The 58,473-nt window shown below is 40.0% G+C and overlaps 1 protein-coding gene across 1 annotated transcript; it reads left to right on the top strand.

Annotated features, from left to right (window-relative positions):
- The first annotated feature begins 9,032 nt into the window (after window positions 1–9,032).
- LOC103017525 (thioredoxin domain-containing protein 8) lies at window positions 9,033–42,211 on the top strand. Its single transcript, XM_057548841.1, has 6 exons — window positions 9,033–9,056; window positions 12,085–12,189; window positions 18,049–18,108; window positions 20,739–20,804; window positions 41,163–41,228; window positions 42,149–42,211. The coding sequence occupies exons 1-6, from the start codon at window positions 9,033–9,035 to the stop codon at window positions 42,209–42,211; spliced, it is 384 nt and encodes a 127-aa protein (XP_057404824.1).
- Window positions 42,212–58,473: the final 16,262 nt, after the last annotated feature.

Raw genomic sequence — 58,473 nt, 5'->3', positions numbered from 1 at the left:
CCCCTCCCCGAGGCTGGCTATTCCAGGTGATATTTGCCAAACTTATGGCCTTTTTACTTCACTTCCTCATCTCCTCCCCATCTCTGTGCTATAAAAAGAAACTGGCATCCAAACCCCGATAAGATGGTTATTTTGAGACTTTAGTGTGCCTTCCTCTCAGTCTGCTGGCTTTCCAAATACAGTCATATTCCTTGCCTCGACACCTTGTCTCCAATTTATTGGCCTGTCGTGCAGCAAGCAGAGTGAGCTTGTGCTCCATAACAATATGATATTTGTCTTTCTCTGTCTGGGTAACTTCACGAAGTATGATAATCTCAGACTTCCCTGGGGGCACAGTGGTTAAGAATCCGCCTACCAGTGCAGGGGACACGGGTTCGATCCCTGGTCCGGAAAGATCCCACATGCCACGGAGCAACAAAACCCGTGCACCACAACTACTGAGCCTGCGCTCTAGAGCCCGTGAGCCACAAGTACAGAGCCCGCATGCCACAACTACTGAAGACCACGTGCCTAGAGCCCATACTCTGCAGCAAGAGAAGCCACCAAATGAGAAGCCTGCGTGCCACAACAAAGAGTAGCCCCCACTCACTGCAACTAGAGAAAGCCCACACGCAGCAACAAAGACCCAACACAGCCAAAAATAAATTTATAAATTTATTTTTAAAAAGTCTTAAAAAAAAGAGTATGATAATCTCTAGGTCCATCCATGTTGCTACAGATGGCATTATTTCATTCTTTTTATGGCTGAGTAATATTCCATCATATATGTGTACCACATCTTCTTTATCCATTCATCTGTTGATGGACATTTAGGTTGCTTCCATGTCTTGGCTGTGGTAAATAGTGCTGCAGTGAACATTGGGGTGGATGTATCCTTTCAAATTATGGTTTCCTCTGGATATATGCCCAGGAGTGGGATTGCTGGGTCATATAGTAGCTCTATTTTTAGTTTTTTAAGGAGCTATTTTTCATATAACTTAACAGCAATGATATTTTTCCAGACTTTTTTCTTTTTTTTCTTTTTTTTATTGAAGTATAGTTGATTTACAATGTTGCGTTAGTTTCAAGTGAGCAGCAAAGTGATTCATTGATATATATATGTATATATGTATGTATATATATATATACTTTTTCAGATTCTGTTCCATTATAGGTTATTAGAAGATATTGAATATAGTTCCCTGTTCTATACAGTAAGTCCTTTATCTATTTCATATATAGTAGTGTGTATCTGTTAATCCCAAATTCCTAATCTATCCCTGCCCCCCTTTTTTTCATAGCTAAGAAAAGTTTCCAGTGGACAAGTAATATTAGCTTTTATATTTTAATTAAATGTGTAATAAACAAAAGTGGGTCTGGTGCAAGAATAAACACACAAATCACTGGGTGAAAAACAGAAATGCTTAAACACTGCCTTGTCAGATATTATCTCAACAGGTTGTATAGGAAACATCACAAAGCAGCAGAGATAGATTGATGTCCCATAAACTGAATCGAGGAAAATGTACGTATATCCTCATCTCTTCCCTCAACAACAAAATAAATGGTGAAAATATTAAAGAGTAAAATGTTCATGGATACAATGGGGGAGGAATATATGTAATATTTTATTTGTTGGGGGGGGGTACATCCTTTATCCTTTCTGTATTTTGATTGTCCTAGGTTTTTATAATGTGTTTCGATCATTACAGAAAAGGTTTAAAAAGTAAAGTTACTTTTTGTTATTAGGAAAAATATGACTATACACTAATAACCATAAAAGGAGAGGATCTTTTCAAGTATGCAATCAATGGAAAAATGACAAAAGACATGATCAACGGATTTGACTAAAAAATTAATTTCTGTGCCTAAAAAACTATTAATTACCAAAAAACTTAAAATATAAAGAGACTCTCACAAATTAAAAATCAGAACTCCTAATAAAAAATTAAATACTAAGTAATTTTATAAAAAATAGAAATATGTTCAACCATATTAGTAATCAAGGAGATACAAATTAAAACTATAATAATATAACAGCTTTCCTATCAATTTAACAAAGAATAATTAAAGTCATAAAAATCAATGCTAACGCTGGGGATGGTATGGCAAGGTGAGCAAGTTCACGGGTGTGCTGGTGTCTGTAAATTGGCGCAAGCACTCAAGAAGGAAGTTGGCATCAAGATCACTAAAAATAGTAAATTCCTAGGAAGTTACTCTCAGAAAATAAGTTTCCACAATTACTTATTGGAGAGACACGCATCACAGTTTTCTGTGATGTTGTTTTGTGACTGTAAGTTTGTAAACAGCATGAGAAAAAAGCCAGTTAAAACACAATGCACCCAAATAATAGAATGGTATGCAACAATTACAAATTAAGTGGGTCTGAGTTCATTAGATAATGGGAAAATGCCCCTGGCATAACATTAAGGGAGAGAGCAAAATGCAAAATCACATAGTAATAAAGTGGTGATTTGCTTAAACTAAATTACATCTGTGTGTGTATAACATCAAAATATAAACAGTGGTGATAATACAGTCTTGGAAATAGTATCTCAGTTAATTATTTTTCTACTTTCCTGTTCTCAGTATTTTGAAATGTTTTTATAATAAAAACAATCAGGAAGACACAATTAACTATAGATTTTTTACAAGAAGCCTTGGAGGCTTTTGGGGGACTGTAAGCCACCTGTGGCCAGGAGAGAAGTAAATGAAGACTCCAGTGTTTTCTAATATAAAGAAAACAAAGGGACCTTTCGGTAGGAAAGAAGCAATGACGCGGCTTTAGTCAATTCTCCTCCTTGGTGCTTCCCTGAGCCTCAGTTTATCCGAGGGCACGCTGAGGTCCTTTTTGTGTGTTTACAGAATGTTTGCTGATTCAAGCAGATCGTTTTCTAAACTGACTCACAGGTAACATCTCCCTCACTCCAAGTGACAGGCATTTCCCTGACCTCAGTCTGTGTTCCAGCTCTTTCCATGCCTGAAGGAAAATCCAAGGACTTTTAGGATCCGAATCTAAGAAGTCTGGGGTAATGATGTACATGTTTTTCTTTACTATTACCACAGTGCATACGTATCTCACAGCCGTGCACTACGGCCACAGCCCACAAAAGCCAGAGGCACGAGTTTGCCCCAGGCTGGCAGAAATTGCCCCATGATGGTTATAATTGCCATAATACTAAATAACTTACCTTTTGTAAACACTTTGCCCTTGGCACAGTTTTTGATACATATAGTTTCATTCACTTCCCTGAAGGCGTGTTGTAGGGATTGGGTGATGCTTGAGAATGGCCCTTTTCTGTTTTGGTCTTTCTGTGAGTCCTTGGCCTCTTGCCTTTCTTTTTCTCCCCACTATCTGAGCTGTGTACTATTCATACTACACGCCATTGTGACTCCTCCCCCATAACCTTGAGCTAATGCCAAGTGCCTTTCAAATAATAGAGCTCCTTCCTGCTCTGTCCCATAGACTAGCCGTCGGCCCAGGGACCTAGCAGAGTTTTGCTTCCTACTAGTAAAGGAATCACTGAAGGTTATATTCCCATCTCAATGCTGAAATTCCAAGCAAATGTGCTTGTTTATTTTGAATAAGCATCTTTCCTGGTAAATGACTCACTTCTGAATGTTGCAGTTGCCCTTGATGTCTGGGAAGAGCAGTTGTTGCATTTTTCATCAATATCACAAGGCTCATCTTTAGCCGATACGTGCAGGTATGGCCCGTTGAACCAGCTGTTAAATTATGGGAATGTATAATGGCTGATAAGTAGCCTCTGCCCTCATGTCCCACCTCATTGAGGCTGTCCCAGTCCTTCCCCTTGGACACCCTGGATCTCCCCCAATCTAGCAACTGAAAGGGTTACTACCTGGCCAGGCACCCAGCTGAGCTGATGCACAGCTGTTGTGCATTTGGACTGATCGGTGCCCAAGTCACTCAGGGTGTGAGTTGTTTTGGGTTTTTTTGGTTTTTTGGTTTTGGCCGCGCCACACGGCTTGTGGGAGGTTAGTTCCCCGACCAGGGATTGAACCAGGGCCCTCAGCAGTGAAAGCGCAGAGTCCTAACTACTGGACCGCCAGGGAATTCCCAGTGTGTGAGATATTTTGATCGATGTTCCTGCATCATTATGGTGTTGAAGGCGTGATACACCAGACTGACATAAATCAATCCGACATAAATCAATCCAGTTGTTAGCAAAAAACTTCTAGCCTAGCGGTTCTCTAACTTGAACGCCCAGCAGAATCACCTGGAGGGCTAGTTTAAACGCATATCTGGGCCCCGCCCTCAGAGATTCTGATTCATTAGGTCCAGGATGGGGCCTGAGAATTTGCATTTCTCACAATTCCCAGGCAAGGCTGAAGCTGGAGCTCCCAGTCCTCTGTTGCACAGGCAGCTCCCTGATAGAAACGGATCTCTAGAGCAGCACTTCTCAAACACCAGTACGCATAAGCATCACCTGGGGAATCTTGTAATACACTCTTATTCAGTGCATCTGGGATAGAGCCTGAAATTCTGCTTTTCTATCAAGCATCTGGGATAGAGCCTGAAATTCTGGGATAAAGCCTGAAATTCTGCTTTTCTCTCAAGCCCCCAGGTGATTCCACTGTCTATGACCTTGAATAGCAAGGTCTTCTAAAGGGAAGTCCCGCTTCTCATCCACATAATGAAAGTCTTCCTTATAAATCCTTTATTCTCTCTGTATACAATTCCCTTCTCGTCCTCCTTCTTTCGTTTCTTATTCTTTGTTGTTGTTGTAGTTCCTGTAGCTTCTTTCATTTTTTTCTTTTAACAGATTCACAGGTTGATGCTGATACTGTTAGTCTGTGAGCATACTAAGTAGTAACACCTCATAGTGGCTGTAATTCTAGACCTCGGTTGCAGAGCACTTCAGATCAGCCCCTTCTTCCTACATACGTATCCTCGAACTTCCCCCTCTCACCACTCAACTAAAGCCTAAACTGACACGAAGAGGAAGATATCACCCACCGGAGTCTTTGGTAAGAGAGAATAAACTGGCTTTTTTCCCTTAGGATAAGACTAATAATGATCTGAGTTTTGTACTAAATAGTTCTCTATCTGCTTCTATGGTCCTTCACATTTTGGCGTGTCTCTGTAAGTTCCTGAGGTGGATTACAAGTCACGTATGTGAATGATTTATCTCTTTATTCTTATTTTTTAGTTATTCTTTTAAAAATTCTTTTCACTTGGCCCTATTTTGCTCTTCCTCTCTCCCGCTTTCTTTTCTCCCTCTCTTTACTTTTCTTCCCACTCTCTGTTTTTTTCTTGCCAATGTCTTCAAGATTTCAAATTCCCAACCCACTCTCTGGATTCCACCCCTGAATAATTTTTTTTTTTTTTAATGCAACCCTGACTTCTCAAAAGGAGACTCCACCCAGACTGTTTTGGAGCTTCACGATTCCAACAATGAGGTCAGAAATGAGTCTAGGAAAATTACGTGTGAGTGCGTGTCGGGGAAACAAAGAAGGCAGTCAAGTGTAAAAGGAAAGGCTCGAGTGCCCTTTTCTAGAAAATACTTGACTAGGAGCTTTTATCCAGGATTAGAAAGTGCCCTGCTTACCAACTAAGCACTTTCTCTGCAAAACATAAAAAAGATGTCTGTTTTTATGAACTTGGTCATTTCCTGGACTTTAATAGCGCTTTTCCTAGACTTTAATAGCACTTGATTCCAGTTGGATATAAACAGACTTCTGTGATCCATCGGCTTGTACCCTCCCTGCCCTTGGGCTGGGCAAGCTGCTTAGCAGCTAATTCTGTGGAAAAGTCTACAAGCCCTAGTGTCGGAAGGCAGAAGTCCTGGCCCAGCCTTGCTCCACTTCTGGGAACCCAGGGACATGGCAGGAGTGTGTTGGTTAAGTAGCTGTGCCTGAGAGTTAATTCTGTACCATCTCCTTTCCAAATGCAGTGGAGAGAAGTTCAGGAAGATCTATATTCCATAAGGAAAAGAATAGTAGAGATGATGGATAGCTTCTGAAGCAGAGAAAAAAAGGAATGCACTGCATTCAGTTCATCCAGTGCTAAGTAGCTTTCTAAGGGACCTGCAGATTCTAGCTGACCCTGTGTTCCTCCCTATCTGACAGGTGACCCAGACTTGAATTCTAACTTGATTCCGGCTAGGATAAGTTATCTAAGCTGGCTGCACCTCGATTATCTCATCTATAGAGTGAACACAGTCACCTTAACTAACAGGGTATTTGCAAAATAACATAAATGAAACTGATGCCAAGAATGGAGCCCACACTTCAAAACAGTGGTTCTCAACCTAGGGCTTGGAAGATGTTCAATACGCGTCAACATCTACCTTTCCTTCTTGAATGAAAAAGACAGAAAAGAAGGAGGAGAGGCAATGATAGGCTCTTCAGTGGATAACCATGAATAAAATTCCTGGCTGTGATGGTAGAAGCATCAAAATCAAGAGTCTCAAACTCAAATGCCAGTAGAAGCTGGGCAAGTAATATTAATAAGCAAAGCACCCCAGGGACAAAGAAAAAAGAATACAACAGACACTGGCAAGACAATAGAAATGCTTCAAATATCTATTATCGTGGTAGAAGACAAATAGCCGCACACCCACAAGAAAAATGGCTTCTTGCCACTCCACCTTGGGTTCTTGAAGCAATGGAAGATGATGGGGACGGGACTCAGCTGGAAAGAGCTGCCGTCTCCAGCATGCTCTCCACCTGACAGTCATCATGTGACACAAAATGAAAGGCCCAGCATTGCCAGATCTTAGGACTCTTTGCAAGATAAGTAAGAGGCTTTGTTTATTCCTAAAATATTCCAGTTTACCAATGTTGGCCAACCCTATGGTATGATCAACATAGTGGGCCATCAGAGGCTTGTGGACATTAGGTTACAATCTTTGTTGCTTCTCCTTTTTAGAGCTCTGCCAGCTCAGAAGGGAGCACATTGGGTTGCGGTTTGCTTTCTGTTCACTAAGAGGTAAGAAAACCCTTTCAGAAGTAGAAACTTGGAAAGCCAGAATGGTGCATGCCTTTGCTGGCTTCAGCTAGGAGCTGTACACACTTCACTAGACTTCTTTATATCTGTTAATTATCATCCTATCCCTAAGAGGTGAGTGCTATCACCATTTCACAGATGAGGAAATAGAAGATTAGATAAGCAGTAATTTGCTCAAGAGCTCACAATAGCAGCACTCAGATTTGAAACCAAGTTGTTTTATCCAAGTTTAGTGCCTCTCATATACCGTAAAGTGGAATAATAACATTTGTCTGAGTCTAAAGCTCATTTTCCTTCCACCTTCTCTCTTGATAAATATTAAGCAGTTAGGGAGGCTCAAAAAGGAACTTAGATGACTGGAATGCCAGTTGGCAAATAGTTATTTCAGAGCATTAATGACTATTTTGAGTCTGGACACATTGCAGGGCAGAAATTAGATTCCTCAATCCTAAAGTTAGATTTTGCTCTACTATTGCATGCCTTGTGTGAGAGATTTTTGAACACCAGTGACAATGTTGAGTCATAGTTCTTGCGGTTTGACCCAAATGGAGAAATTTCTGTAATACTGTATCTGAGTGTTTACTCAGGTAAGTATTAGAAAGGTAAGTATTAGAAATTCCAGCTTAATTCAGTTTAAACTGTAAATGAATTTGCTGTCTGTGGAAACAAATATCAGGCTTAGATAGCACTTCCAGCAACATTTCATCCAGTGGACCAAACCAAAAACCCAGGTTTCCTCTCTGTCGCCTCACTGCTTTCTGAAACATTGGTCTTAAAGACTGGGTTCCTGTGTGTTTTATAACAGCTGCCAGCCAGCATCTTGTTTACATCCAGATAAAGAAAGAGGAAATTTCAGTAACTGTCACAAGGGCTAGGAATTGCTTTCTCTTGCTTTCTTGTTCTCTCATGATTAACCCTTGGCCTAAAGATAGGATTGTTGGTTGGATTAAGATCATCAGGGTCGAACCCTGGATTTAGATTAATCCCATACAAACTGCATAACTGCTATAAAATGGAGGAGGGATAAATTCACCCACGGAAAAGTCCATGTATTTTTGGTAGAAAGTGGAAGAAATGGGTGCTGGGAAACAACAAAAAACAACTTGGCCGAGGCAGTACAAGAAATATTCATAGCTCTTCATCTAGCACACACTAAAAAGAAAGGCAGATAATTCATTCCTGAGAGACCTGAATGGAGGAGTGGAAAAAACAGAAAGAATGATTTTGCTGGTTTTGTTTTATTGTAGAATTCTGCAGTTTCTTACTTTGTGCTGGTGGTTGTTGTTGTTGCTCTGAGGAAGGTCTGAGGAACATTGGTCATGGCCATGTTTGGGTTTTCTTCTGACATTAAATTCTGAAAATAACAAACCATCATGTGCAGAGTTTGGCAAGCTGCTGCTATTTTTGTAAGGCCCAGCAGCTAAAAATGTTTACATTTTTTAAAGATTTAAAAACAAAGAATATGAACCAAAGACTGAATGTGGTCCATAAAGCCCCAAATATTATCTGGTTCTTGACAGAAAAAGTTGGCCAACCCCTGGTCCAGTCCATGAAAGTGAAGTTTCATTACTTCCTAAATAATTAGAGCAAAAATAACAAAGTTTAGAGAATCTGTGACTCATAAAAACCAAATGTACAAGAAAAATTATTGTAGGATTAGGCTTTAGTATCTTTCTCAACTGCAAACTAATCCCTTCAAAATCCTAAATGAAAATAACTTTCATCTATTTAATATTACCTTGCTTATTTCTCATTTGGTAGTTGCCAGGGCTGGGGAAGGGAGGGGGTGCATGGAAATAGGTAGTAGAAGATTAACAAGAGACAGACACGTTTTTGATTCTGCACACAAGGCCAGCAGTTGACTGATTTTTGGCTGACCACACACTGACTAACTAGTCATAGCATAAAAATGAAAGTAGCTCCATGTCTGGCAAAGTTCCAGATTCTAAGATGTCATGTTCAATGATGTCATAGAGAAGGTACCCTTATGTTCCGGCTAGGATCCTATAGTTGATAAAAGAGAGCTACAGTCAGCCAACTGAACCAACAGGAGAGTTTTGTCAGCAATTCTCAGGTGTAAATCATGGTGCAGAATATTAGAGACATGGCAAGTATTTATTTGGCTTCAAGGAGTATTGCAAAAGAGACATCTTGAGAGCAGATTTGATAAACTTTAAGGAATATTTCCTCCATCCAGTATTCCTTCATTGCTCTGTAGCAAGAGGAGATTTTTATTTTTTAATGCTTGTTCTTCATGTTGTTTCTTGAGGGATGGCACTCTCTAGAGAGTAGCCAAGAGAAAAATTGATCAAAAAGAGTTTTATCCCTTCCTCCGTCTCATTTCTTGCTCTGACTCTAGCTGGATCCAGGCCAGCTCCTAACATAACCCATCTTGTACCTGATCCCACCAATTTTACCTTAGTTGTACCTGGAAAATTTTATGGAAGTAAAATAGTCCACATATTTCTCTTATCCCAGGAAAGAGAACAGAACCCCTAGACATGCCTATAGAATGGACCAGGGGCATTAACAAGTGTTTAGGTGGTATTTCATAAAATCACTTTCCATCCATTGTCCAGTGGTACTGCCACAACAAATCTCAATACATATATGGACCAGGGATAATTCTTTATGTAAAGAAAATTGCCTCTAAAAGAGTGGTTAAGGGCCTACATCATTTAGAGGTAGAGCAGGCATTTAGCATCCAGACATTCTGATGTGACCACATTACAGGAGGACCAGGAGCTGGAGGGAAGGGGGGTGCATAGGGACTGGGTCTTCCCTCCACTAGCACCCTCAGAATTAGACTTTTGACACTTTCCCCAAATGTGCCTGTATGTAAGGTCACAAATATGAGAGCAACCAGATTGAAAGAAGGCATTGCCATGTACCTTTGACATTAAAAAATGTTTTAAAAATAGCACACACTTGCTAATGATTTTGGTAATTTTTTTTTGGTTTTCTGGGACTCTCATAGAATAGCTTGGGGTCTCACTCATCCTCTGAGAAGCCCTCTCCATCTCCTCCTCAGAGACCTATTCTGAGGGCCTATTGTCTCCTTTATGTCTTTATTCAAATGCCACATTGAGGTGGACCTTGGCCACCCCGACTGTGATTGTAATCCAGCTCCCATCCTTCCCTCCTGTTTTATTCTTCTCCTTTTTTCTTTATTAGCAATGATCACAAATTTACTATATATTTTACTTATTAATCTTACCATTGGCTTCCCCACCAAATGTAAGCTCCATGAAGGCAGCGGGTGGAATGTTTTGTTTTTTTGTCCATGCTATATCCTAGCAGCGTGTCCAGTAGCTGGCATAGAGTGGGCCTCAATAGGTACATGTGGGATCACTATGCATACCATGGGAGTATTACCTTCAGAGAACTTAACCAAGTCAAATTCATTGGACCAGGTAGTCCATTTTACACCCTAACGACTACTGAGAAGTGAAGACATGTATGCTTTTGAGAATGGCATACCTTATAACTTCAGAAGCAAGTGAGAAGTGGAGGCTTGGCATGGCTCTCTGAAAAGTTAATCACCCCTCTCCTGAAGGAATATTGGTAAAGGAAGAGCATGTCTTCTTTGAGTCATCCGTTTCACTTCTTGAAAGTAAATCAAATGGCAATGTAATTGTCAAGACTCCCCTTTTATAAAGTATATGCCATCTGTATAGAATAAACCCCATCCCTATTTCCAGTGATAGGCCCTGATTGATTTAACTCAATTAGTGATCCCATCCCTCCATATTAATTAGTGGTCCAGGTATAAGCGCATGATGGCATTTGGGCCAGAGAGAGGAAGAGTGAGCCCCGTTACTATAAAGAACTCAGGAGACGATTTTGTATAGTGGTTAAGGAAATGGACTCTGGGGTCAAGTTTACTAGGTTAGCAATCCCAACTACACCACTCACCAGCTGGTTGACCATGAGAAAGCTAATAAATGTTAGTTTTTTCATCTGTGAAATTGGGATAATAATAATAATATCCATTGCATAGGGTGGTTGTAGAGATTAAGGAAGAGAATACCAAGCTCAGAGTAAATTAGATACTCTTGGTAGAATTCCAGTGAGAAAAGGAAAAATAAATCTTGAACAGAACACTGTGTATTAGCAGATCATTCATTCATCAACTAAATGCTCCATGAGCACTTACATGTGCCAGTTAGGGGCCATAGAGGCACAGAAGTGAGTCAGGGTTGAGTTCTGTAGGGACTTGTTGCAAAGACAAGTGGTGCATGAAATAACTAGTGTAGGACATTGTTCACAAAGCAATCAAGCATAGATACCATGATCTGAGGTCCCAGGAGGGAAAATCTTACTTTACTTAGATGATACAGACAGTTGGTAGAAAAAATTCACTTAAGACATTCAGCAAGAAGCATGTCTAATCCTTAAATGTATGGTTTTAACTATATCTTTAATACACTACCAAATGTAAAATAGATAGCTAGTGGGAAGCAGCTGCATAGCACAGGGAGATCAGCTCGGTGCTTTGTGACCACCTAGAGGGGTGGGATAGGGAGAGTGGGAGGGAGGGAGATGCAAGAGGGAAGAGATATGGGAACATATGTATATGTATAACTGATTCACTTTGTTTTAAAGCAGAAACTAACACACCATTGTAAAGCAATTATACTTCAATAAAGATGTTAAAAAAAAATAATAATAATAATGATCAGCCCACTGCCCCAAAACCAAACAAAACAAAAACAAGAAATGATTCAAGGTATTAGATTAGCTCTCCTTTAGATTTCTCTGTTAATGCATGTTTAGGTCCTTGTATAAAATATCAAATATAGATGTCCAGCTTGAACACCCATTCATCCCCACCCTCCACCCCTCATCTCTCACTATCCAATCTCAGTCTCTCCCCAGAGGTATCCAACCATTACCAACCACCATTACCAACCCATCTGGTAAATAGAATCCTAACCTTTTTGTGTGGGTTTATCATCACTTATGTATACTTAGAAAGATAAATATATATATGCCCTCAAGGACATTTAGGAAAGGTTGGATCCCCTGGAGAACAATGGGGTGGGGCACCATAACTAAGCTGTCATTTTATTCCCTGCAAGACATTATGAGATTCAGTGATTGTGCACATTTCCTCATTTATGATCTGGTCTCAGGATGAATTAAAAGCACTTTTGAAATCTGCCGAAAACAAACTTGTAGTAATTGAATTTTCAGCAAAATGGTGTGGTCCTTGCAAAAGAATTTATCCTCTTTTTCATGTAAGTATCATCAGTGTCTATTTTACAATTTTAGAAGGAATTTAAAGTTCTCAAATAGTTCTCCCAATAAATCTTAAAAGTTTTGCCCTTATGAGCCATTATGGAATCATAGCTTCCCCCCCACCTTGGTACCTACTTCTTTTTTTATTATTATTATTTTTTAATTTTTTCAGTTTTATTTAAGTATAGTTGATTTACAATGTTGTGTTAGTTTCAGGCGTACAGCATAGTGATTTGGATGGATGGATAGATAGATAGATAGATAGATAGATTGATAGGGATAGAGATATTCTTTTTCAGATTCTTTTCCCTTATAAGTTACAAAATATTGAGTATAGTTCCCTGTGCTACACAGTAGGTCCTTGTTGGTTATCTATTTTATGTATAGCAGTGTGTATGTGTTAATATCAACCTCCTAATTTATCCCTACCCCCCTTTCCCCTTTAGTAGCCATAAGTTTGTTTTAAAATGACTGTACTACCCAAGGCAATCTACAGATTCAATGCAATCCGCATCAAATTACTAATGGCTTTTTTCACAGAACCAGAACAAAAATTTTTTTTAATTTGTATGGAAACACAACTAGCCAATAGCAATCTTGAGAAAGAAAAACAGAGTTGGAGGAATCAGGCTCCCTGACTTCAGACTTTACTAACAAAGCCACAGTAATCAAAGCAGTATGGTACTGGCACAAAAACAGACATATGTAGATCAATCGAACAGGATAGAAAGCCTAGAAATAAACCCACGCCCCTATGGTCAATTAATCTATGACAAAGGAGGCAAGAATATACAACGGAGAAAAGACAGTCCTTTTTGTAAATGGTGCTAGGAAAACTGGACAGCTACATGTAAAAGAATGAAATTAGAACATTTGCTGGCACCATATACAAAAATAAACTCAAAATGGATTAAAAACCTAAATGTAAGACCAGATACTATAAAACTCCTAGAGGAAAACATAGACAGAACACTGTTTGACATAAATCACAGCAATATATTTTTAGATCCGTCTCCTAAAGTCATGAAAATAAAAACAAAGATAAACAAATGGGACCTAATTAAACTTAAAATCTTTTGCACAGAATCATAGTTTTTTGAAGCATCCTGATTAACCTGAATATAATATAGTGAGATCTAATTAGATCATTAGTACACACACCAGAAGATTAATATTACTTGTCTATGGATAATTCTGCAAGGATCATCAAAAGGTGCGAAAGAGTACAATTGTACAAAGGAATGGATTATTCGTAATAATGACATTTTACCTAAGTTCCAGAGTTCAGAACTTCCAAATATTGGAATAGATTACAGATGAACATGATACTTGTTTTTAACTATAATATAAAAGAATAAACTGCTCCCAATCCTTCAACCCTATTATCAGAACAAATCCTATGTCTTATATATTCCTTTCATATCTCATCTCCTTTATAAAATATCTTAGTAAAATTTTCTACTTAGTTGTAATCATATATTTGTATTCAGATCTTTTTCCATATACACATTAGTTCATGTTTTTATCAAGTTTCCAGATTATAATTTTCATGTCTATACAATGTTTCATCTAGTTAATTTTCCTATTACCCCATTTAAGAGTTTTCACCATTGAGGGGCGGGGAGGGAGGTGTATAACATGCGGCAGAAAGAAACTCAGGGCATTTTCTTTTCATTTCTCCTTATTGCGCAGATGTTTCACATTTATGGTCCATTTTATGAAATCTATTCCTTCAAATATAAAATTTGGATTTCTCTACACAACTGAAAATACTCTGGTTTATTTTCAGCAAGATTTCTAACATTTCAACTTTTTTGACTTAAACTCTTGAATCTAACTGAATTCATTCTAACCACAATCACAACCTTTGATATTTAATTTAAAATAAACATATTCAAATAGAGAAACTGGCTACATGACATCTCAACATCTATTCTCTGCCTAAAATTCTTAGAATATCCACAGGGAACATTTTCATATCTGGCAAGCCCCTCTATTCAGACACTTAAAACTTAGAGTCTCCGAAGTTTAGCTTCAGGAGTATAACTACCTCACCTGCCACAAAGTCAAAGCTGATCAAATTTCAATGGCCAACGAGGCATTTTAATCTCGGGCTTGATAACCCCTTTTTTCCCTTCATACCTTCGGGCCCTGAGGGCGGTAAGGGCTCTGCCACTGTTGTGTCCAGACTCTCAGAGCTCCTCCACACCCATCCTTAACTTTATAGTTATTTATAGTTAGCCCTTTGGTGATAAACGTCCCTAAATTATCCTAATTTGAACGTGCCATCTATTTTCTGTTGGAATCCAGACTAATGCACACACAGTTTTTAAATTTGGGTGTATCCACACTGTGAAATACTATTCAGATGATAAAAAGAATCAAGTAGACCCATACATAATGAAGGAATTACCTCCAAGACAACATAGAATTAAGTAAAAAGAGAACAATATAGGAAACTTTATACAGTATGGTCCCATTTATGTAAAACAGAGATACATATACATATGTGTGTATGTATATATCAATATACATATATATTATATGTAGACAAAGGGGAGCAGAAGATGCATATCAAACAAGTTTTTTGTTTTTTTTTTCTGTGAGAGGAAGTGAAAATTGGGGGAGGATTGAGAATGGGAAAATTTCATGCTTTGCTTTATTTTTCTTGTAACGTTTGAACTTTTTCAAGAGAAGGTATTCATCATGTGTCATTTATTAAAAACTCATTGTACATAATGGAGTTGGAGGAAACGCTTTTCTTACTCTAAGGCATTTTATCAGAGATCAAAGTAGAAACAGAAACCAAATTAGAGTGAAAAGGATTTTAATACGAGGAGTTAAATGCTCATAAAATCATTAGAAGACTGGATGAATGGGCTCCAGACTGGAACCCCATGAATGACTCAAAAGCACAACACACCCGCCTGAGGGGATCCTAACTTTGCAGATATCAGATGTGAGAAGAAATGGGAAGCCACTACTGGGAGAAAACAAACAAACAAAAAACAAACAGAAAAACAACACAAACAGCAGTCGGGGAGTTAGAATCAGAATCCGGAAGCGGATGTCAGGGCACTGGATCCCTCAGCAAAGCTGCTGCCTCCAGCACGATTACCCTCCCACACCCCAGTCGTGCTTTCCAGCAGGACATCCAAAGTTGAAAAGAAAGTAGCTCTGTCTCACTTCTGCCTTCCAAGTCTTGCCTGCATGCATCTCACTGGTGAAACCAATTTGCATCCAGAACTCTAGCTGCAAGGGAATCCAAGGAAACTTTCCCTTTTCCCTTTTCCAGGCTCTGCAGGAAGGTGGAATGGAAGTGAGCCGGCTATACCATTACTCTAGGTGGGGAAGAATTCAAGACATTTTCAGGGGCTTCCCTGGTGGTGCAGTGGTTAATAATCCGCCTGCCAATGCAGGGGACAGGGGTTCGAGCCCTGGTCTGGGAAGATCCCACATGCTGCAGAGCAACTAAGCTGGTGCACCACAACTACTGAACCTGCGCTCTAGAGCCCGCAAGCCACAACTACAGAGCCCACGTGCCACAACTACTGAAGCCGGTGCGCCCTAGAGCCTGTGCCCTGCAACAAGAGAAGCCACCACAATGAGAAGCCCGCGCACCGCAACAAAGAGTAGCCCCCACTCGCTGCAACTAGAGAAAGCCCACGCATGGCAACGAAGACCCAACACAGCCATAAACAAATTAAATTTAATTAATTAATTTTTTTTAAAAAGACCTTTTCAGACACACAAAAACTAAAAGTTGACAACCCGGAGTCTCTGCTAAAGGATGTATGGCAAGAAGAAAAAAATTAAATCATAAGCAAACGTGGATTTTAAGAAGTGATTAAATTCCACAGTCCCATTTGATCTGGGCCTTGATGATTAAGACCAGGGGTCAGCAACCTTTTCTGTAAAGGTTAAAGAAAGTATTTTCAGGTTATATGGTCTATGTCATATATACTCAGCTTCGATGTTGTAGCACAAAAGCAGGCAATGGCAATACACGAATGGGCAAACATGTTCCAATAAAACTTTATTTATGAGACCATGTGGAGATCTGGATTTGGTCTCTAAGGCGAAGTTTGATGACTCTGGGCTAAGAGGATCACCTGGCATAGAACCCCAAAAAGAACATTTCTGGAAAAGGGGAGGTTATAAATTTGTTGAGAAATTGCATGGTGTGATCATGGGAAGGCAAGTACTCTGTGAGGCTAACTTACAGTGTATACAGGGGAAGTAGCAACACACGAGTCTTGAAAAGGAAGCTGAGCCCAGATGGAGAAGGCCCTTGTGTTATAACTTAATGAGTTGCTGTAGAGTCAAAATAGAAGAATGTTTAAAAAGGTTTTGCCATGATCAAATGTGGGTTTTTGGAGAATACTTTTGGCAGTGTTGTATAAGAATGGGTTGGAAAGACTGAAGCAGGTAACCCAAGGTGAACAACAATGTCAATGATGAGTTTACCAAAACTAGGGCAGTGGTTTGGGGAGAAAAAAAGGAAAGATCAAATTCAGGAGACAGTTTAGAGTTAAGAGCAAACAGAACAGGTGACCAGATGGTAACAGATTATATGAGAGGAAGAACAGAACAGAAGGAAGAATTTTGTTGAGGGCAGAGGAGGGTCCTAGGTAGATGGAGTGGGACAGTGAGGGAAGGCAGTGTTCACAAGGGAACCCCAGTCTAGCAAGGAACCCGTATCTGTACCATGTCTTCCGACTACTACTCAATACAAAACTACTATAACCCTGTCCATTTCCTGTCAGACTTGGGAGACTCTGATAACTTCCTAAATAGAACCTGACTCTGAAATCAGATGTCCACATAAGTCAAACCCATTGCCCCGCCTGACTGCTACTGGAGAACACCCATGTATCTTAAAACTTGAAAAGTGCAAGTCAATTTCCCCAGAATTCTTGGGCAACACCATCTTCCTGCCAGGCATAGAGATGCAGCCAGTCAAAACCAGCATCTTTTTTTAATCTGCAAAGTACTCTAAAATACCAAAGGCCTTCGTGTTTATTATCCAAGAGTTTCCCCCCAGTTTCATCATCTTGATGAGCCACTGAAGAAAGAACTCCCACTTGGGGCACATTCCATGAACAAACAACTGGAGAGAATCCCTACAACAGAACTCTGCACCTAATGTCCACCTAATCGGTCCATGTCATGCTGCTTCCTGCTTGTCCATGGGAACAGCCACCAGTGACAGCTCCATCTGTTGTTGTCTCCACTTGGCCAAACTCTGGACACTTCACACCACCATTGAAGAGAGGTTTCATTTGAAACAGGTCAATGGAAATGCTTGAGATATGATGTTAATGCGAACAAATCAATATGCTATTAAGTGCCCTTAAAGAATGAACACAGCTATTGGGGAAAAAAGAAAATCCCAGGAGCTGACATTTACAGGCTGCTTCTGCATCCACTACCCCACACCCATTACCAACACCACTGTCACCACCAATGTCAAAGATGCTTCCAGAACATCTGGAACAGAAGCAGAAGAGTTGTTTTTCCCTCCTCCCATTTTCCATTTTCTTGCAAATGCTTCCCACTGGCAGAACCTAACGGGAAGACAGCCTGCAGAGGATTCTGGAAAATCTAGTTTTGATACATAGCAGAACACAGACTTCAGACTCTGGTTCTGCCATTGATCTTTGCTTGACCTTGGCAGCATTCAACCTTTGACTTTGGTGCTTGAGGTTCTAGGCAGTAGTGCAATGCCAGAATGATACTTAGCTCTCTTGATCAACCTTTTTGTTCGGTTTTGTTTTTGCTAAAAGACATTGCTAGTGTGTGATTGATTTAATATTAACATTAAGCTAATGAGGAATTTTTACTCTTTTACTTTGAAGGAAATGTCTGTGCAATACCGAAACGTCCTGTTTGCTAATGTAGATGTGGACAATGCTCGGGTAAGAATCTTAAATCCTTCCTTGTAGATATGTAAAATCCAATGCGATGTCATTGAGAGTGCTGTCTCAGTGATTACATAAGCAATTTAAAGTGTGATGAACTGTAGTAAACTCCCTCCTAATGTTCTTGTATATTTTGTATTTTTTTTAAGAAGACAATAAATATGTGGCTCTGCTGCTGCCCCCCGCCTTCCCATACTATGGCAGAATTCACTAATCGAGCCTAATATTCTTCACCACTTGCTCTAGACTCTGCCCCACAATCCTGCTCAGTAGCGTTGTTCTAGACAGACAATACCAGTTGGTTGAAGTTGAGCTCAAAGTGAAAAATGATTTTCACCCCTGTAATAGATTATTATTCAATTTCTAAAACCTAACTCAATGCATTACAGACATTTTAACATAACTTGCTTTCCCCTTGCTATACCTTATGCTTTTTGTGGGGTTTTTTAAACACGACAAGGAATTCCAGGAAATCCTTCCCTTACCTCCCCAGAGCCTTTCTTCCTCACCCCCCCCCCCCGCAAATATAATCAGCCCATGTCCTCAATCAAAATGTGCTTACTGATACACACAATGTGTCTACAGAATTATTCTTCCTAACATTTGTTCACTTATAATGAGGAAGAGTACCAATAACAAGTGGCCTGTGCATACACTGGATTGAATTTGAGCTTTAGAATTTAAAAAATCTACTATTCACCCATCCTGCCCTTTAATGGTTTTGTGACCTCTTATCAGTTAACCTCAAAAACTTCACTTTCTCTGTATGTAAAACAAGGTAATAATTAACGGAATATGATAAGTTAAAAGGCACAAAATATATGACATACTACCCAGAACATAATTAAAGTTCCATTTTTTCCATTTCCTTCAACTTTCATTAAAGTGTGACAGTGTGTGATTGTCCTTTAAGCTGAATCATATACTATGCATTCAGAATACTCAGCTAGGGTTATTATCTCTTTGTCTTTTTCATATTCACAGAGTTGTGCACCTATCACTACAATCAATTTTAGAAAGTGTTCACAACTCCAGAAAGAAACACTGTTCCCTTTAGCAGTCACCTCCCCGCCCAGATCCCTCCATCCATCACCTCAACCCTAAGCAACCATAAGTCTACATTGTCTCTAGATTTGCTTATTCTGGCCATTTCATATAAATGGAATTATAGAATATGTGTTCTTTTGTGATGGACTTCTTTCACTTAACATAAGTTTGCGGGATTCATCCATGATGTAGCATGTATCAGTACTCCGTTCCCTTTTATTGCTGAATAATATATTACCTTTTTTTTAATCCATTCATCCTACGATGGACATTCGGGTTGTTTGCAACTTTTCGCTATTATGTCTAATACTGGCATAAACATTTATGTATACATTTTCATTTCTTTTGTCTATATATCGAGAAGTGGAATTGTTGGGTCATATGGTAACTCTTTATTAAACTTATTGAGGAACTGACAAATTGTCTTCGAAACAGCTGCACTATTTTACATTCCCACCAGCAATGTATGAGGGTTCTGATTTCTCCATACCCTTAGCAACATGTGTTATTATTTTCTTTTTTGATTACAGCTCTTTGTCTCTTAAGGTGAAACAAAATGCACAATTTTCTTTTCTAATAGTAATGTATTCATTGTTGTCATTGCTGTGGTCATGAAAATTATACTGTAGTGGGGGGTGGCAGGGGAGAAGTTTTGATCCTGTGGGTGGCTAATTTTCTTTTGACTCAAACAAAATAAACAAAAAGTGGTATTTGAAATCAGATTGTAATGGATTAGAGCAACTGAAATGCTAACATATTTTCTTGTCTCTTGGCTCCAAATCTTTCACAAAGATGGGCAGTGAAGAGGCGTAAGGCTTAAAAGAAAGAAATATGCAAGCCTTACTTAAAATGCAAGGCATTATATCACCCCATGTCTCAAGTGTGAGTTATAAAGAGACCTTTACTCATTCTTATTTTTTACAATATGCTCTTTCCATATTGGATTCCACTGGCGCCCTTCTGCAGTCTTTCACAATTTTTTAAATGCTTTTATTTATTTATATTTCTTTTTGGCTGTGTTGGGTCTTCGTTTCTGTGCGAGGGCTTTCTCTAGTTGCGGCGAGCGGGGGCCACTCTTCATCGCGGTGCGCGGGCCTCTCACTGTCGCGGCCTCTCTTGTTGTGGAGCACAAGCTCCAGACGCGCAGGCTCAGTAGTTGTGGCTCACGGACCTAGTTGCTTCGCAGCATGTGAGATCTTCTCAGACCAGGACTCGAACCCGTGTCCCCTGCATTGGCAGGCAGATTCTCAACCACTGTGCCACCAGGGAAGCCCCACAAGCTCTTTTAAATAGAGCTCATTTTGTCCTTCAGTGCATTCTGTTTTGGCCCCCATCTCTCATCCGTCTCCTAGAGCTCTTGAATGAGAAAGCTCAGGAATGCTGGAAACAGTCATTTTTCTACTGTAACATTCCTGGAAGCTTTGAGGATATATTAGAAAAGTTCTTGGCAAGAGAATCTGTAATGTATCAGCTGTCCCTGGGCTCTCAGACATGCCTCCTGAGACGTCACCAAGTACCACTGTTGGTCCAGAGAGAGGATACCAAAATTGTGACTTCATGCCATTTCTTTTATTTTCCAGGAGTTGGCCCAAATTTATCACATCAAAGCAATACCCACATTTCAGATGTTCAAACAAGCCCAGAAGGTATGTTTCTATGGTAACTGGCAGATTGAAATAGATTATAGAGCCATCAGAGTCTAAAAATAAAAGGCCTGGGGTATCCTGGATGGACGAAACAACTGTATTTATTTTCAATCTTAGCAATGTAATTCTTAGTTTCTGAACTTTACATATTGGCAAGGGGTAAAAAAAAAAAAGCATGAATCGTGATAAATCTCCCCATTTAGACCATTTGAGGTGTCCAAATCCATATGAATACCCCACTATTATCCCTCTCTGGAGCAGAACCATCAAAAAAGAACCTTATAACAAGGAGCGTGATGAAATTCTCTCACAAATATATACATGTTTTTCACACTTGGGCAAACATCAATCAAAAGCTATTACAAGGTAAAATAGCCTAGTGGTTGACCAGGCAGGTTCTGGGCTCAGATTTCTGTGGTTCAAAAACCAGTTCTTCCACTTCCCAGCAGTTTACTTAATAACTTCTTGGTATCTTAGTTTCCCTATCTGTAAAAATATGGATCGTAAAAAGTTTTCCCCTCCTTAGTGAAAATGAAATGAATTAACATGACTAAACTTTTTAGACCCATCCTGACACACATGAATATGTTATGTCAATTATCTCAAAGATATTAATGGAATGGAATGCCTCAAATACTTGGTGTGTGATGAAACTAGTAATTACATATATGGCTGGGAGCACGGACACTTGTGTGTACCTTTTGAAAGGTGATTTTGCAACACACTTAAGAGGAACAAACTTTTCATTCCCTTTCACACATTATCCCATTCTTGGGAATTTTTCTTAATGAAATACCTCATGGAAAAATAAATGGCTAAGTGCATAGTAATTGTAGCATTATTTCTAACAAAATATGGAAACAAGGTAAATGTCTTTTTTTAGTAGAGTGGCTAAGTGATTTATGATACATCTAGTCTATGAAAGAGTATGCAATTAAAAACTGTTATGGACAGAAAAGAAGCAGATTCACAGATACAGAAAACAAACTACTGGTGGGGGGGGAGCAGTATAGGGGTGGGGGAGTGGGAGGTACAAACTATTGGTTGTGACAGGCTCAAGGATGTATGGTACAACACGGGGAATATAGCCAACATTGTGTAATAATTATAAATGGAAAGTAACCTTTCAAAATTGTAAAAAAAATTTTTAAATGATTGAGCTAAAAGATTAAATAAATAAATAAATAAAAAGAGTTATGAAGAATATATGTAAAGTAAAAAAAATTCATACTTACTCTTTGTAGAGATTATGTCTGCAGTATAGAAAATGAGAGTATTTGATATGCTAGCTGTAGAATTTTATCTTCGGTTTCTATTTGTGTGTATTTGCTGTAACATAATTGAAGCAATAGATTTTTTTTTTAATTTTATTTATTTTTGGCTGCTTTGGGTCTTCGTTGCTGCGTGCGGGCTTTCTCTAGTTGCTGTGAGCAGGGGCTACTCTTTGTTGCATTGTGCGGCCTCTCATCGCAGTGGTTTCTCTTGTTGCGGAGCACAGGCACCAGGCACGCAGGCTTCAGTAGTTGTGGCATGCATGCTCATTAGTTGTGGCTCATGGGCTCTAGAGCGCAGGCTCAGTAGTTGTGGCACACGGGCTTAATTGCTCCGTGGCATGTGGGATCTTCCCGGACCAGGAATCAAACCCGTGTCCCCTGCATTGGCAGGCGGATTCTTAACCACTGCGCCACCGCGGAAGTCCCAAAGCAATAGATTTAAATAATTTTTCCCCAAAAAATGACACTACCTATTCCCTCTCTTGAGGTTTTACTTGAAAATTGAAACCGTTTAACATATGCATTCTTTTTTTTTTTAGCAACTTTATTGGAGTATAATTGCTTTACAATGCTGTGTTAGTTTCTGCTTTATAACAAAGTGAATCAGCTATACATATACATATATCCCCATATCTCCACCCTCTTGCATCTCCCTCCCACCCTCCCTATCCCACCCCTCTAGGTGGTCACAAAGCACCCAGCTGATCCCCCTGTGCTATGCAGCTGCTTCCCACTAGCTATCTATTTTACATTTGGTAGTATATATAAGTCCATGCCACTCTCTCACTTCATTGCAGCTTACCCTTTCTCCTCCCCATGTCCTCAAGTCCATTCTCTCTCTCTTTTTTTTTTTTTTTAGATTCCATGTATACGTGTTAGCATACGGTATTTGTTTTTCTCTTTCTGACTTACTTCACTCTGTATGACAGACTCTAAGTGCATCCACCTCACTACAAATAACTCAATTTCGTTTCTTTTTACAGCTGAGTAATATTCCATTGTATATATGTGCCACATCTTCTTTATACATTCATCTGTCGATGGACACTTAGGCTGTTTCCATGTGCTGGCTATTGTAAATAGAGCTGCAGTGAACATTGTAGTACATGACTCTTTTTGAATTATGGTTTTCTCAGGGTATATGCCCAGTAGTGGGATTGCTGGATCGTATGGTAGTTCTATTTTTAGTTTTTTAAGGAAGCTCCATACTGTTCTCCATAGTGGCTCTATCAGTTTACTTTCCCACCAACAGTGCAAGAGGGTTCCCTTTTCTCCACACCCTCTTCAGCATTTATTGTTTGTAGATTTTTTGATGATGGCCATTCTGACTGGTGTGAGGTTATACCTCATTGTAGTTTTGATTTGTATTTCTCTAATGATTAGTGATGTTGAGCATTCTTTCATGTGTTTGTTGGCAATCTGTATATCTTCTTTGGAGAAATGCCTATTTAGGTCTTCTGCCCATTTTTGGATTGGGTTGTTTGTTTTTTTGCTATTGAGCTGCATGAGCTGCTTATAAATTTTGGAGATTAATCCTTTGTCAGTTGCTTCATTTGCAAATATTTTCTCCCATTCTGAGGGTTGTCTTTTCATCTTTTTTTTTTTCTTTTTTTTTTTTCACACACACACACTGTATTTTATTTTTACAAGAGATAAATAGACTGACACCAAGCATTGTACATGGATGACCACAACAAAAGCAACAATGATTGCAATTACCAAACATGAAACACACTCATACTATGTCATAATATTGACATTCAGTCCAGTAATCCTCCACTGTAACAGCTCCTTTAATTTGCAGTGAAAATTGATTTGTATATTCTTTGCCTCTGAGTCCTTGTAGGATTTTTTTTTTTTAATTCAGACATAAAGTCACAAAAATTATACTCATCCTCATCAGTTCACTCAGTCCCATGTAATTATTTTTTTTTCCATCTTGATCTTTTGTTAGCACTTTTATGAGTTCATCAGTTTTTCATTAGAGTTCTGAAAATGCTTATTAATTCAGTTCAGCAGTACAGTCAGTTACCAGAAACCTGTACTTGTCAGAGTCTTTTCCATGAATTTCTTGAAGATGAAACCCTTTTATAGGAACATATTTGCAAAATCATCAGAGTACACCCAGAACTGTTTGTAAATGACAAAAGACTTAAAAATGACTATGGTTAAAGATTTGATGAAAGTTCATAATAATGCAGTTGACAAGAAAATTAGTTATTTCTGAGATATACATTTTAAAGTAATAACTAGGATTATTACTTATAACCTTATACCAGAACATATAAGATTTTAAGAAGTTTCCTGTAATGTCTGAAACATTTATATTAACATATTTCCATACATATTTCCATACAAATACAAATATAAGATTTTTAGAAATTTCATGTAATGTCTGAAACATTTATATTAACATATTTCCATACATATTTCCATACAAATACAAATATAACATTTTTAGAAATTTCATGTAATGTCTGAAACATTTATATTAACATATTTCCATACAAATAACCCAATGAAAGTTTAGTATTAGTTGTTTTGTTTGTTTTTTTATACTGCAGGTTCTTATTAGGCATCAGTTTTATACACATCAGTGTATACATGTCAATCCCAATCGCCCGATTCAGCACACCACCATCCCCACCTCACCGCAGTTTTCCTCCCTTGGTGTCCATATGTCCATTCTCTACATCTGTGTCTCAACTTCTGCCCTGCAAACTGGCTCATCTGTACCGTTTTTCTAGGTTCCACATACATGCATTAATATACGATATTTGTTTTTCTCTTTCTGACTTACTTCACTCTGTATGACAGTCTCTAGATCCATCCACGTCTCAACAAATGACTCAATTTCGTTCCTTTTTATGGCTGAGTAATATTCCATTGTATATATGTACCACACCTTCTTTATCCATTCGTCTGTTGATGGGCATTTAGGTTGCTTCCATGACCTGGCTATTGTAAATAGTGCTGCAATGAACATTCGGGTGCATGTGTCTTTTTGAATTACGGTTTTCTCTGGGTATATGCCCAGTAGTGGGATTGCTGGGTCATATGGTAATTCTATTTTTACTTTTTTAAGGAACCTCCATATTGTTCTCCATAGTGGCTGTATCAATTTACATTCCCACCAACAGTGCAAGAGGGTTCCCTTTTCTCCACACCCTCTCCAGCATTTGTTGTTTGTAGATTTTCTGATGATGCCCATTCTAACAGGAGTGAGGTGATACCTCATTGTAGTTTTGATTTGCATTTCTCTAATAATTAGTGATGTTGAGCAGCTTTTCATGTGCTTCGTGGCCGTCTGTATGTCTTCTTTGGAGAAATGTCTATTTAGGTCTTCTGCCCATTTTTGGATTGGGGTGTTTGTTTCTTTGATATTGAGCTGAATGAGCTGTTTATATATTTTGGAGATTAATCCTTTGTCCGTTGATTCATTTGCAAATATTTTCTCCCATTCTGAGGGTTGTCTTTTCGTCTTGTTTATGGTTTCCTTTGCTGTGCAAAAGCTTTGAAGTTTCATTAGGTCCCACTTGTTTATTTTTGTTTTTATTTCCATTACTCTAGGAGGTGGATCAAAAAAGATCTTGCTGTGATTTATGTCAAAGAGTGTTCTTCCTATGTTTTCCTCTAAGAGTTTTATAGTGTCCAGTCTTATATTTAGGTCTCTAATCCATTTTGAGTTTATTTTTGTGTATGGTGTTAGGGAGTATTCTAATTTCATTCTTTTACATGTAGCTGTCCAGTTTAACCAGCACCACTTATTGAAGAGACTGTCTTTTCTCCATTGTATATCTTTGCCTCCTTTGTCATAGATTAGTTGACCATAGGTGCGTGGGTTAATCTCTGGGCTTTCTATCTTGTTCCATTGATCTATGTTTCTGTTTTTGTGCCAGTACCATATTGTCTTGATTACTGTAGCTTTGTAGTATAGTCTGAAGTCAGGGAGTCTGATTCCTCCAGCTCCATTTTTTTGCCTCAAGACTGCTTTGGCTATTCGGGGTCTTTTGTGTCTCCATACAAATTTTAAGATGATTTGTTCTAGCTCCGTAAAAAATGCCATTGGTAATTTGATAGGGATTGCATTGAATCTGTAGATTGCTTTGGGTAGTATACTCATTTTCACAATGTTGATTCTTCCAATCCAAGAACATGGTATATGTCTCCATCTGTTGGTATCATCTTTAATTTCTTTCATCAGTGTCTTATAGTTTTCTGCATACAGGTCTTTTGTCTCCCTAGGTAGGTTTATTCCTAGGTATTTTATTCTTTTTGTTGCAATGGTAAATGGGAGTGTTTCCATAATTTCTCTTTCAGATTTTTCATCATTAGTGTATAGGAATGCAAGAGATTTCTGTGCATTAATTTTGTATCCTGCAACTTTACCAAATTCATTGTTTAGCTCTAGTAGTTTTCTGGTGGCATCTTTAGGATTCTCTATGTATAGTACCATGTCATCTACAAACAGTGACAGTTTTACTTCTTCTTTTCCAATTTGGATTCCTTTTATTTCTTTTTCTTCTCTGATTGCCGTGGCTAGGACTTCCAAAACTATGTTGAATAATAGTGGTGAGAGTGGACATCCTTGTCTTGTTCCTGATCTTAGAGGAAATGCTTTCAGTTTTTCACCATTGAGAATGATGTTTTCTGTGGGTTTATCATATATGGCCTTTATTATGTTGAGGTAGGTTCCCTCTATGCCCACTTTCTGGAGAGTTTTTATCATAAATGGGTGTTGAATTTTGTCAAAAGCTTTTTCTGCATCCATTGAGATGATCATATGGTTTTTATACTTCAATTTGTTAATATGGTGTATCACATTGATTGATTTGCATATATTAAAGAATCCTTGCATCCCTGGGATATATCCCACTTGATTATGGTGTATGATCCTTTTAATGTGTTGTTGGATTCTGTTTGGTAGTATTTTGTTGAGGATTTTTGCATCTACATTCATCAGTGATATTGGTCTGTAATTTTCTTTTTTTGTAGTATCTTTGTCTGGTTTTGGTATCAGGGTGATGGTGGCCTCATAGAATGCGTTTGGGAGTATTCCTTCCTCCGCAATTTTTTGGAAGAGTTTGAGAAGGATGGGTGTTAGCTCTTCTCTAAATGTTTGATAGAATTCACCTGTGAAGCCGTCTGGTCCTGGACTTTTGTTTGTTGGAAGATTTTTAATCACAGTTTCAATTTCATTCCTTGTGATTGGTCTGTTCATGTTTTCTGTTTCTTCCTGATTCAGTCTTGGAAGGTTATACCTTTCTAAGAATTTGTCCATTTCTTCCAGGTTGTCCATTTTATTGGCATAGAGTTGCTTGTAGTAGTCTCAGGATGCTTTGTATTTTCGCGGTGTCTGTTGTAACTTCTCCTTTTTCATTTCTGATTTTATTGATTTCAGTCCTCTCCCTCTTTTTCTTGATGAGTCTGGCTAATGGTTTATCTTCTAAGAATAAAATTCTTCTTCTAAGAATTTTGTTTATCTTCTCAAAGAACCAGCTTTTAGTTTTATCGATCTTTGCTATTGTTTTCTTTGTTTCTATTTCATTTATTTCCGCTCTGATCTTTATGATTTCTTTCCTTCTGCTAACATTGGGTTTTGTTTGTTCTCCTTACTCTAGTTCCTTTAGGTGTAAGGTTAGATCATTTATTCGAGATTTTTCTTGTTTCTTGATGTAGGCTTGTATAGCTATAAACTTCCCTCTTAGAACTGCTTTTGCTGCATCCCATAGGTTTTGGATTGTCGTGCTTTCATTGTCATTTGTCTCTAGGTATTTTTTGATTTCCTCTTTAATTTATTCAGTGATCTCTTTGTTATTTAGTAACATAGTGTTTAGCCTCCATGTGTTTGTGTTTTTTACTTTTTTTTCCCCTGTAATTCATTTCTAATCTCATAACATTGTGGTCAGAAAAGATGCTTGATGTGATTTCAATTTTCTTAAATTTACTGAGGCTTGATTTGTGACCCAAGATGTGATCTATCCTGGAGAATGTTCCGTGCACACTTGAGAAGAAAGTGTAATCTGCTGTTTTTAGATGGAATGTCCTATAAATATCAATTAAATCTATCTGGTCTATTGTGTCATTTAAAGCTTCTGTTTCCTTATTTATTTTCATTTTAGATGATCTGTCCATTGGTGTAAGTGAGGTGTTAAAGTCCCCCACTATTATTGTGTTACTGTCGATTTCTTCTTTTACAGCTGTTAGCAGTTGCCTTATGTATTGAGGTGCTCCTATGTTGGCTGCATATATATTTATAATTGTTATATCTTCTTCTTGGATTGATCCCTTGATCGTTATGTAGTATCCTTCCTTGTCTCTTGTAACATCCTTTATTTTAAAGTCTATTTTATCTGATATGAGTATAGCTACTCCAGCTTTCTTTTGATTTCCATTTGCATGGAATATCTTTTTCCATCCCCTCACTTTCAGTCTGTATGTGTCCCTAGGTCTGAAGTGGGTCTCTTGTAGACAGCATATATATGGGTCTTGTTTTTGTATCCATTCAGCAGGCCTGTGTCTTTTGGTTGGAGCATTTAATCCGTTCACGTTTAAGGTAATTATTGATATGTATGTTCCTAAGACCATTTTCTTAATTGTTTTGGGTTTGTTTTGGTAGGTCCTTTTCTTCTCTTGTGTTTCCCACTTAGAGAAGTTCCTTTAGCATTTGTTGTAGAGCTGGTTTGGTGGTGCTGAATTCTCTTAGCTGTTGCTCATCTGTAAAGCTTTTGATTTCTCCATCGAATCTGAATGAGATCCTTGCCGGGTAGAGTAATCTTGGTTGTAGGTTCTTCCCTTTCATCACTTTAAGTATATCATGCCACTCCCTTCTGGCCTGTAGAGTTTCTGCTGAGAAATCGGCTGTTAACCTTATGGGAGTTCCCTTGTATGTTATTTGTCATTTTTCCCTTGCTGCTTTCAATAAGTTTTCTTTGTGTTTAATTTTTGCCAATTTGATTACTATGTGTCTCGGCGTGTTTCTCCTTGGGTTTATCCTGTATGGGACTCACTGCGCTTCCTCAACTTGGCTGGCTATTTCCTTTCCCATGTTAGGGAAGTTTTCTACTATAATCTCTTCAAATATTTTCTCTGGTCCTTTCTCTCTCTCTTCTCCTCTGGGACCCCTATAATGCAAATGTTGTTGCATTTAATGTTGTCCCAGAGGTCTCTTAGGCTGTCTTCATTTCTTTTCATTCTTTTTTCTTTATTCTGTTCTGCAGCAGTGAATTCCACCATTCTGTCTTCCAGATCACTTATTCGTTCTTCTGCCTCAGTTATTCTGCTATTGATTCCTTCTAGTGTAGTTTTTATTTCAGTTATTGTATTGTTCATCTCTGTTTGTTTGTTCTTTCATTCTTCTAGGTCTTTGTTAAGCATTTCTTGCATCTTCTCCATCTTTGCCTCCATTGTTTTTCCAAGGTCCTGGATCATCTTCACTATCATTATTCTGAATTCTTTTTCTGGAAGGTTGCCTATCTCCACTTCATTTGGTTGTTTTTCTGGGGTTTTATCTTGTTCCTTCATATGGTACATAGCCTTCTGCCTTTTCATCTTGTCTGTCTTTCTGTGAATGTGGTTTTTGTTCCACAGGCTGCAGGACTGTAGTTCTTCTTGCTTCTGCTGTCTGTCCTCTGGTGGATGAGGCTATCTAAGAGGCTTGTTGCAACCAAAACATTTCTAATGAATATATCTGATGTTCTCTCAGACTGCTCTCTTTTATTTTATGGTCTAATTCGTGAAAGAATTGAATATATTTACTGCTTCCAATTCTCATTTTCTACTCATTCCCTCACCCACTCTTGAAAGTCACCAAGAATCTTCCAACACTTAGTTTAAATAGCCATTTCTCAATCCTGCTATTCCTTGATTACACAAGTGTCATTAACTAATCAGCTTCTATATCCTGGAAACTTCCTCCTTTTTTTGCTTCTATTGCTGATTCATCCCCAAGTTCTCCTCTGGCTTCTTTGTCTCCTGCTGTTCTCAAATATAAGTGTTTCCCAAGGCTCTGTCTTTTTTCCATTCTACCTCTCTCCCTTAGTAATTTCACCCCCACTTCTAGTTCTAGCTGTGAATACCTTTAACTTAAACAATAGCCCTCCTCACCCCCAAGTTCACACCAAAGCTCTGTTCTCTTTTCCAAATAGATCCTTGCTCCATGTATGTCATTCCCTTATTTAAAAGTTGATACCCCTCCCCCTCCATTGCCTTCAGAATCAAGACTAGACCCTTGTATTCAAGTCTGACTTTAAAATTTCTCCCTAATTTTGATCCAGTCTACCTTTCCAAGCCCATTTTTGTTTGACTCAGATCTTAACTTCATGTAGTTTTCTCATATTCTTCCAAGCACTTGGAGTTGTTCATGTCTGATTTGAAACCCCAGGGCCTAGGAGAATCCCCTGTCAATAGAAAATACTTATTTTGTGTTTGACTAATGAGGGAGTGAACAAATGAATGAATGAGCAAACAAGTGAAGCCTGCTGTCTTTCCCCAGCATCCCCCCACCAGCTTTGCCTCCCCTTCTGATTTTGTCCTCATATTAATCTGACTCAGAGGAAGTTTCTGTCCAGCTCAGAATAGCTTTCTGGTTTCATCCTTTCTGCAGAAGATATTGCTTAATGGCTCAAAGGTTGTTCTCTGTTTTATGAAACAAAACTTTGTGTTCTCAGTTGATTATGTGTCTAGGCTCTCGAGCAAATCCATAGCTATGCTTTTGAGATAAGGCTTGGCCCTGCTTAGTCTCAGTTCTCTCTGGAGGTGTAAGAGCCCTCACTTGTAGGTGGAGAGACCTCCTGTAATCAAGTATTTTTTAACTCGTGTCTACAGGGTATGGATCCTTTTGAATTAATGGAACAAAATGCCTATATTCTAGGGATCACTAAGGATCTCAAATTTGAATTTTATGCCAACTAGCTAATGGGAAAAAAATCAACTGAATTGATGACAATGTCCATTAAACTGATCTACCTCCCTGTAGTCTAATTCCAGAGTCATCCAGCAAGCCTCTAACTATGACATGGATATCCATGTCCCAAGAAATTTTCTTAAGAATGGAATTTTTCATTGAATAGCGTTAACTTAGCATGGCAATTATAGAGTTATTTTTTTTTTAAAAAAAGACAACTTGAGATTATTTATGTCATAATATCAAATGAGTCTACTTCTAAATTTCATTTGTAGTTATATGTAATCATATCTCCAAAAGGATTCATACCTGAATCAATTTAGATATCATTTGAAAACCTGTGGAAAGATTTGTAATGGTCGTTCCATTTGACAGAGAATATCAATCTACAGTGCAAAAGACAAAGGCACAAAAAAAGGAGGTGGGAGAGGTAATAAAGACACAGTATTACAAATCTTTTACCTCTTTGGACTCCACCCCCAGCATTGGGTAACTGAGCAGCCCCATAGGGTTTCTGCAAGGTCCCCATTTCTAACCATTACATCCAGAACTGCAGGCAAACTATGAGACCTCTGAAATTCCCCTCAGGCTCTACCTGTTAGTGGTCTACACTGGAAAATCATTGGAACCAGAGGAAGTTTGGGGTGGCCAGGCAAAAAGACTAGTCCCTGTGAATTTCCCTCCTCTCTCAATAGAATTGACTATGAAGGCTGCCAGTGACGTTCACTGTTTTCCTGGGGATAGAGAAAAATTAAATATACTTCTTTGAGACCACTTCTATAAATGTGCTCCTCTCTTTCTTCTGGGATGGCACAACTGCAAATTGGCTTATTGAAGCAGTTAAATACTATTTATCTAGTATTAAAAAAAAAACCCTAGAATCTAGCTTCTATGGAGTAATGTTATAAGAAATGTCTTTACATTTATGGTAAAACATCTGGCAACAAGCCACTGTCCATTAATGCCTTTTAAAATGTACACTGTATAAAAAGCCTTATGATAATTCCTTATAGGACATAGAGTTAGGAGAATGTTTGCCTCCCTTGAAAATATGATCAGCTTCCTCTCATTAGGTCAGAAGACTTAGGGAATCCCTTGGGTTTCTGTTTCCATCGATGCCAAAAATCTCAGGATTACCTCCTCTACTCAAATACAATAGCCCCCCTTACCTGCAGTTTCCTGGCATTTCCTAACTGCCATCTCCACACTGGATCATCCTTTAATGGTTCTGTTATTTTATCTTGGCCTTGAGTCTAGCTCATTTCAAATATTCGCAAAATGCATAGACTATAAACAAAATAAAACATTAAAAACCTAAAACAAATGAAGCTATATAATCATGACCTAGGGTCATGGTGGATGATGGGCCTTCCCTGGTGCTGGAAGTTTTCATGCAGAGGTTAGATGAACATCTGGCTGGGATGCACTATAAACAACAGCTATAATTATTTCACAGTTTTAGGGCAAAGGACAGCCAAAACAAATTCTAGGTAATAAATAAGGTGGGTTTGTTCCTTCCTGCTGTATTCCTTAGTGTTTTCATCTAGGACATCACAGCATGTTCCAGTAAGATTCATTGTGGTTAAAAAAAGAAAACAAAAAAAAAAGAAAACAAAATGTGCATTCCTGTGGTGTCTGTCAGATGGGGAATCCAAAATCTTGGCTGATTTTTGTAACCAGAATAATACACTATTCTGTTATGAGTAGTTCATAAATTTGGTTTATAGACCCTCTTAAAATCTGTGGACCCTCTTAAAATCCAGTGGAGACTATAAACTCTCTCTCGCTCCAGAAAAATATATGTATGCACCTAAACTGAAATGTGCATGTAATGCCTAGGGTATTCAGTGAGCCTCTGAAGCCCATCAGTAGATCCCCTATGTGCATTACATTGCTTCTAGCTAAAGTTGGTATAAGTCTATGGAGTAGAGGAAAGGAAGACTAAAAAAGATTTAGCAAGTCTTGGCCAACTGCTTAAATATGGGCCAACTCTCAAAAATTGCCTCCCTCTTTTCATTTTTTGATATGAGAGTAAGATGGTTTCCTAAAGCAGTTAGGAAAGATGGGAGTGATGGGATATGAGTACATAGATGCTAATAAATGAGTTATTCACAAATGAATAATTCAGAAGAACTGAGCTCTCATATGGAGTGAGAAGAACTCTTGCCCTTATGTGTGTGAATCGCAGGGCTCCAGCTGAGGTCATGGAAGTCATTTCCAGCAAGCACCCTCCTTGAAGTTGGTACAGAGGTAGAAAGAATCCAAAGTAGGTGGCACCATCAAGTGCTAGAAAGAGGATAGGCTTGGAAGCAGGGGTCCCATACGCAGTGTCTTCAAGGGCCAGGCAGGGACAATAGGTGACACAGTAGGAAGTGAGGAGGATGGTGGTCCCTGGAGAATCACCCTCCCAAATGCTCATTGTTCAAGTTCATAAAAAACAGTGACACACACACACACACACACCCCCGCAAAAGAGTGTCTGCGGCTGGCTTTTGCCATCTCTGGAGTCAGATGATTGTAGGTTGAATTCCAGGTCTGTTTCTTATTAGTGGGGGACCTTGGGAATGTGTCTTAACCACCTTAAGGCTCAGTTTCATTCTTTGTGAAATAGAGACAGTATCATGTGTCTTTGAACTATTGTCATAAAAATTTGTGATAATATAAATAAAGTGCCCAGCACTAGTCTTTGTACATACTATAAAATGTAGCTATTATTAGAGCCCCAGGATCTAACTGTGCACCTATCTTCCTGAAAATGTATGGATAAATAGAAGTTTAGAAATGAAGGTTACCAGAGACCTCTAAAGCTCTTTTGAGTAACTACAGTATGCATTTAAGCTAAGTTATCTTAGCATTCAGGAGTTACCTACCAATGGTATTCAACCTTAATGGATTGTTTTACTTACAGAGGGCTTCTGCATGAGGAGGAAAAGAAAAGAATTCTCATATAGTCTTCAGGGCTCTGAGGGGTGCAGATCCCTAAAAGGGGTTACATATCAGCCCCATAAGCAGCTGATACATTATCAGAGATTAATTGACTGGAGGAGGCAAGAACTAAGTGACATGAAGGGAAAATCAGAGAAGTACAGCAACTATTTATCATCACTTAGCAACCTTTAGCACCATTGCTAAAGATGCAGCTCTCAGCTTTAGCAACGTAAAGGCAGTAATTACTTGTGTACCTCTTTTCTCCAGGGCAGGGATTTGGGTGAGGCAAGTGAGGCAAGATATTGCAGGTGTAGGGTGGAAACCTGTCTTTATTTGAATTTTTTTTTAAAGATTTATTGATTGATTGATTGATTGCTATGTTGGGTCTTCGTTTCTGTTCTAGGGCTTTCTCTAGTTGCGGCAAGCGGGGGCCACTCTTCATCGCAGTGCGCGGGCCTCTCACTATCGTGGCCTCTCTTGTTGCGGAGCACAGGCTCCAGACGCGCAGGCTCAGTAGTTGTGGCTCACGGGCCTAGTTGCTCCGTGGCATGTGGGATCTTCCCAGACCAGAGCTCGAACCCGTGTCCCCTGCATTAGCAGGCAGATTCTCAACCACTGCGCCACCAGGGAAGCCCTTTATTTGAATTTTTGATGTTTCGTTTATCATGGGTTTTTTGCATTAAATTTTAATACTTTTTAAAATATTTATTAAGATATTATTTCTCTTAATTACTAAGTTTTTGGCATCCCTTAAATTTTCCACCCTAGTCCCAGCCCTGTTCTTCTCTGAATTTTAAATTGTTGAAGTACAGGAGTGTTTCATTCAGTGATTCACAGAAGGATTAACAAGACTCGACAGCATGTTATATTCATAGCTAAGATTTATTACAGCAATAAACACAGAGTTAAAGCAGCAGGGAAAAAAGAAGGGTGTTGTTGGAGTCTAGAAAGGTCCAGCACAGAATTCTGGTGTTCTTCCTTGTCCAGGGATACTTAGGAGAGTGTTCTCCCTAGCAGTGAACTTCAGGGACATGTGTGGAATGTCTCTGCCTAGGGATGCCTTTTTGATTCTCTGGGTCTGAGTTTTTTATGTGGGGACTGGTCACATAGACATATCTTGCTAAGCAACCATTGCTGCACAACCAGCCATGACAATGGAAACTCAACAATAAAACTAGGTGCACATCATCATTATTGACATTTATGCAAAACAACTTGACAAGCCAGCAATGGCATAGTCCATTGCTCCAGATATATATAACAAAATCATCCATCACTAACACGAGGAACACTTGGAGGACCACATTACCCAGGGGTTGGTGAAGGATCAATCATGGTTCTCTTGGAGACATGCCAGGAGTAAGCAACCAGACCTGCTACATTAACTTTTTTCTCACATGGATTCATGTGGAAAATCAAAATGTCACCTTTATTAAAAGTAGCAGTAGTGCTAAATTGTGGTAATTGAAGAACATGGCTTGGATCCATGTCAAAAGATTTCTCACTAGTCCCTTATAGCCTAGACCTTGAGATGACCCCCGCTACGGTAGAATCTGGGGCTGCAGAGGACAAACTTCCCCGCCCAGGTGGAGGAGATACTGCTGCTTTTCATAACTATTTAGCCCCCAAAAGGGAGGACAGAGGGTGATAGCTTTCCAGAGCTATCTTTAGAAGGCAGATGTTAGGCTCACTTCAAATGTGCTTTCCAGAAGAACAGACCTGTATCTTGAGCAAACACTCCCAAAAAGGGAGAGGAGGATAGGCATGAGCTCATACCTTTGTGTAGGCTCAGCTGATAAGCTCACCTTTGAACTTGGGGAGAAGTTAAGGGATATAGGAAACAGGTATATTTTCCCAATAATGGACAGTTGAGCAGATGGTCTAATGGAAACATGAGAACAAGAGTATATGCCATTGAAAGGAATGGCTCCAAAAGTATTTTTATTCTGAAGAACAAAATTCCATCCCACACTTCCAGTAACGGGCAGGATGACATCTAACCTGGCCAGAGTCCAAAATCACTCGTTCTGTTCTCAGTGTAGCTCGAGATGAATTCCCACAACATTAGACTCATGCCTCTTATTCCCTTCAACAGAAAGCCACATCGTCCTGAGTGACTAACTCTCAGGCAGCTTCAGTTGATGGCATAGAATAAAGGTTGGCAAACTATGGCCCCGGGGCCAAATCTGACCCTCAGTTTTACTGGGACACAGACATGCCCATTTGTTTAACTAATTACCTGCAGCTGCCTTCGCACTACAATAGCTGATTTTGTTGCAGGAAGGGGGACCCCTTCCAGGGCCCGAGAGTGGGCTCTTGTCTAACACTCGGAAATGAATTGTCCAAGGAGACACACGTGCTGACAGAGCAAGAGACTTTATTGGGAAGGGGAACTCGGGTGGAGAGCAGCAGGGTAAGGGAACCCAGGAGAACTGCTCTGCCACGTGGCTCACAGTCTCAGGCTTTATGGTAATGGGGTTAGTTTCCGGGTTGTCTCTGGCCAATCATTCTGACTCAGGGTCCTTCCTGGTGATGTGCATATCGCTCAGCCAAGATGGATTCCAGCGAGGAGGATTCTGGAAGGTTGGTAGCACATATGGACTGGCGTCTCCTCTCTCCTTTCGACCTTTCCCGAATTCTTCCAGTTGGTGGTAGCTTGTTAGTTCCACGTTCCTTACCAGGATCTCCTATTGTAAGATAACTTATGCAAGTGGTTACCGTCGTGCCTGGCCAGGACGGGCGGTTTTGGTCAGTGGTTCCCCTAACAACTTGGGTAGCCTTTTTTTTTTTTTTTTTTTTTTATAAAAGGAAGTTTATGGCTGCATTATCATTATAAAAAATGGACTATATTTTTAATATTATTATATAATTTATGGACTTATATAGAAAAAATTTAGATTTACGTAAAAGTTGCAGATAGTACAGAGAGTTGATTTGAGTAGTTTTGACAGAAACAATATGGCCTGCAAAGCCTAAAGTGGGTATTATCAGGCCCCTTACAAAAATGTTTGTCAACTCCTAACATAGAAGAAAAAAAGCACTTTAGTCATTATTTATGCTACCCGTGTGCTAAGAAACAGATGCATAGGCAGTTTCTAAATCTGCTACAGGAAAATGAAAGTGAATTAGTATGTTACTGAAATCTCACAACTGGAACAAGTTGAGAAAAAGGCCAGCATAGATTAGGGAAAAGTGAGTGAACAGATTGCTTTATATGCTCTTTTCTTGAATGCAAGTACATACAAATTCAAGCTGTTTGAAACAGACTATTTCGAAGGGACTGTGTCATCTTGGTTGGATTTTGCTCAACTCCAAAAACCTTAACTGACCTCCTTGCATTTGCAGAGTCTGCCATGGGTGTTGTGAAAGTCAAAGAGGAGGTGTACAAATACCTGCAATGTGATGCAGATGGTTCTAGGGAAGGGACGGGTGTGGGAGGAGTCAGAGAAAGAAGCCAAGATAGGAACAAACGTGATTAAACTGTCCACCTCTCAACAGAAGGTTGAGGGACTTTTAAACGTTCTCTTGTTGGACATATCCTTTTCATCTTATTCATCAGTTTTAATGTCTTAATAAACCCTTCCTAAAGAAAAAGAACATCATACTACTTCAAATTATAAACTCGTACATACAAATACTTCCATAGCCATCCTCCAAGAAGTATCTTGTGTGGGTTGGTTGTTGGGCTTTTTGGTTCGTGTTGTGATTGTTGCCGTTGCTTGGAGAATTTTGTTGCTGTCGTTGTTGTTTTTAACTCACTACAGAGGTCTGAACATTGTTGAGCTTTCATACAGCTGGTCCAAATATAACTTCAGTGTTGACTCAACTAAATTGCATGTCAACTGGCCAACGCATTTTATAGTTATCCTATGAGGACATCACTAGCCAGACTCCTTAATTTATGTTCTCAGAAGTCACTGTCTCTCCAGCCCCTTTGCATTTTCCCAGCGGCAGGAATAAACTCTTTGTAGGTGATTGAATGTCTTTGGCATACAGAACTGCCTCTGGTTGCACCTGGCTGGTGGGTAATGAGAGGATGGGGTTCACTTTATTATTCTGTTCTTGTGTATGTTTGAAAATGTCCATAATAAAACTTCAGGGTTGTTTTTTTTTTTAACTGATTGTTGGCTATAGTTGGTTCTCTAATGCAGGAACAGCCACTCCATATCCCACTGGTCTTTGCAAACTGGAGCTTGTAATTTTCATTAGCAGTCATTGCTAGGGTGGCAGCCATCCATGAAAAATGAAGGCATTGAGAAGAACAAGGTAAACACTGCTTCCTAATGCTTCAGAGTAGAGCATGCCCTTGAGAGGTACAGCCAAACATTCAGGTTAAAATGAGAAAATATTTTGAGCAGAAATGATATGTTAATGGCCTTGCATATATATCCTTTCAAAAGAAAGTTACTTATAAAATAAGCTCTTATCAGTAAGCTGCTCCTCATTTATTAACTACTTTTATGAAACTCCTGTATGCAAAGGCCCATGCTAGACAGGGAGACACAAATATAAAATTTGTCTTTGGCAAATTGGGCAAAGAAAGAATAAAATAGATAACACCTAATCCCCGAAACTTAACACAGAGTCTTGGACCCGGACCTCAATGACCAGAAATCAGCTTAGTTCAACTCATTTCAGGCCTAACACCATTAATAGAGCACCTACTCTGGGTAAGGTTCTGGGCTAGATACTAAAACTAGGGGCGGGAAAATAAAGTACGGTCCCCATCCTTGATCTAGTGGGGAAGACAGATAACAAAATCAACTCTTTAATCGTAGAATGCACTAGAATAGTGGATACTATGAGATGACAGAGAAGGACTTCAGGGAAGTCTTCATGAGTTAAATCTTAAAGGATGCTTAAGATTAGCAAGTGATTTAAAGCTGGGAAGAAGCAGAGAGTTAAAAAATGTCACAGGTATGGGTCAGGAATTATTTGATAATCATACACCAATAGTATAAAATTGTAAAATTATCACTAGAATGTGAGGTCTGTGAGGGGCTTTTGTCTTTTTTGTTCACCATATGTCTGGCTCATGGTAGGCACTCACTAAGTATTTATTAAATGAATAAATAAATCCAACTATAAAGTGTTGCTAGAGTCCAGAGTTTACGGTAGAGAGTGACAGTGGAGCTAGAAAGGACAAGGTCGAGGAATTCTGGTAAAAAAGCTTGGATTTTATGATGATGGAGAAACACTCAAGAATTTCACAAAGAAAGCATGATGGGATGTGTGTTTTTGAACTTCAAGGGGGAGAAGAGACCTCAGGGGCATAGACTGGAGAAAGAGAAACAAATTGTAAGCTGTTGCTAAAACCCAGGGGGAAGTTGATGGGGTAAAATCCATGGAATTCAGAGACAAATTTAATGTCGCCTAAAGCCACCTGAATGCCTAGCATGAAAAAGACTGGCAATACCAAGTGCTGTCAAGCATGTGGAACAACCAGAACCCTCATCCCCTGCTAGTGGAGTGTACATTGATGCAATCACTTCGAAAAACTGTTGGGTATCTCCTACTAAAGCTGAACTCAGTAATCCCCCTTTCAGGTAGACAGCAGAACCCAACAAGAATGGGTGCTCATTTGCCCCCAGAGATGTCCCCACAAAGTTGTGGAAAAGGATGTTCCTAGCAGCACTCTTGGTCATAGCCCAAATGAATAAACTGTGTTATAGTCGTACAATAGAATACTAAAAAACAACACTGAAAAATGAATGTCTGGCCATTACACAGGTAAATCTCAGAAACATCACGTTGAGTGAAAGAAGCCAGACACAGAAGAATACACACAACATACTGTAGAATTCCATTTATAAAAGTTCAAAAACAGACTAAGCTCATTTATGGTGAAAAATCCAGCATAGTGTTTGGCTTTGGGCACAGGGTAATGATTGGGAGAGAGGAACTAAAGCTATATCTGCATCTCGATCTGGACATGGTTACACAAGTGGGCTCTCTTTTGTAATAACTCCCCAAACTGTATGCTGACATGTGTGCAATGTTCTGAATATATATGAATGTTCTAAGTGACCTCAGTTTCCTGGCTCAGGTACGAGGGTGGGTGATGGTGCCCTGTACTAGGCTCAGTGTATCTAGAAGGAACAGGAGTCACATTCAACAGTAGCCAAGGCTCTTAGCGCACTTGTGGCTTCTGGCTGCCCGTGTCACAGCACAGGCATGCCACATCCCCGTGGTCATGGAAATCACCCCTCCCTGGAAATCTCCCTTCAGGCCTGTGCCTTCCTATTTCTAATACACTTATAGATTGTGCCACTCCTCCATGCAGGGCAGTGTCCTCCAAGAAGAGATGCCCATCTTTAGGGGCCCCCAAACTCTCTTTGGCTCCACACTGCTTTTTGGCAGTGGGGGAGATCCTAAGATAAGGAGTCATAATCAGATCCACTAGAGTTATTGCCATAAGAATGACAAAAATATCATCTTCTAGACCACTGGGGGTGTGGGGGACTGTCTGGGATTACATGGCGGTGGTCGTGGGGAACAGACACACCTTGGGAACTCCTCATCCCTTCTTTGCCAGTGCCTTTCTTCTGCTCAGCTAGTACATGTGCCCTTCACTGGAGTCAAGCCACTCCTGAAGCAGAGGGGTAGAGGATAGAGACTCAGGAGGAATCTTGGACAGAGGACACAAGGAAGGATAAACGGGAGCCACTGCAAACATTGTACCTTTCCAGCTCCCATGGAGAAAGACAGACTGAGACTGGGGTGAACCCCAAGCCTCTCCCACCCTGCATTCCACCCCAGCATTGGCTAGAGACAAGGGATAAAGTTCCTTTCCAACCAGACCGAGCTGTCTAGAAAGTCCTAATACCCCCAAGTGAAAAAAGTATGCCCAAGCGCCCAACCTCCAGCCTCACGGAGGATGCCGAGTCTTCCTTTGCCTCACCTTGGTCAGGAGTTTCCTGGCAATGGGTTCAGTACTTTGGTCAGTTGGCTAAGCTTAGCATCCTTTTCCTGTCCCCAGCCAAGTCTGGTCATTCAGGTGGCCAAGCCCTGCCTATGTTATTGCCAGGACTTCTTGTCTTGATACCTGCTGTAGCCTGAGAGGAGGATGAAACTCCCTTCATGCCCCGGAGGCACCATCCAGCTGCCACTGACTCTTAAGAAAGAGCCTCTTGCAGATCCCTTCTGACACCTTCCTCCCCTGGTGGCCAAGGCCAAGAGAACTATTTATAGAGGAGATGGCTGCAAACCAGACAACCCAGATAAATCATGAAATTCTGCACCCACACTTAGGTAACCCTATTCTCAAGAATCAAAAGAGCAATTTGCTGTCATAGAAGTGGATCCCTGAGCGAGCCGGTAAGTGAAACGGGATCAAGACAGAGGCACAAGAGTGGGGTTTACTTTCAAGGAACAGAATGAACCATGATGCCCACAGGCACCATGCTGCTGTAGGGGGAAGCAGAATCATTAGATGTGGGCGTAGTTTCTTCTCTGCTGCACACTGAGCACTGAAGTTAGTTCTAGACTTTTCTAACCCCGGCCCCCAAAGTCCTAACGCCATTTCTGGCTGCTGAAACCTCCCTCACTGGAAACGCAAGTCTTCACCCAATCTCAGCCTCATTTTACCCACCCTCTTCCTTCTCTCCAGCCACCTCATACAACTGGTAGTAAACTGATCATGAATAGTTAAGGGTCTCTAACTTCCATATTTCATCAAACATAAGCTGCGCATTGGCAGATGCACCATTATTTTATCTCCTACTGAAAAGTGTTCCAAATAAAATATACCATCCCCTGTGAAATGCATCCTGATTCAGAGATGTGAGAATTTGAAAAGAAAATGTGCTTCTATGAATCAATTAATTAAACCACTATTACCTGGGCTGAAGTCAGGGCATGGGAAATCACAAGCCATTTGATTTCAGGGGATCATGTATATGAATTAACAAGCCCTCAAGATCAGTGTATAAACGCTCTGAGAAGTTTCAATGATTGGGTTTCCTCATTTCCAACAATGTGATATGTTTTAGATCTTAGTTTAGAGGAACATCGTGGAGAATTATATAAATCTGGCAAAATATTAACAAACAATTTTGAAAAGGTACCAAATAATTAAAACATCAGAAATTTAATGTGTTTAATGTGTGTTTAAAGTATCTTGCAGATGATGGAAATGAGTAGAGGATAAGTTTATAAACAGGAACAAAATTCCTCAAAGCTTCATCTTTGCCATATTTGAACCAATAAATATTTCACCTTTGTGTATCTGTGAACAGATTTTTGAACTTTGTGGAACTGATGCTAAAAAACTGGAAGAAAAGATTCGAGAACTAATGTAAGCTGATCTCCAAGACAAAATACACTTGCAACGTTTTAAAAGGCCACCGTGAATGTGTTTGTGTTTTTATTTCCAGCAAACATTGTGATGTTCTATTGATCTCTCTCCTAATGCTTTACAGGTGGAATTCCATATTGCAATCTCACTGCAAAAATTGTTGGAACTCTTGTGCTATCAGAGATTGTGTCATTTGCATTCTCTCACTTGGCCTTTCCCCTTACTCTGAGCACATTCCTTAGGCAGCGTCCTTCACAGCAGAGGCCCTGCACAAGCTAAGTAATACCAGCTCAATGAGAAAGTTTTCCAGAGATTGTGGAAGATGGGATCCATCGCAGCAATCAAGAAACAAATAAATGTCTTATTGGCCTGGTGCACTCCAAATACATAGAGCCATCTTCCCAATTGAGTCATTGTTTGTAGTACAAAATTCTTCTCCAGTGTATCACCTTGTATTAGAAATGTGTCATTGGATAAAAGCACATATAAATAGCTATGCTTACATATATAAAAACTTATTACATGCTAGGCACTATGCCAAGCCTGTAGCCGAAATTCGGCCTCTGTACACTGACACTGAATGGAATCTTGGAGACAGTTTTGGATGAAGTTGAAAAGAATTGCTTTACTGCTTTGCTGGGCCAAGGGGGCCACAGTGGGCTAATGCCCTCAAAACTGTGTGTCCTGACCTGGAAGGGGTAGTGAGGAGTTTTATAGTAAATGGTTCAAAGAGGAGGGCGCGATCAGCTCGTGGACATTCTTCTGACTGGTTGGTGGTGAGGTAACTGGGAACCAGAATCATCAACCTTCTGATTCCAACTGCTCTGGGGTCTACATGCTTGTGGGCAGCATACAGTAAACTTCTTCCACCTGGTGGCGGTTTCAGTACAGTAAGTCCCTTACATACGAACCTTCAAGTTGTGAACTTTCAAAGATGCAAACATGAGTTCTCATGTCCAGTCACGTAAGTTAGTTCACGTGTCTGGCGTACATTGTCACGTGCATGCATCCTCTACAAGTGGTTGTGCTTTTGTGTACTTTACAGTACTGTATAGAGTACAGTAGTACAGTATCTTTATTTCAAGCCCAGGATGTCCAGAAGCAAGCATAAAAGCAGCGGTGATGTAGCTGGTACTACTGTAATTTTCAAGGTACTGTACTGTAAGATTAAACATGTTTTCTTTATTTTTGTGTTTGTTTGTTATGTATTATTTGTGTGAAAAGTATTATAAACCTATTACAGTACAGTATTCTAAAGCCGATTGTGTTAGTTGGGTACCAAGGCTAACTTTGTTGGACTTATGAACAAAATTGGACTTAGGAACACACTCTCGGAATGGAACTCATTCGTATGTAGGGGACTTATTGTATCTGCAAAACAGCTCACAGATACTGTTATGTGTATCCCTTGAGGGGGAACCGGGACCTCGACCCAAGGCTGCACTATTGTTTCTTGGCTGTTCCTCCCTTGTCTCCGCATCCCCTCCCTTCCCTGATTAGTAACTATTTGAACCTGCCCCTTGGAACTCAGGGAAGGTCATGGAGGCTGAATGAAGCGTATTTCCTACAAACAAGAAACAGGGGACACAGAAAGGCTTTTGTGCCCGGGAGGCCCACAGGATCCTGCTCGGTTTCAAGCCTTTTGCATCCATCACCCTGTTTAACCTTTGCAACAATCCTGTAAGTAGCCACGTACTAATAAATGTTTAATTGGCTCTCTGGGAAGAAAGAAGTTCCAGTTTGTAGTGATTGCCAATTTCGTTGGTGTAAATACTTGGTAGATTTCAAGCTACCAAATGATGTCACTAAACACGGAGCTGGGAAAAGATATGCCTAATAGGCTCTTGTGAGCTGCTTAAGATTTAGATCCAGGACACCAGTACCTACAAATGAGGTACTACTTTTATCCCTCTCTTCTTACAGAGAATAGAAGACACCCTCCAGTTAAATTGAAACCGTGCACCTCAGATTGGGAATTGAACCCACGGGCCAGGACTCAAACCCAGCCAAAACCCAGATTGGGACTTAAACCCATGTTCTTTTAACTGAGATCGCACACCTGGCCTCAGAACTTAATGAATTTCAGGCTCTTGATGTCTCATCGCAGAAAGAATTCAGTGAGAGACAAAGTGATAGGTAAGAAGTGGATTTATTTAGAGAGACACACTCCGCAGACAGAGTGTGGGCCATCTCAGCAGGTGAGAGTGGCCCCAGGGTATGGGTCAGTTTTTATAGGGGTGGGTCATTTCATAGGCTAATGAGTGGGGGGAGTATTCCAACTATTTGGGGGAAGGGATTGGGATTTTCAGGAATTGGGCCACCGCCCACTTTTTGACCCTTATGGTTGGCCTTGGAACTGTCATGGCGCCTGTGGGTATGTCATTTAGCTTGCTGATGTGTTACAATGTGCATATACTGAGGCTCAAGGTCTAGTGGAAATCGAGTCATCTGCCATCTTGGGCCCATTTGGTTCTAATCAGTTTATGTCATGTCCTCGGGCTATGTCATTTTTTTTAAAGTTTGTGCCCTGCCCCCTTCCATCCTGTTTCAAAATGACTTGCCCAAATTTTCCCAGAAGAATCCAGTGCTTTGAAATTTCCTTCATCTCTTCTAGGGGATTTATAGGAATTTCTTCTCCCTTCAGGAGCACTGCCCTGGCATGTGGTGAAATGCCTCATTTACATGTATCTCAGTAACACAATGTAATACAACTTCCTTCCCTGGGTCCTGTAAAGCATTGGGTTGCTGCATTCGAGAAAACAGGGATTTGCAGTCTTGCCTCCAACAATGACTAGTCCCTTTACCGGTCCCAAATGTATATCCTCCTGCTGTGTGTTCAGGCCTTTCTGCATCCACAGTAACTTTTCATTTCAATACTGACAGTGTATTCTTTTAAAAGACACTTTAAACTCAGCCTATAAGGGCATCAACAAGGCTCCTAAATTGATTCAGGTGACCACACGTGAATAGCTTCGGCCGAGTCTGTGCACACACAGACAGTGACAACCAAGTCGGACCTGCCACCTGGTCCACTGTGATGGTGAGATGCCACTCCTTGTCAGGGGCGTCTCCATTTCAAAGATGTTAAAATGTGAACTAATGTGCACCTGGAGTATTCAAGCTCCTTGATCTCACAATTAAATGTTAGCTCAAGAGCAAAAGGTTAAAAGCAAACTGTCATAAAAAGGCTGTTGTACTTCTTCTGAATGATAAATTGACCTCAGTCCCTTGAAATGCAAGTATCAGTTAATCAATGTTTGCCTCACTAAGGAAAGGACACACAGAGGAGGACTGCAGCAGGGAGCAGGGAGGGGTACAGCTCTCTTGACCTTTCTTTAACCTTGAGTTGCTTATCTTGACCCTTAGGATGTTTAAGCTGAAACACTCTCATAGGATGGGAGCATGTTCTCTTTCTCATCTCTGATTTGCTGGTATTCAGCCCAATGCACAGACCAGAGGAGATCCAGAAGACACGAAACTAAATTCAATATGGAACCCTGGATGGGAACCAGAGCAGAAAGGGGCATAAGTGGGAGAAAATGGTGAACCTAGAGCACAAAAGGGGCATAAGTGGAAAAAAATGGTGAAGTGCAAGTAAAATCTGGTGTTTAGTCCTCAGTAACATACCAGTGTTGGTTTCTTAGTTTTGACATATACTATGATAATTTATTAACATCAGGGGACTAGGTGAGAGGTATATGGGAACTCTCTTTACTCTCTGTGCAACTTTTCTGTAAATCCAAAATTATTCCAAAATATAAAGTTTATTTTTTAAAGATGCCTCCCTAACATGGCTATAGAGGAGAAGCACTAGTGTTTTGTGAGCACGTGTTATCCCTATTTGACCATGATTTGACCTAGGCCGGAAGTTAGGGAGTGCTTTCCCATGAAATGACTGTTGACCTGATGTCTTAAAAATGAGGAAGTGTTTTATGAAAATCACAGGTCACAAAGTTAAAAAGCCTGGGACTTGGAGATTAGAAGATTGTTTTGATTCCAAGAAAGTTTTTTTTTTCTTTTTTACTAAAAAATCTTAATTATTGCTAGTGATGCCTTAGGCAGAGTAGGGGGTCCCCAAAGGAAAAGAACCAGATATAGCTTTTTTTTAATTTATTTTATTGAAGTATAGCTCATTTACAATGTTGTGTAATTTCTGCTGTACCAGCAAAGTGATTCAGTTATATGTATACATTCTTTTTCATGTTCTTTTCCATTATGGTTTGTCACAGGATATTGAATCTAGTTCCCTATGCAATACAGTAGGGAGATATAGTATACAGATACAGCTTTTTGACATAAGAGAAGCCATTTTAGGCCTAAACCATTTTGTGATCTAAGCCTGGCCATAATGCTTGCCCTTGACCAGATCTCAGTAATTAATGATCTTAAGGGAACAAAGGAATGAAAAGCTGTCAAGAAACAATAGTTCAGAGATAAAATAGAGTCCTAGTTCCTCCTCACGGGATATACATCACAATCTGATACAGATCTTTGAGTTCTGCAGGAATTAAGAGCCCTACCCAGGTGGAGAATCGTAACAACCAGATTGGTTGGGGCCTAAGGAAAGATGACGGTGACCTTTGCTGACCCTCCTGACTTCACTCAACTAAAGCCTGGACTCTGTCAACCTTTGCCCCAATTCTATGTTGAATTCTCTTCAGCTCAAGCCCCTTCATAAATACGCATGTACCCTTAGCTTAAAACTTTCCCAATTTTGTGGTTGGGCAGACACTGCTTTGGGAAAGATCCCCAGTGTTCTCCTGACTTACTGCAAGCAAGAAACCCTTCCTTCTCCTGCTCTTTCATTTGGTTGTGTCTCTTGGCAGCTAAGCCAGTTGTTTTGGTAACAATGCCGCCACTTTCCAGCCCAGACCCCGCCTCAGTGGGGCAGATGGAAGCCTTCATGAAGGCTTGTTTGAGGTTGGGGGCAGGTCTCACTGCTTGTCTGCCTGAACAAAATCAAGCCTGGCATTTCTGTTTCCCACTAGCCTGACCTCACCACCGGGGCGAGGATGGAAGGTTTTATGGCTCCTAATCTTTAAATCTTTGGGCCCAGATATACCAGGACAGAGGAAGAGGAGTTCCTCTCTCCACCAAAGCAAGAGCCTGGTGGGGCCTGAAGCTGTCACTCTCCCGCCTTCCCCAGACATGCCATTGTATGGAACCCAGGGGATATGTGAGTAAGGCTTGGAGGCTGGGCCGGATGAGATTTCCATGCCAGGGATCTCAGCTTGGAGCTAGCCTGCTCTAAAGGGCCAGGCTGCTGGAAGGTCAAAGAGTGTGGCCAGGGAGCTGTGGGCCAGACTGAGGCCCTTGGGCCTAGACCAGCACTGGCGCTAGTACAGGAGAGTGAATATTCCTGTTACCGACCTGGGTCCTTGGACTCTTTAATCAATAGAAATTGGTGAGGCCAGATGAGAAATTCAGGCAAGGCTTTACTGGGACTCATGCTGCAGCACGAGGGAGCAAAAATAAGAAACAGGTGCCCTTGGGAGTGGGTAGCAAGCTGGTTCCTTAAATGGAGTGAGGGTAGGGGCGGAAAGGTGGGTTGAGCAGGAGGGGTAGCTTGGGTGGTCTGCCTGCCTCTGTGGTGGTACTCTGTGCAGGCATGATGCGAAGTACCCTGCTTTTGTTCCCCGCACCTCAGAAATGGCAGTTGGTTTGTGGCCTTTCTGTACCTTATTGTTCGTAATTACCCCAACTGTGCATGCGTGTGATTATTTGTAGTTTCTTTGTATTTTGTTGCTCGAGGAGAGGTCTATCCAGTTGCAAGCACTCCAGTAAAAGGTCCCAGGTCCCAGCCTATCTCATTCCCATCACCTGGCTAAGGCCTCCACCCATCCCCAGAGCACAGGCTACTGTAGGGAAGATGGCTGGGAAATCATTATATGGCTGGTGGCAATGGAAAGATGGAGTTCTGTGCATGAACATGGAATGTGTGCACGTTGGAGCAGCAAACGTCAAGGACCACCTGTAACCAGTCAACTTGTGCAAGTCACTGGCCTCTGGAAAGAGCACCCCCAAAATTGTCTTTGGAGAAGAGAAGCAGGATGGAGAATGAATTCCATGCCCAGATGTGCAATGGATGGAATCACCCAGACAGCCTCCAGCGTTTTACATTCTGTAGCATCTCTCTATGTGATGGAGCAAGAAGATGTTTCATTTTCTTCATTGTTATTTCAGTCCTGCCTTCCATGTCAGCAGTAAAAGAGGATACATGTCAGAGTCCCAGAGAATTCCCTGGAAACCAAAGTCTTCTCCATCTCACTTTCAGCAGCCAAGGTATCAACATAATTTCTCTTGCTTAGGAGTAGAAGAAGGGTCCATACTTTGATAATGGCCTTTCTATTTTGAGAGGAATAGAGAATGGGACATCACTTAATTTCTGCCACGTTGTCTAATGCTGCACTGTGCATTTTTACCAGTGCCATATTTATTTATCAAGCACTAACAGTGTTTTCTAGCTGAGATAGGACCCAATGATGGTTCATAAAATGCAATGTAGTAGGCATTTTCTTAAAACCAAACAAAAAATATCGGAGTACATTTACTGGATTAATGGTGAGTATTATTTCATGAAACGCGTTTAGTTATATGTATGTTTACACTAGGGTCACAATGTAAAATATATTTCTCACCGTGGGTTCTGGTGAGTCATGACTGAAAGCCATTGCTATAAGGGTTTCATCTTTGTCAGGGATGACTAGGTATAGGGGTTCTCAAAGTGAGGTTCTGGGACCAGGAGTATCACCTGGGAACTTGGTAGAAATGCACATTCTCAGACACCCCCCCCACCCGCCTCTAGGTACCCTGAATCAAAAGCTGCGTGAGGTTGGGGGGCGGTCATGGGAGGAACCCAGATTATTCTTTTTATTTTCTACTTTGTATTTAATTAACTAGCTGTTGCAGGAAGGTGTACGCATACTAAATACATCACATTTAGCTAACCTCATTGACCATGGAGACCAGCACTAGTCTGCAGTCTTGTTCTTAGCCCAGAAGGCAAATCCCCACCTTGAAGCAGCACCCTTGAAATGACACTGAGTTACTTATGTTGACTCCTCTGCATCTTGCCTAGGCCTTCCCACCTTGTTGGTAGACTGAGGAATCCAGATTATTCTGTTGCACGCTCACATTTGAGCACCACTGATAAAATCCATCAAAGGATTGTTTTACAAACATGAGTGAGGCCCAACTCTACAGTGAAGGTAATAATCAAACTTTGTACAGCACAGTAATGTTTTTGTGCAGCCGTTCACAGCATTACTTCATTTCTTTCCAAAAATAACCTTGCGAGGCAGAGAAGGCTGATATTTTTATCCTCATTTTTCTCTCTGAAAAACCTAGGATTGTCCCTGCTTGGATAATAATTGGGTTTTAATTGATTCTTAATATTAAGCTAAGCAAAACCATGCAGTACCAAGTGGGCAACAATATCTTGTTAAATAGAATTCTTATCACTTCACAAACATTCATGGGAAGCTTTAAAACTTTTTTATAAATGCAAATTAAGCCTTAAAGCAAGCTTGTAAGATAACTGTGAAATTCTGTTATAACCTGATGGACACCAAAATGACTTTGCTAAATTTAAACTGCGTTTCAATGGAAACCCATGGTCACTGTAGAACCAAAGGATATTGAGCCTGTTGTTTGTTTGCTGTGATGGTTTTTTGGGGTTTTTTTAATATTTATTTATTTGGCTGCGTCAAATCTTAGTTGCAGTGCGCGGGCTTCTCTCTAGTCGTGGTGTGTGGGCTCTCTCGTTGTGGAGCGTGAGCACGCAGTTACCCCACGGCATGTGGGATCTTAGTTCCCCGACCAGGGATCAAACCTGCGTCCCTTGCATTGGAAGGTAGATTCTTAACCACTGGACCACAAGGGAAGTTCCTGCTCTGAGGGTTTTTATTTTTTTATTTTTTTAATTAATTAATTAATTAATTTATTTATTTATTTATTTACTTATTAGTTTTGGCTGCGTTGGGTCTTCATTGCTGCGCGTGGGCTTTCTCTAGTTGCGGCGAGCGGGGGCTGCTCTTCGTTGTGTGCGCGGACTTCTCACTAAGGTGGCTTCTCTTGTTGCGGAGCACGGGCTCTAGGCATGTGGGCTCAGTAGTGGTGGCTCACGGGCTTAGTTGCTCCGCGGCATGTGGGATCTTCCCGGAACAGGGTTCGAACTTGTGTTCCCTGCACTGGCAGGCGGATTCTTAACCATTGTGCCACCAGGGAAGCCTGAGGGTTTTTAAATAAAGCAAGGAAACACTAAAAACAAACAAACAAACCATCAGTGAGGCATTAGAACCAAAGAAGAATGACAAAAACAGTTTGCAACTCTTATGGTCAGTAATGAGGCTTATTAATTTCACACACTATCTCATTTAATCCTCAAGCAAACCTATGATATCAGTAACAGCCCCCTTGGTATCCATGGAGGATTAATTCCAACACCTCCCTCAGATACCAAAATCCATGGATGCTCAAGTCCCTTATATAAAATGGCATGGACTTCGTACATAACCTGCAGACATTCTCCTGGATACTTTAGATCATGTCTAGATTATTTATATTACCTAAAACAATGTAAGTTATATAAATAGATGTAAATACAATATAAATGCTGTGTAAATAGTTGCTTTCATGCAGCAAATTCAAGTTTTGCTGTTTGGAACTTTCTGGAATTTTTTTTTTTAATATTTTCTATATGCATCTGGTTTGATCTGCATATGCAGACCCCATGAATATGAAGGGCCGACTGTACTGGATTTCTATAAAGCCACTGCTCCCCCAGGTGAGCCTTATTCATTCTCCTAATAACAATGGGGCTTTTCTCCAGAAAACTCCTCCATCAATGTTGAAAAGGCTGGGTGGGAGCTTGTCACCAGGTAAGAATGCAACCTCAACCAGGATTCCTTAGCCCTAAATTTTCCAAGGTTTTGTCATTTGCCTGCCAATTTTATTATCATTTACTTCTCCTATTCACTTGTTGTATATGAATGCATTTATTTTGCAACAAATCTTTTTATCAACACACCTTTTTCTAAAATTATTATTGAAAAATAGTTGATTTATATTTAGTTTCAGGTATACAGCACAGTGATTCAGATATATATGTACACACACATACACACACATATATATATTCGTTTTTAGATTCTTTTCCATTATACGTTATTTATTACAAGATATTGAGTATAGCTCCCTGTGCTATACAGTAGGTCCTTGTTGGTTATCTATTATATATCTGTATATATATATTTGTGTGTGTGTATATTTTAATCCCAAACTTCTAATTTATCCCTCCCCCACCCTTTTCCCTTTGGTAACCATAAGTTTGTTTTCTATGTCTGTGAGTCTATTTCCATTTTGTAAATAAGTTCGTTTGTATCATTTTTTTAGATTCCACATACAAGTGATATCATATGGTATTTGTCTTTCTCTGTCTGATTTACTTCACTTAGTATGATTATCTCTAGGTCCATCCATGTTGCTGCAAATGGCAATATTTCCTTCTTTTTTATGGCTGAGTAGTATTCCATTGTGTATTACATACCACATCTTCTTTATCCATTATCCATTTTTTATCCATCTGTCAATGTCAACATACCTTAAATAGAAGACCAGTATTGTTCTTACTCTCCCTTCCCCTCCCCTCTCCTCCTTTCGCCTTCCCTCTCCTCCTCTCTTTTCTTTCTCTCTTCCAACAGGATGAACAACTATTAGAGAGGTGTTAAAGATAGAATAGCACCAAATTAAGACTTTCTTCTTGAGTGATCCGTATTGAAAGAGAATAAAAAAGGTATCAAGAGGGGGTATATGGAAACTCCCTGTACTTTCTGCTCAATATCTCTTAAACCTAAAACTCTAAGAAAAAAAGCCTATTAATTTTTTTAAGTGTACTCATAAAAATAAAATTAAGAGTTTTAAATTGAACAACAACAAAAAGAACTAACATTCTCCCTGCATGAGTCAAGGCTATTTAATGCTGCATTCCCCATACTACCCCAAATCATCAGAAATTACTACCTGAAATTACCTCTCATGGTCACATGGGTCCATGGCCTCCATTTTGTGAAAATGTAGCCAAAGTCTGACTATATGAAAAAATAAGAAGAAAAAGTAGAGATGGGATGGTTTCCTATTGATGGCAGAATGAAGTTGTGAATCATTCATCTTTCTGTCAAAGCCCTTCATGATCTGGCCCTCATGTTCATGTTGGCCCTCATGTTCATGTTTGCCCTCCTCCCATTGCCCACAGACCCCAGGCATTATCATTATGTCAAACTCTGTACTCTTCCCTGCATCTGGAATTTCCTCCCCACATCTCTGCCTGTCAAATCTTCTTCAAGATCACCCAGCACACACACCATTCCTTCAAATGGGCCCACACAATCATGTGAAGCCTTCCTCGGCTATCCCAGACAGGGAGAGCATTCTTTCTCTTGGGTGTCTGTGGAGCTGTGTGTGCACAACCATTAGAGCCATCATCTTTTGTGGGGTGTGGTGGATTTTTACATCTGCCTAGGGTACTAGATAAAATACATGGTGCCTAGTAAAATTTGACTTTCAGGTAAACAAAGGATAATTTTTAGTATAAGTATGTCCCATGAAGTATTTAACTGGGTGTCTTGTATTTTTTATTTGCTAAACCTAGCAACCCTGTGTTTGTCTCCCGTGAGACTTAGCTTCCCAAGAAAAGGGTGGTAGCTTTCCATCCCTGTGCATGCAGTACCAAGGACATTACCAAGCACTTAGTAGAAGTTTGGTAACTATTAGATGGAGAAATGGCGGCATGAGTGACTTCTGCCCAAACTCACACAGGAAACCCTAAGATTGCAAATAAGGCCAGGAATACATTTTTATTCCTGCCTAGAAATGCAGGTTTGGAAGAGGGAAAGATAATGTGCTCAAATCTAATACATTCATAATCTACAAACTAGAAGGAGCAAAGCTGTCTACATTGTTCTCTAGCTTGTCTTTAACACATGTAATAACAAGTCACAGACTGCTTGGTTTCTGTAGACTTTACAAGTCTACAGTCGGCTCCCACACAGATCACATTATGAGGGTGAGAACTTGGTCTACTGAATCCAAAGCCAGGCATGATAAATAGTAGCCACAACCAAGAACAAATCTACTCCATGTTAGGGCCAGTTCTGTCCCTATTACTCAGGTAGGCAATGAATCACCATGTTTTGCTTTCAAGCCTTCCTGTGAGGGCAGTGTGTGGTGATGGAAGAAATCACAGGCTCTAAAGTCAGATAAACCTGGATTTGCAGTTATGACTCAGCCACTGCCAGGCCAGAGGCCTCTCTGGGGCTCAGTTTTCTCATCTGTAAACTGGGCTATCATGGATACCTCCAAAAGGTCGATGTGAGTATTAAATGGAATAATGTACTTGAAGCGACTGTATGGGACCTGTTCACAGCAAGTGTTCCCGTGATGATGGGGATAAGGATGATGGTGTTTTTATTTCTACTGTTCCAGCCAGAATGGAATCTCTTTGAACATATGAACTGATTTATTTATTTTCACTTTTTTTTATATGGTCCAACAGCCTCTAGTACCATATGCAATAAAGATTTTTCATCCTAGAGACGTCAAAAGAGACCAAAGTTTTTAAAATGTTCAGTGTTTTAGGGCCTTTCAGAAATCTGACAGTATTTAACCACAGTAGGGTAGGGTAGGGCCAAAAATTAACCTTTGTAGGTGACTCGTGGACTGCACATCGTCTTTCATAAATCCTTGATAGACTACGTCTGGGCAGATAAGAAATACTAGAGAAGTAAAGAAGTAGGCACGTCCTTCTTAAAATAGTAAAGAACAGTTCTGGCATAAAAACTGCCATTCTCACATTTCCTGCCAAGATGTTCTATTGGATGTGTGCCCTAATCACAGGTACCCACCATCTGGAACACACCTCCATGAAGTGATGGTTGCCCTTCTCACCAGCTGCTCAAGTTCAGAATGATTGATAATCTACTCTCAGCAAATGAATACTCACCATTTAGAAGGCCTTCTCCAATCTTTTTTTTTCTTTTTTTTTAACATCTTTATTGGAGTATAATTGCTTTACATTGTTGTGTTAGTTTCTGCTGTATAACAAAGTGAATCAGCTATACGTATACATATATCCCCATATCCCCTCCCTCTTGCGTCTCCCTCCCACCCTCCCTATCCCACCCCTCTAGGTGGTCACAAAGCACCGAGCTGATCTCCCTGTGCTATGTGGCTGCTTCCCACTAGCTATCGATTTTACATTTGGTAGTGTATATATATGTCCATGCCACTCTCTCACTTCGTCCCAGCTTACCCTTCCCCCTCCCCGTGTCCTCAAGTCCATTCTCTATGTCTGCATCTTTATTCCTGTCCTGCCCCTAGGTTCTTCAGAACCATTTTTTTTTTTAGATTCCATATATATGTGTTACCATACGGTATTTGTTTTTCTCTTTCTTATTTCACGCTGTATGACAGATTCCAGGTCCATCCACCTCACTGCAAATAACTCAGTTTCGTTTCTTTTTATGGCTGAGTAATATTCCATTGTATATATGTGCCACATCTTCTTTATCCACTCGTCTGTTGATGGGCATCTAGGTTGCTTCCATGACCTGGCTATTGTAAATAGTGCTGCAGTGAACATTGTGATACATGACTCTTTTTTTTTCTTTTTTTCTTTTTTTTGGTTTCAATTTTCTTTAGTTTTATTTTTTTTGAATTTTTGAATTTTATTTTTTTTTATACAGCAGGTTCTTATTAGTTATCTATTTTATACATATTAGTGTATATATGTCAATCCTGATCTCCCAATTCATCACACCACTACCACCACCCCTGCCACTTTCCCCCCTTGGTGTCCATATGTTTGTTCTCTACATCTGTGTCTGTATTTCTGCCCTGCAAACCAGTTCATCTGTACCATTTTTCTAGGTTCCACATATATGTGTTAACACACGATATTTGTTTTTCTCTTTCTGACTTACTTCACTCTGTATGACAGTCTCTAGATCCATCCACGTCTCTACAAATGACCCAATTTCATTCCTTTTTATGGCTGAGTAATAGTCCATTGTATATGTGTACCACATCTTCTTTATCCATTCGTCTGTTGATGGGCATTTAGGTTGCTTCCATGACCTGGCTATTGTAAATAGTGCTGCAATGAACATTGGGGTGCATGTGTCTTTTTGAATTATGGTTTTCTCAGGGTATATGCCCAGTAGTGGGATTGCTGGATCATATGACAGTTCTATTTTTAGTTTTTTAAGGAGCCTCCATACTTTTCTCCATGCCTTCTCCAATCTTAGTTCTTATTCATTCCTAGCTTCATTTAACTACAGCTATCATTAAATTTGTATTTCCATATTAAGGTACCTTGACTTAAACCTAGCAAATTCCTCATCGACACCTGCCTTTATAACCATGTCTCTCACACACACACACACACACACACACAGTCATCTTCTTGGAATTCTGTGGCTTTGAACAGTTTACCTGGGATGGAATTTTTTCACCTGTACAATAAGAAAGTTGGAATGGTGTGGTCTCTAAGTTCCCTTTTAGCTCTGTATCCTTAGGATCCTAGCCTCTGTTTTGTCACTGCATCTCCTTTAGTTGATCTGGAGTCCCACCCCCCCGCCCCCCATGCTGAGTCTAAGTCTATGAAAGAATGCATTGGTCAAATTATTTTTTTCTCATCATTTTCACATTCATTCCTAGATCAGCTCTAATGTGTACTCAGGCTGATCCAGATAACAAAGGATCCCAAGATTGAGGTTTACCTCTTATTAACCAGGAAGTCCACTGACAACTTCTTTCACAAGGCTTGGAGATTGAAAGGGGCCTGACACCTGGGAAACATACAGTAATTGTTGATTGTGTCATTGCTGTTACTGTTGTTATCACTGCAATGGGGAAAATTAATATATTGGAATTATTCCATCCTTGTCTATGCCCTTGATTGAGCATGGGAATGCCCACCCAGCTGCTCTTTTGTGCAGAGAGGGCCAAGATACAGGAAAGGAGAGGAAGAATCAGCTAAGAGTAACAGCCTAGATTGATGAGAGCAGAATTCGATATTTCCCAACTTTTCTCTCTTTTCTTATTCAGTCACTCCACGTGTGTAGTTTGTATGAGGAGCTTGTCCATACTGAATGATTTAAAGGACTCCAGATGCCTTCAGTTACACCAGTAGTTATTCATTTCCTTATGGTAAACAGTATCCTCTCCCAGTGGTCTTTAAAATGTGGATATACCCAGGTGATAAGACATCGAATTCCTAACACTTTTTTTAAGGTAAGTTCTTTGGGGGGGAAAAAAAAGAAAGAAATATCCTGAGAACAGTTTAAAGTTAGAGATCAGCTAAAGGAAGAGTGTTGGTGAAGTGGGTAAGAGGAAAGGATGCTAAGATGGGGGACAAGATTCTAGAAAGGTTGGGCAGGAGACAGAGAAGATATGCCCCACTTCATGGTTTCACCTCTGGGCTACTGCCCCTCCTCCACCCCAGATATTAACAGTTTGTGGAGTCCCTTGGGAGCTGGGTCTGTCACACATACATCAGAAGAGCTCTGTGCCTGTGGCATGTGTGGCTTCTGACAGCATCTGGTTGCCCTGTCCTCAGGAGACCTGGCAGAAACAGCCCTAGGACCTTCGGCGAGGAGTCAACTCTGAGGATATTATTGAAGACCTATAAAATCACACTGTAACAGGAGGATGATTATTCTTCTTGAGAGAAGCTGGTTTTGACTCTCTGGGCCCTATGAACCATGAAACTGAGCAGGAGTCATATAGCAGATGCTGTAATGTCCCCCCAGACCCCCTACACCAAGTGGAGGTCCCCAAACCCCAGTTGTTGTGGTTATTGGCTGATAATGGCTACCAGCTGCCCCACTTCTCCTGAGAATTATCCTTGGCTGATGGGAGCCCTTGGCCCAGGTGGTTATGACCCCTCTAAAGGCAACCCATAGTCAATAAATAATTTGGGAGTAAAACTATGGTGGAGCTTGCACTCCGGAGCCCACTTCCTATGGATCCGCCAGAGGCTAGTCCTGACCTAAGATTTTGTTTGGCTCTGTCCCTGTCCCTCTCCTGCTTGGTTCCCTCCCTTACAGGCTTTTTTGAATAAAGCACCCTCAATAAATTGTATAAACCCCAATTCATTCTGAGACACTACCAATGGTAAGGTTATTATGTATCACCAAGAAAGAAAAAAATGCTGACACTTAATATGGGATATGCTTCAGTTCTAAGACATACCCTAATTTCAGTGAAAAAAATATGCATCTTTGAGTTAATTAAGGTATGTTTAATATGTATGATCTCGCTCCATTGCATACATCTCTCTATGCCACATGTTTATATAAAGGCAAATAAACTTTGTTTCAACTATCTTTTTATACATAATAATTTACAAATCTAGAGAACCATTGCCGTGGTCTGAATGTCTGCTCCGGCCCCCCCACCCCGCCCCCAGTTCATATGTTGAAATCCTAACCCCCAAAGGTAATGTTATTAGGAGAAAGGGCCTTTGGGGGGTGATTGTGTCCTGATGGTGGGGCCCTCATCAAAGGGATTAACGGTCTAATAAAAAGAGATCCCACAGAGCTTTCTTCTGCCACGTGAGGACACAAAGAAGTCTGCAGCCCAGAAGAGGTCCCTCACCTGACTGCGTCTGCACCCTGATCTTGGATTTCCAGCCTCCAGAACTATGAGAAAGAAATTTCTGTTGTTTACAAGCTACCCAGTCTGTGGAATTCTTTTTAATTTAATTTTTATTTTATATTGGAGTATAGTTGATTTACAATGTTGTGTTAGTTTCAGGTGTACAGCTAAGTGATTCAGTTATGCATATACGTATATCCATTCTTTTTCAGATTCTTTCCCATATAAGTTATTACAGAATATTGAATATTGAGTAGAGTTCCCTGCGCTATACAGTTGGTCCTTGTTGATTACCTGTTTTATATATAGTAGTGTGTATATGTTATTCCCAAACTCCTAATTTATCCCTCTTCCCCCACCATGTTTCCCTTTTGGTAACCACAAGTTTGTTTTCAAAGTCTATGTGTCTGTTTCTATTTTGTAAATAAGTTCATCTGTATCATTTTTCTTTAGATTCCACATATAAGTGATATATTGATATTTGTCTTTCTCTGTCTGACTTACTTCACTTAGTATGATAATCTCTAGGTCCATCCATGTTGCTGCAAATGGCATTATTTCATTCTTTTCTATGGCTGAGTAACATTCCATCACCTTTAGAGCCAGTTTCTT

The sequence above is a fragment of the Balaenoptera acutorostrata genome, chromosome 6 (genome assembly GCF_949987535.1).
Source record: "Balaenoptera acutorostrata chromosome 6, mBalAcu1.1, whole genome shotgun sequence".
In the NCBI taxonomy this organism is placed as follows: Eukaryota; Metazoa; Chordata; class Mammalia; order Artiodactyla; family Balaenopteridae; genus Balaenoptera; species Balaenoptera acutorostrata.
This window is presented reverse-complemented; position numbering and strand designations above follow the sequence as displayed.

Excerpts from the sequence above, each read along its gene's own strand:
- LOC103017525 (XM_057548841.1), top strand. The coding sequence starts at position 9,033 with ATGGTGCAGAATATTAGAGACATG. Across the intron at positions 18,109-20,738 it reads TAGATGTGGACAATGCTCGG|GAGTTGGCCCAAATTTATCA; the intron begins GTAAGAATCTTA and ends TTTATTTTCCAG. Across the intron at positions 41,229-42,148 it reads GTGGATCCCTGAGCGAGCCG|ATTTTTGAACTTTGTGGAAC; the intron begins GTAAGTGAAACG and ends ATCTGTGAACAG.